Raw genomic sequence first — 72089 nt, 5'->3', positions numbered from 1 at the left:
CCTCTGGTCCCTCAGGACAGATACCTTGACTTTCCCCCCAGTCAGACCATGTTCCCCAATCACCTTCCTGTGTGGGCTCAAGTGAGGTTGGCTCACTCTCCAGCAGGAAGTCTTGCAAACACACAGGCTGGACTCGTGGCTCTGTCTCTCACCTCTGTCTCTTTGGTCTTAATGGCTGGAACTGCTGCTCTGGTTTCAGCTGTTGCCATAGCTCTAGTAAGATCCTACAGGACTTCCCATCTAATTTCCTTCCATCTGCTCCTGCCTGTATTAAATTAACCCACATCTGGGTCCTCATAACCTTCAAGGGGCCCTGTAAATTCTTCTTGTGAGTAACAGGTCTTATTTCTTTCCAGATTCTTGTTGCTTCTGCCTCTCCTAAATCTGCTACTGTATGTGTCACCTTGTTTATGGGATGCCCTAAGTGAGGGGAAAGAATGGCCACTAGAGACCCAAAGAGGGATGTAGGAGCCATTTGAAATACAGTATTTCTCATCTTCATCTGGACCATAATTCTCTGGACTACAGATGGCATTCCTATGCCTAGCTGTCGTAACACCTGTTGGAATTCAGCATACGTCTGCCATCCAACAGGAGAGGATGGCAGATCACCTGGATTGGGCCATACAGCACAAAGTGCAGCCATAAGCCAATCAAGGAGGGAGTGACTCCCTGGGGTCTGATGTGCACTTTGTCATCGCTGCCTCAAGGTGGGCTGCACTGTCGGGAAGACAGCTTCCCCATCTCTGATCCCAACAGAACAATTCCATCCACCTCTAAGTCCCACAGATGCAGGAGCCAAGCTGATATTGACTCCGAGGGCTTCTGCCTAAACTGGGAGCCCAAATCCACCAGCTCAGCCTGAGTATAAGAGCGAGCATAGAGTGCTCCACGACCTGGGGAGGGGGCTGCTCCTCTCCTTGGGGAACTTTCAGCTGCTGGGTCTTTATTTTCTTTACAACCACTGGGCATGCTTCCAAACAGGAGGAGCCAGTGCCTCTGGCACTACCCCTTTATCCTTCTCCAGCTCCTCCATTTCTGGAGCTGATGGCATGTTTCTCTCCCCTCCCCCGAATGCCTCCTCTGCTACAACCTGTACCTTTTCTACTGTGCCTCGCAGCAATGCTATCTCAGTCTTCAGAAGCTCTCTTACCTTCACCTCAGTGCTTCGCAGCTGATATTCTCGTGCCACCTCCACCTGTGCTTCCCTCAGGAGTTTGTCTTTTTCCTTGATGGCCTCTTCCTCCTTCAGAACACCTGGCAGTGCTACCATCTCGTCTCCAATGACACCTTGCTGCTGGCGTTCTTGTGCTGCCTCCTCTCCTATCAATGTCATCTCTTTCTTCAGGGATTCCTCAGAAGTTTGCAGCTCGTGTTCTCATGCTGCTTCTTGTATCAATGCCATTTCCCTCTCCAGGGAATCCACAGAAGCTTGCAGCTCACGTTCTCGTGCCGCCATTTCTTGGGTCTCTTCTGTAGACCTTTTTAATACTGTGAGAAGCAGCCAACCCACAGTCCCCGCTGCCTCATGGGCACTGTGTTTCTCAAAGGATCTGTTTACTATACCAAGGGCCACCCCTACTGCCTCAGATGTCACCTCCACTTGCCTCCAGTCCTGGGGTGGGGCCCAGTCCTCTAGGAGGCAAGCCACCTCAGACCACATACCCATTGGGGGACAATCCACTGTTTCCCTCTTCACAGGGGCAGCCCGCTGAAGCACCCCTCCCATAAGGGCAGCCTGTCTTTTTCCTTGGTCAACAATGAATCCTGCTGATTATGCCAATTGTCTTGCCAATGGGTTTCAGCCTTGGGCAAGTTCACTATGGATTCAATGTGACCAAAGAAATTGAGTCCAAAACATTATTTAGTGTGAATGTGTTTATTACCCAGCTTGTTCTCCCTGCAGTAGGTCAAGTACTAGTGTCTCTGCCTCTGCCCAGAACACTGGGCCAAGCTGTCTATATAGCACAATAATAGCTTATTGCCCAAAGGTGTGGAAGCAGTACCCTAGCAACAGGCCAGTTACATCAGCAGGTGGTTTGAGTTCAGTGAGGATCCTGGCCATAGGAACCCCAACTTCCCCACAACTGGGCTGTGTAGGAAGTGTGTTTAAAGCTGTATGTGCAACATAGATAGGAGATTAGCAGGATTATTGTTAGAAGATGAAAAATGGCAACAATTCAGGGTAAAGAAATTGCTGAAGTTTATGACAGGAGGAATCTAGACTGGACTTTCTTCAGTTAAGCATGGTGACAGAACCTTGTGGTCAAGAGGGCTCTGGGACCATCCCTTATGAATTTGAAGTCAGGTTCTCCTGCTTCGTAATCACAGAACTTGGCCAAGTGCCTCTTATTTACTCATTTGCAAAATGGGTATAATGATAGTTCCTCCCTTAGAATGTTGTTATGCATATACCTAACATGACCTCCAGTGATTCTCACCTAGTAGAGTGGGTTCAAGGAGAGTGAGCTGTGACTCACTTCTAACCAATAGAATATGACAAAGATAATGGGATGTTACTCATTTGTTTATGTTACACTGTATAAGACTCGGACCTGGCAGACGGGTTAGAGGTCTTCGTGATCTGACTGAAGTAAGCAGCCGTGGTGGAGAAGCACACAGGGCAAGGAACTGAGAGTAGCCTCCAGGTGTTCTCCAAGACCTAAGGATGGTCTCTAGCCAACATCAGCAAAAACCTGGGGCCCACAATAACAATAAGAAAGAGGTGAGGAAATTAATTCTGCCGGCAATCTGAATAACCTTAGAAACAGATTCTTCTCCAGGTGAGTCTCCAAATGAGAATGCAACCACCTGACAGCTAATTGCAGCCTGGTGAGACTCTGAACACGGGACTCAGCTATGCTGTGCTTAGGCTTTTGACCTGCAGAAACTGTGAAATAATAAACGTGTGTGATCTTAAGCTGCTAAGTTTGTGATACTTTGTTACATAGCAGTAGAAAGCTAATATGTTATCTTATAATGTTGTTATACATACTAGTTGAGTTAATATTAGTAAAATGCTTTCATTTCAATTATATAATCATATTCTGGATGACCTTTTGTAGGGAAAATGGAAGTTCCTATGGCCAGGATCCTCACCGGACCTTTTTCTACTTGATGATGTGATTGGCCTACTGCAGTAGGCTAATGTTTACACACATGGTGGCAATGAGCCATTATTGTTGGTGTTACTATATAAAGAGCTCCACCCAGTGCTCTCTCTGGAGGCAGAGACTCATTGCAGACTTTCCAGGGGCAGATGTGATTCTAGGACTCATCCTGCTACTGGGAGATAAAAACTTGGTATGAACTCTTTTATCCCCAACATTCCATTGTTGTTAGTCGGCCTCACTGAATCCAGAGTGAACTTGGAGCAGAGACCCCCCAGTGAGACACTAGTTTATTATCAAATACCAGTTGAGCTGCTGGACTTGTTGCTTCTGCTTATGACTGTAGTAGAGACATGTGTTATCCCTTTAATTGTCTCAAACTTATGAGAAAACACATTAAATAAAAGATCCTATTCTCACCCTCGTTTGGTAACACAGCCTTCACCACCCTATTCCTAACAAGAATTTTTAAGGGCCCCTTGGGTTATAACTATGCACAAACTGGTTAACCAACTATAGCCTCACTTGGCATCTGCCAAGTCCTTCCAGAGCTGCTCAATCCCCCAGTGGTGAGAGCAAAGCCAAAGTCACATGATGCAATTATCCCCAGTGCTGGGGAGTGTCAGGGTTTCATGTGGAAGTGAGGATAATTGCCTTGTTTCAAACCCTGTGCACTTTGTCTCCTGGTCCCCAAAGTGGCATGGCTTATTCTAAGAGTCCTACCAAATCTCTTATGAAACTGAATATATATCTCTAGTCCTAAACCATATTTTAGAGAAAGGTCCAAAACTTCTTCTCTTTCCTTGCAGTCTAATCACCTAAATCTCTTATTTGCCTAACTCAGTTTAACCCTTACACCTCAGTTAAACCTTCCTCAATTGTCCAGACTGGATTATATCCCCATTGTAGGTTCCCATCATATACTATCTTTCCTTTTTGCATTATTTGCTTAAAGGTTTTCTAAAAGATACATATAAGATTATGAGCATGAGATCATGTGTGTCTTTTGCTTACTGGTATATCAGAAGTCTAGCACAATGCCTGGGACTTAGTAGGTACTGAATAAATGCATGTTAATGAAAGAAGTCACATTTATAGAGGAAATTGAAGCCCAGAAAGGTTAAATAATTCCCATGGCACAAAGCTAGTAAGAGCCAGAAACAAGATTCAAGCCTAGATTTGCCCACTTCTAAAAACCCTAATCTCCCAACCACCAGAACCAGGAACATAGCCCATGTTCTACTTCCCAAGTTCTCAAAAGAGAGCACAAGTCAAACAAATCTGAAGGTAGTATTTTGTTCTTACATCAGAATAATCAACAAGCTTTTCTGTGCAGATCAAAAATTGAACAAATATATGCTTGGAAATGCAGTTACCCATTGTTGCCAAGAAAGTTGTCATTATCAGGTCTGAAGCAGAGAAGCTTCCCGGAGTGTCAGATCCTAGTAACAGACCAAAAAATTTATCAGCAGAATCAGAAAGAAAAGGTCCCATGTTACCTTCTAATCTCCCCAGAACACACTGGAGGAAGAGGATGTCACCCAAAGGACTTAGAACTGCTGCATGAGGACAGGCCAAGAGCTTGAGGTCACGGCAATTTCCATGTGTTGAAAAACAAAGCAGTTCTAGATCCTGGAGTGCAAGTGAGCCATCCCCCAGGGCCTGTAATCCAAAGGGAGGCCTCTGGAAAAACATAAAGCTATTGATAATAACCTACATATATTGGGCTCTCCATCCATCCATCTGTCCGTCTGTCAAATATTTACTAGGGCCCTACTATATACTGGGGACTTTTTCAGGTTCTGAGGAGATAGAGAGGAATGCAACAGATTGATCCCTTGCCCTCATAGAATATATGTTCTCGTGCAATGGACGAATAAATATTATATAATATAACATTAGGCATGATTAAGTGTTATGAAGAACAATAACATAGGGTGAGATAAAGAATGACAAAGGGAGCTTTTTAGATAACATGGCCAGGACACTGCTAAAGTGCCAAACAACATGGGACAAAAAAAGTGATTGCCCATGATTCTATCCTCTGATGTACATACTGGTGCTCCTACAGAGAGGGAAACTGAATGGTAATAAATGAACTTGAGTGTCCAAGAGTCAGACTCAAATTCAAGCCCATCTGATGCCAAAGCCTGCATTCTTGGCACTTAGGCTCTCCAATCCCAGTGATTTGGACTGGTCAGAGCTGAGCCAGATAAACCCTGGCTTGTTGCTATTATTTTTGCTCTAGCACAAACATTTATAAAGTTTGTATGATATATGGGACTCTGCCCCAGGCTGTGGGAAATCACTTCTGTCCCTGCTTTAACAGGAGCATACAGTCTTGTGGGAATGTGGACAATTTGGTGGATACTTAGATACAGCAGAGTAAATCTGGGTCAGCACTGAGGGGTTCCTTGGTTGGGAGCTCTAGCGAAGGGCAGAGCTTCTCAGTCCCAACCCATGGCCTCGGGGCCATCCCTGCTCAGCTATACCCTGCTCTGGATCTTGCTCTATGATACATGCCACTGCACATCCCTTCCCAGCTCCGTGGTCAGTGATGTCACACTGCTGGTTTGAAACTGGCCACCATAGAAAAATTTGCACCATGGAAATTGCCAACCACTACAAATCAGGGCTTAGATCCCCTGGAGAGCCAGTTGTTGAACATTTATCAGCACACTACTAGACAAGAAGCACTCATTGTGGGAAGAGAGTGGTTTCAAATCAACTGTGCCACTCACCAGCTGGGGGACCTGAATGGTTTCTAAACCTCTCTGAGCCTAACTTTCCTAAGCTTGACACTGCAACTTATAGTATCTTTCCCCCTCCCTGGCCCTTCTTGCCTATGCCTCAACCTAACACAAAGGAAAAGAAAATGTAGGAAAAGAATTACTACCATGCTTGGCATGTAAGAAGCCTTCTGTAAAAAAAAGTTAGCCCTGTAGATGATCTGGGGAGCTCAAGGGAGTCTTTCCCTGAAGAGTGGCTCTCATATTGAGTATTGAAATGAACAGAAGTATTAGGCAAGCAGAAGGGGAGCAGGGGAAATGTTATGTGATTAGGGAAGCTACCCCAGTCAAAAAGAATCATTGAAAAGGAGGGTGAAGGAAAAAGGTAGAGAATATGACACTTTGAGACACCCTGGGTGGTTCCACTTGGCTAGAGCAGTAGCTACCAAACTCTTTGGTGTTGGGACCCCTTGTCACTCTCTGGCTTTTATACCCTCTGGGGCTCTCCATGAACTCTGTAAGATGCCATCTGGCCCCTGCTTCTCTTTCAAACCTCATCTCTCCCAACCATCAGTTCCTACACTGCACACTTTGAACTTTATACAGTACATAAGAAGTTCTCAAGACATGTTGTGAAGACCAGTGGGGTCCCAAGGTCTTTTCGAGGTCAAAACTATTTTCATAATAATACCAAGAAATTATTTGCTTTACTCACTTTTCATTCTCTCATGAGTACAGTGACATTTTCTCAGTACCTGGCACATGGTAGTCCTGCAAATTGGTTATTTCTTTGCTTTCATTTGTTTATCTTTCTCTAATTTGTAAATGAATTGCATAGGTTGTCTCCCTGCTTGTCCACTCACAGTTCATGACATTCATTTGGAATGGTACAATGTGTGGCTTAAAGTGAAAGGCTTAATGCAATTTTATTCAGGCCTGTGGCCAGGAAAATTAGTAAGATTGGAAAATATAAGGTAGCTATTCTGCAGCTTGCCATGGTAAAATGTGAACAGTGTAGAAATCTGTGAGCAATATATCAAGTATCTACTCCCACAGTACTTCAGGAGTGGAAGAAATCTTTCACCAAGCTGTACAGTCACTGCACAGGGTCTGCCTGTGATCGCAATGATTAGTACCAATACTGACCACATGAATCACTTGGGTGTGTGTATAGTCACAGGGTGCCCTGATGGGCAGGGACTGTGGTTGGCAAAGGCTCATATAACTGTCATTCATTCATGCATTTACTCCACAAATATTCATTGAGTACCCAACTGAAGACAAATTAAGGAATTAGATCCAGTGGGAGGTATGAAGTGAAATGAGATTAGTGTCCTATCTTTAAAGAACTTGGACTCTAACACAAATAAGGAACAGCTCTTGAACTCTTATGTCATTGATTTTCACAATGAATATTAAATCACATGCTATTACTACACTTCTCGTTATACAATGGGAAAGCTGAAGCAAGGAGGCTTAAGGCCAAGTCCCTAGAACATGTGCTCCAGCTGGGGAATCAGTGAAAGTCTCCAAGAGGATCATATAGGTCCTGGGTCTTTTACGGTGGGCCCACAGGGAGCATGCTGAGGAAGAGAAATCAGGGTGGTGGGAGCTTACTAGACCACACGGAGCCAGAGACAATATGTGGAGAGTAATGGGAGATGAGGAGGGAAGCATGGAGCGAACCTTGCACACACTTGGCACTTCATAAGTATCTGTTGAGTGAGGATTTGAGAAGTACTAATAAAAATACACAGTATACTAGAACTGTGTATATCTACATATACATAAATATATACATATGTGTATATATATATATATATACACACATATACATGTAGATATATGCATACATATACTTCTATCTGTAGCTCTGGGCTGGAGGGGTTTCCCAGCTCCCAGCAAGTTCTCTCTGGATTCAGTGAGACCAAATAATGACAACAGAACATCATCAGGTTAAAAGGGTTTATACCAAGCTTCTTTCTCATGATGGCAGGTTGAATGCTAGAGTCACATTTGCATCCAGCAAGTCTGCATGCAGCAAGCCCGTCTCTGCCTCTGCCTCTGCCTCTGTTTCAGGTACTCTGCTGAGCATTGGGTGGAGCTCTTTATATAGCAACACTGACAATAATAGCTTATTGCCGATGGATGCATAAGCATTAGCTATGCAGTGAGTCAATTACATTGAGTAGATTAGGGTCAGGTGAGGATCCTGGCCATAGTAACTTTCATTTTCCCTACAACATACATAGGCAGTGAAGAGCCAGAGAATCTTTTAAAGCAACAGATTATGTAATAAAAAGAATGGCTTAGAAGAATGGATATGGCAGAGGGTGTAGCAGAAGAATTGAAGGAAAGGGAGAATATATAGTTAGGAGGATTTTGATATTCAAAGAAGAGATAAGGGCTGGCTTGTTTCAGCAGTGGATATTCTTTAAAACACCTTTTCACATTTAAAGTAGCTCATGCTCCCTATAGGAAATTTGGAAGATTCAAAGAAGTATAAAATGAAAGAAAATCCATAAGACCAATTGTCTTGCCAATAGGTTTCATCCCCAGACAAATTCACTATGGATTCAATGATTGAAAAAATGACAAGGGAACATTCTTGGGGTGAAAGGGTTTACAGCCAACTTTATTCCTACAGTGGCAGGTCAATCACTAGAATCCCATCCACTCAGAGCAAGTCTGCATGCAGCAAGCCGGTCTCTGCCTCTGGGCCTCTCTGCCTCTACAGCCTTCTCTTGTCTGTCCTTGGTGCTGCCACCACTCCAGTCTCATCTCTGCTTTCCTGCAGCCTTGCAGCAGTACCGCTGCGTCACACAGACTACTGGGCAGAGCTCTTTATATAGAGTCAATAACAACTTATTGCCCACACGTGTGCAGTGGGCAAGCTGACCAGGTCATAGGAACCTTCACTTTCTCCACATCAATACTCCAGAGTAATTATTCTTAACATATTTATTTATGTCCAGCTATCTTTCTAGGCATATATCCTCCAGGTAGATGGAGAGATAAAGGATAAATGGACAATTAGGTGGGTAGATGAGAGATTAGATAGAGAGTTTGATAGGTAAGATAGATGATAGAATTAACTGACAAAATTGGAATCATATTGATTGAAGTTTTGCATTTTGGGCCTCCCCTACTTCTACCCCCGTGTTCATATTGGGAATGTTTTTTCCATACTATTAAACATTTCTTTAAACAACCACATATTTAGTTTATTGAAATATGATGGAATTTAAGTAATTTGCTATTGTTGGATATTTTCTTTGGTTCCTATTTTGTTTTTGTAGTTACAAATAGTGCTGCTTGAAACAACCTTGTACATTAGCCTCAGTGCTTGTCTCTGAATACTTCAGGTTCAATTCTGAAGAGTGAAATTACAGGTTAAAGAGTATGAGCATTTTTAAGGTTCTTGAACTGTATTTCTAAATTGCTTTCTGTAAAGGCTACAACAATTTGCATATCCACCAGCCCTGGGCAAATGTCCTACTGGTGAATTGTATGTTTTGCATCAGCTTTAAAGTATCTAGCCCTGATTGTGTGATTATGCCAGACGAGTTTCAAATTGGATTTCAAATATTTTGACTTGGATTATGTGTCAGACCAGGACAGTTCTTTCTTGAAGCCAGGCCTGTGCAATGGCCTGGGGATTAGATAAGTAATCATTTATGTTGCAGGAGTGGAAATGCAGGCTGACATCATTGAGCTCATTGCCTGACAGAAAGGAATGTAACTTGGAGAAAGCCCTTTAAAAAAGTGGGAGGATTGATTATTCAGACACCTTATTGTTAAGTAAGCTTCAGTTTAGGCAGTCCTGATTATTTGGGTCCTGATTACTCTGATTTTTTTTTTATCCCTTTTCTGTCCTCTCCTAGGATTGATCAAAACCCAAATGAACTGGGATTTGATCAATTGACTTTTCATTAACACCTCCACCAGAGGACTGGAAGAAGGAATAAAATAACAAAAAGTCAACGCTGCCCAGGCTTCTTTTTTGATTGGTGGGAGGATAAAATGAGCAAGTATGTGAACACTCTAATAATCTCTGCTCTCTTTGACTCTCAAATCATAGGAAATTGAGAAATTGTCTTAAAAATGATTGGGAATGTTTTTCTTTCAATCACAAAAGATCTCTGATTTTTTTAGCTCTGGATGTTATACATCTAATCTTTTGAAACCTTTAACATACAAAACAGGTCTCATGTTTCTCCAAGAAACTCCCCAGGATTTTGTCATATGTCATCCCACTCATCATTGTAACATGCCTCAGTTTGCTAATCTGTATGATGGGCAGGAGGGTTACTAAATTAGGAACCTGAATTAAGTTCATGAATTAGGTTTGTGAATTAGGTTCTGGTCAACCTAACTGCAATTATTCTTTGATTCTAACATCTTCATCCAGGATGAATGCCCTCTGGGAAGACTGGGGGAACAAAAGATCCTCTCTCCTTGGCATTTTCTGTGGGCAAACTATATTCCTTCCCATTACTGTTACACTGTTATAAATGCTCTACAGATACTATCATATCCAAATGAGAAAGGTACTATTAACAGTGCCACAGTTTACAGACGAGGGAATGGAGTCACAGAGACTGAATAATTTGGCCAAGGTTTTACGCTTAGTAAATTGCAGAGATGAGTTTCAAAACGGAGCCAGCCTGGCTCCAAAGTAAGTGCTCTCAGACATCATGCTTTGCTGCCTCTACAGGAGAGCCTTTCTCAGTCCTTCGATGGTTCAGATCCCACTGACTTGGCTTCCCAATGTTGACCTCTGAAACAGGTCTATGTCTCCCTTGCTTACAATGAAAATGGGAACACACACATACCTCACTCTGGTGGTGTGAAGCATAAATAATAAACTGTTTGTAAAATAACTTGATTCATTTATTGGCACTTACTATGTGAACTTAGGCAAGTTTATTTACTCTCTCTGTACGTCAGTTTGCATATCTGTCAAATGGATGTAATAATATCCATTCAGAGGACTTTGGGTAGATACGTAACACCAGCAGCATAGCTCCCTCTTCCTTGCCTCAATCTTAACAAAAACCCTTTGGGGAAGACAAGGGAAGTATGATTATTCCCAAACTGTAGATTGAAAAAGCAAAGATTCTGAGAGCATAAACAAACTTACTGAAGGTCAGGGTGACTTTAGCCTTGCCTTTCCTGTCTTGAAGTATCCATGAACCAAGGAACCAGGGAGATGCTTACAGAAATCACCCAGCTGACCACCCGTGGTGTGTTTCCTCCTCCCTGTCCAAAGAGGGCGGAGCCTCAGGCCCAACATACTTTAGAATCTTTGCTTGTAATAAATCTTCTATGTGCTGGTGAGAGACAATCATGAATCTTCTCTTAAATTGCTTCTCTGCTCCATGAATTTTAACAACCTAATTCTTTAGTGTAGAAACTTGGCCTCGTGTTGTCCATGGTTAAAATTCAAGTCTCGGATGAGTGGATACATTATACCACTGGGCGGCAAGAGCAATCAGGCCATTCATCCATCTGCCTCTATTTAGGTCAGTCTTTTTCACCTGTAACTGATGAGCCCTCTGCCCTGGTTTACTCCCACATGACTCTTCTGCCTAACTCTCCCAGAATGATGAGAGCCCAAAACTGTGGCTGCTGCAGGGGGTGGAAGGGAGGCCACAGCTCCAGAGCTCCTGCTATGTGTCAGGCTTTGGGCGAGGTGCTATGCATGCCCGATCTCATTTACTCTATCCACAGCAATCCCTTCCCTGCTCTGCAGATTGAGAGATCTAGATCACATTTTCCAGGAAAAACATGCCAATACATTGGATTTAAAAGTCAATATTCTCTGTTTAGACACCGCCGTGCTGGATCCAGCCTCAGCATCCCTCACCTGACCTACTCCGTGCTCCATGCCACCAGTCACCTGATTGAAGTACAAATCTAAGTGGGTTTCTGCCCTGCTTAGAATCATTCCCTGGCTCCCCATGCCACAGTTTTCTGTCCAATAAGGCACAAAAGCAATCATGCTGGAATTACAATAATAGAGGAGGGCTGTTGGAGCACTGGGAGGGGAGCAATTCATGCTGCTTTGCTGGGGGAACAGTGGAGAGCGGAGGAGGCATCTCAGAAGGCAGCTGAGCTGGGTTTGGTGATGTGTGCAGGGGTCTCTCTAAAAAGAAGGCAGCAACATGAACAAAGGCACTAAAAGGTGGGGCCTGGCTCTGACTGCCCCTGGGACATGTAACTGGTTGTTATAGCACATGGACTCTTTCTCTCAGGGCTCTGAGGAGCAGCATAGCAGTAAGCAGTGATTTGTTACAGCGAGGCTGTCAGGCAACTTATCTGATGTGGGTGCCCATGTGAACTGCATGGTGATATATGAAACTCAATTTCTATACCAATACAGACAACAGATTTAGTAGCACAGTTAAAAAGAGCTTGGGAAAAAGCAACCTCCAGAGGAAGACCAAGGCTACCCCTCTGTTGCCCCCTGCCACCTCTATGGAACACAGCATCACTGATCTGGAGCAAGGCTGTGGAAAGTAGAGCCCCAGAGTTGGGGCAGAATTTCCAGTGTGATGGGGGAAATCATTAAAGAAAAAAATAACCTGGAATTCAAATACCATGTTGTTACTTTAGCTTTTCTCTTTTTGCCTTCTATATTTGGTTTGGGAAATATCTCCTGTCCTGTGAGGCTAAGAAAGGAGTATCTGTACCCTGGAAAGGCCAATTAGACACCACAAAGGCACCAATAAAGGGGCTCAGGGAAAAGGAGACTTTCTCGGCTGAGGCATCTCCTAGTCTAGACTTAGAGCTCAAGGGGCAAAGAGAATCCTTAATATTTTCCCAGCTCTAAACAGTGTAACCAAGGGCTCCATGGAAGGATTAGGTGTAAATCATAGCTAATAATAAAGAAGGCCCATTTGCCCAGGCTCCTTCTCTGTGAATGTTGCTTTCATGAAACTTGGCAGGCTAAGTTGGAGTTGGAGATTTGTTCCTGAAAATAGATTGGTCCCAAAGTTTAGAGTTGCTTTGCCCAGAGAAGAAAATACGAGGACTCAAATTCAAGTTTTATGATTAGTTTGTCTGACACTCTGGCAGGCTGGGACAGAAACCCTCAGAAAGCTCTCAAAGCAAGTGTGAGAACAGTCAGCATAGACTGATTTCAGCTGAAAGCGAAATTCCCATTGATAAATGCATTTAACTCACACTCAGTCATATGCCCCCTTGCACTGCTTCTATACACCCTTACATCTTCTCTCTAGGTTTGTGCATGTATTTGGATAGTCTGTAGGTATCAACTGATCTACAGATTTAATGAAATTCCTATAAAAATCCCAGCGTGTTTTAGGAGACAGTAATGAGCTTGTTCTAAAATGCATATGAAAAGGAAATGTGCTTAAATGGACAAAATAATTTTTTGAAGGGGGAAAAGTGAATAATAAAGAATATAGAGTTCTATTAAGATGTTAAGACTTAATATAGAATTACAGTACTCAAGAAGTGTGGCATTGACAGAGAGATAGGCAAACAGATCAAGAGGACAAACAAAACAGAGAGCCAAGAAATGGACCCCTCAACACATGCCCAACTGGTTTTTGGCAAAGGTACAAAAACGATTCAATGTAGGCAGGCCAGCCTTTCCAACAAATGGTGCTGGAGCAGTAGGGGCTAGGACTGAAGTGTGCCCCCCATTCATATGTTAAAACTTTTAGGGACACTGTGACTGTATTTAAAAATAGGGCTTTTAGGAGGTATTTAAGGTGAAATAAGATCCTAAGGGTGGAGCCCTAATCTGATAAAATTGGTGGGCTTATTAGAAGAGAAAGGGAGAGAAATCTGTCTCTTCCATGCAAGAAGGCAGCTGTCTGCAAGCGAGGAAGAGCACTTTCACCAAGATCCCAGCCTTGATCTCAGACTTCTAGCCTCCAGAGCTGTGAGAAAATAAATTTCTGTCGTTTAAGTCACCCAGCCTATGATATTTTGTTAAGGCAGCCTGAGCTAACTAATACAGACAAAAAAAGAACCTCAACCCTACACCCTGTACAAAAATGAATGCAAAATGAATCATGTACTTGAATGGAAAATGCAAAACTATTAAACTTTTGGACAGAAATAGGCGAAACCATTTGGAACTTAAAACTAAGACTTCTTAGATTTTACACTAAACATGATCTGTAAAAGGAACAATTAATTCATCAACATGAAATCCAAAATTAAAAATTTTTGCTTTGTGCACAACTCTATTAAAAGGATGAAGAAAAAAATCAACCTTTTTAATAAAGTGGTTATCAGTTAAAAAAAAGAAAAATCAACCTTTTTAATAAATTGGTTATCAGTTAAAAAATCAACCTTTTTAATAAATTGGTTATCAGTTAAAAAAAATCAACCTTTCTAATAAATTGGTTATCAGTTAAAAAAAAGGATAGAGAGACAAATATACAGATTAGAAGAAAATATTTGTATAGCATCTGTTGGACAAAGTATTTCTATCAAGAATATATAATGAACTCCTAAAACTTAATATTAAAGTTTTTATCAATGAACAGGTATTGATCAAAGATATTCAGATGGCAGATAATCATACGAAAGATGGTCAGCATCATTAGCTATTGGGGAAGTACAAATTAAAACCACAATGAAATATTTGCTGCAGTCTAACCAAAATTGCTAAAATTACAAAAAAAAGGTGATCATACCAAATGCTGGGGAGAATATGGAGAAACTGGCATACATTGCTGGTGGGAACTTAAAATTGTATAGCCACACCAGAAAACAGTTTGGCAGTTTTTTAAAGAGTTAAGCCTAAACTTACCATATGACCCACTCCCAGGTGTATAACCAAGAGAAATGAAACATATTCACACCAGGACTTGCACATGAATGTTCATAACAGCTTTACTCATAATAACCCAAATGAGGAGTGAGGATGCCCATGAAATGGTGAACAGATAAACAAGGTGTCAGTTAGTGAATGGATAATCATATACACAATGGAACACTACTCAGCAAAGAAACGGAATGAAATACTGATACATGCTATGTGGGAAACCTCAAAATATTATGCTGCCTCTTGCCTCTTCGAATACCCTTGATGTGGTTAACTGAGTGTCCCACATGCCCAGAGTGTGGTTATTGTTTATATATATATATAAACTATTCCAAGCCCCCTGGGACTACAGCCAGGAATAAAGAAATAGGACCACAGTTCTGTTTTGTTGGTTTTTAGAACTGAAGCCATTGTTTGAGGGAACATAGGCAACATCTAGGAGATATCTGTATTACACTACAAGAGGTAAAATTCTTGTTCAGAGGGAAGAACTAGAGAAAAGTATTTGTCAAAAATGTTTTCCTTAATCAAGGATGAAAGTCAGAGGATTAAAGACCATCATATACCACTATAGCTCCAATCATGGGCATGTGGATTAGGCCATGTGATGGTGTAATTCCCAGAATCCTTAGGCAGCTTCCAGGAAACCATAGTCTTTGGATTCTGGGGGCAGTATGGCTGCAAAGCTCAAACTTGAGGAAATTGATAGAAGGTACCTCTAGAAGTGGCACCTGTGGCTTAATTTGACACCACAGGGGGATCCTTGCCCAGCCAAGAGACAGGATTAGCAGCTCTTCATTGGATATCCGAAGTTGGCGTTGCAATTCATTTGATTAATTCTGGTTAGGAAGGAGATTCTGGAATGCCAACTAGTTATATGACCTGAGCAGCCAGTGTCCTTCAACTTTTTGGAGGACAAATGGTGTTCAGTCACCTCAGATTGAGTATGAACAAGTCTATGATGCCCTTAGCAGACCCACTATTCTGACCAGCCCAGGGTGTGCCTATCTTATGCCAGCAGGTGCTGGTAACCCATTGAACTCCATTCCAGATCTAGAACAGCAATTATTCCTCCTGAAGAAAGAGTTCCCACTAAGTATAGGCCATCAGCTTGCACCAAGCCCCTGCCCTTCCTACACTGAGCCACTTACTCCTAATGAAGCACTCGGGTTGGCTCCTCCTTAAAGGTCCTGAACCTGGTGGAATGCTGCCAAGATGGTGGAATTTGGCTTCATCAAAGAAGTAAAGGTCAAAAGAAGGTGTTGGGAAGGAAGGATTTTCCTCTACACTTTCCTCTATCTGGTTTAAGAATCAAATTGACATGAGATAGATTAACAAGAGAAAAAAAACCCAAAGTTTAATTACATACAAACAGGAAATCCATACATGTGGGATCCCAAAAACAGTCAGGGTCAGCAAGGTATATTTGTCATCTGGAGCTAAGGAGAGCAGGGAAGGAAGGAAGTCAATTCTTAGGAATATGAAAGAGAAACAAATGCTGGGCAACACAGAAACAATGGGACATGGGGAGGAATTTTAGCCAACTTTGCCACACTGCCCCCTGCCTCCCACCCCTAGTTCACATTATAATGCAGTTATCTATGGTGATACCTCTCCTCCTGGAGCAGTTCCTCCATCTGAATTCTTTTTATGCATTTGGGGAGGGGAGGAAAGTAAAGTTTCTGAGTCTTTTGGGTCTTGGTTATTTTCAGTTTGAAATAATCTGCATGCCAATTTAGGGCCTACTTGCTCTGAACTGTATGAATGTTTCCATAGGTGAACCTAGAGAAGGATCAAGACCAGTTGTTTCTTTCTCTGTGGTATGTGGAAAGATCTGGTACAGTGTGGCAAGCTTACTGAAGTCAAGAGCAGGTTTCTGAGGTTTCACCTGTGGCTTGCCCCACCAACAACCTCAGGAGTCTCAGGAGTGACCCAAGCCCACCTTCTGATTAGTTAGACTGATTGGCTTTGAAGGAAACATAAGAAACCAGATACAGAAGACTACATAATATGACATATCCCAGAAAGGCAAATCTGTAAGAGAGAGAAAGTAGATTATTATTTGTTTAGGGCTAAGAATAGGAGGCAGAGTGAAAATGGGCAGGAGAGATCCTTCTGGGACAATGGAAATATTCTACATTTCAGTCATGATTATAGCTGCACAATTCAATAAATTCAGTAAAAATCACTGGCTTTACATGAATGAATTTTGCGATATACAGGTTACACTGCCAGAAAGCTGATAATTTTTTTAAGTTAATTTTTAGTTTGAAAATTAATTTATAGAAAAACCTATTTTAAAAAGATAGCATATTTAGTATGCAAATCGAGCTTTAAGATAATTCCCAGATAATAGAAGTAGCGGAGACCCTTTGTTCTATGGTCTCAAGTTGTAGTCCAGCACTGAGCTTCCTTGCTGCTAAGATGCTGAGTTGAAATCAAAATTTATCACGGAAAATAATAAATACAGTGGATCTGCTGTTCTCTCGTGGCACATTATATATTCAAATTTTCAGATATCCATTTCTCAAAGCTGTCATTATTGAAGAAATTATAGTGTTTTGGAGAAATTGTTCCATATTACCCATAAATACTCAAATTAAGAAATCAGGTTGGTAGCAGAAATCAAAACGGTCCATCTTGTACTTGTGTTCTGATTTTAGTAGAAAAATTTCACCCAGTGAAAAATCATAATTGTAGTTTTACTATTTTATCCATTTCTCTGGCATTCTTAAAACACAAGCTTGAAAAGTGTGGGAAATAATGGTTTTACTGCAAAGAAGTTCAGCTATACTTAGAGATCAAATGAGCCAAACTAGAGAATTCTTGTGAAAGATCAACATATGGATTGCCATTATGTTTGCTAAAAATATGTTTACTATAGTAGAACTAACTTTCAGACTGCCAATACGTGGAATCCCCAGCTGCTTCTTTTAATCTTCCATCTGTTCGGTGCTCTGCCACTTTTATTTTTATAGCATCAATATAATTTAGTCTCAATAGAACAAGAGACCGAGAATGAACAAGGTATATATATTATATATGTATATATTCTATGATAGAATATGTGGGTGTGTATCTCATGATGTGCAATAACCTCAGAAGGTTGTTTTTTTTAATTCATTTTTTTAAGACTACTTTAAGGATTGTGAGTTATAGTATATAAAAGTGATTGAAAACTATTTTTGACTAAAACACAAGCTGTCATACAAGAGCATTTGGGTAATAATGAAAAGGAGGGTTGGGCTCTGTTCCCAGCTGTGTCTCATCATATGGCATGTTATCTGGCATCATTAAGCCTCCTTTTCTCATCTTTGAAGTACCATAAGAGATTTAGAGAAGATAATCTCTAAAGTGCCTTTTAGGCCTAAAGTCTATGATACAGAGACTTTGTTTTAAAAAAGTGAATTTGTTCAACAGACAATTGAATGTCAGTTTTATATAAGATTGTGGGTAAAATTGCAACATTTCTAGAATCTCTCACCTAGCCTTAGTGCATCTCCATATTAACAGGTGTTTCCAGTGGGTGGAGAGAAGTAGTCCCTCTCCCTATCAATAGGTGATTACAAGGGTCAGGGAGTGAGAGCGTATCTGGACCAGAGAGATTTGGTGGAGCCCTTCTGCAGCCGGGTTGGGAGTGACACAGGTGAGCAGAAGTAGATGACTATTTATAAGCAATAAATGGGTTTCTCCCACTATTTCTCCCTTTGACTGACTTCTGCTTCAAAGGTTATTTGCCCCCAGCAGGGAACATATATTCCCCCTGAGGAGTTACAAAGATACAATGTAGCATATGGAAATACAATGGTCATTGGAGTCAAAATTCTGCCACTTTCACATTTGTCACCTGGGTCAATTTGTTTCATCATTCTGAGCCCTAGTTTTATTACATTTAAAACTGAGGTTAATAATATAAACTCTAGAACTTCTTTTACTCTATCCTATATGTGGGTAAATTTGCAGTATTTCCAGAATCTCTTCCCTGGCTTTAGTGCATATCCATATCAATAGGTGTTTCCAAGGGGTGGTGAGAAGTAGTCTATCTCCTTATCAATAGGTAATTACATGGGCAATTTAATTTCTCCATTGATTTCTTTGGTGACTCATTGGTTGTTTAAGTAGCATGTTGTTTAATCTTGTGATTTTTCTCATTTTTCTCCTTGTAATTAATTTCCAGTTTCATCCCACTATGGTTGGAACAGATTGTTAATATGATTTCAATTTTATTCAGTTTACTGAGACTTGTTTTGTAGCCCAATACATGATCTATGCTGGAGAATGTTTCATGTGAACTTAAGCCAATTAAGTTAAATAGGTGTTGGGCTTGTTTGATAGTACAGCAGCAACGAGTAAGGATTGCTTGCAAATATACAATTTTGCCATATGATTGCCCTTCCACCGACCAACTTTTCCCCTAACTTGGGCCCTGGACCTTTTGAGGTACCTAGTTGTGGTTAGTCAAAGTCTGGACACAGTTCAAATGTCTGATGTAATAGTTTCACAAGTTTCTCCCCTCAGTAGAATTGTATCAATGTAATGTTATAGCATGTCTGCGAACAAAGAAAACCTATAAAAGTTCTTTCTGCAGAAATTATTGCAGTGGTGGTCTATTGAGCTATACATAGGTAAGCTAGAAAATGTACATTGGGACTCTACAAAAGGAAGTACAAATTGTGTCTATGGTGTTGGGTGTTGGAGAAATGAGGACAAGATAAAACATTATGTAGATCAAATGTAGTAACTATGAAGAACTCTCCCACTGCTGATTGAATTGAGTCAGTAATTTCAACAGTATTTGGTCCTTAATTAGGAGTACCACTGCATTGAGATTTCAATAGTTGGCTGCAAGTCATCATTCATTTTTATTTGGCTTATAGATAGGTCAAACAGGGCTATTAAGGGGAGAAATGTTGAGAATGAGGACTCTTTCTGCAACCAAATCATAGGCAATGAATCTAATTTTTTAGCATGTTAGTTAATGTGATACTATGAGATGCTTACAATTTTAACAGAGTGTAGTAGAGCCACTGCCAATTGTAAGAGCAGTGGATTTGGGCTTAAACTAATATGAATGTTTTTTAGTTAGAGCATCTATACCTATGATAGGGTTGGCAATTTCATGGGGGTTGCCACTCTGAGGAGTTTTTAAGTTTAAAGGTACCTGTGGTAAGAGTGAGAGATATTTGAGTTGCATGGACTTAATGTCCAGTGACACTACCAGTACTTAGAGGTTTCCCTCTTATAATTTTGAAAATCTGGGCACTAAGGTGACCTGGGATCCAGTACAAAGGAGGAGGGCTGTCAAAATCGAAAATTATGTGGAGACCAGTGTACCTCCAATGAAGTGTATAGACATGTGTCCACAGGGATGGTCAATTGTATCCAAGCACTGTTGGGTTCCTAATGGAGGCAAAGGCAAAGGGCTTCCATTAGTGGAGGTCAGAAAAGAGGTTTGATATGAATGTGGGGTTCACTAGGGTTTTGGGAGGCAGGTCTTGAGAGTGTTAGTGGCTTCATGGTAGCTGGAAGAGCAGTAGCAATAATGGCATTAGGAGCACGTAGCAATTGAATAATTTGTTGGAGTAAGGCTTGCCACTGGTGGACTTTCCGAAAATCAAATGATTAGAGAATCATAAATCCCTGAGCCTCTCATACCAAATTTTTGAAAAGGGGTTGTAATGGGGGCGTTGTTTGAGAGACCCCTATTTTTATTTTTATTATCAGTTATAATTGAAATGTTATTGAGGCTATTCTTTACTTGAATTGGATACATGTGTCATCTGGGACAGATTCATGTGTAGTTAATAGCTCTAAAATGTCTAAAGCCTGATGGCCTGGCCTGTTAAATGCATGAAGCTCAGTAAATGCAAGGAGATTCCTTGTAAGAAAAGCTGAAAGATGTCTTAAGTCTAAAGGGGGGTGGTTAGGGTTGATTAGGGCATTTCTTCCTTCAGGGTATTTGGCATGATAGATCCATAATACGACCAAATACAACAATACCTATTTTATGTAATATAGACAACTCTCCTTTGAAATAGTCCAACCACTGTGGATGTGCATATTATGAACAGTGGCAGTTGGAAGGGCCATCCTCCATGCTATTAATACCCATTGGAGGAGGGGAAGTACAAGGCTATGCTAGGCATGGGAAGGTTTCGGCTAGCTATTTGAGGGACGAGATCAGGGATCTCAATAGATAGTTAACTTAAGGATCCAGAGAGACACTGGGCATTTGTCTAAATTCAAGGTGGTTGAGTTCTGAGTCTGTATTCAAGAGATATAATCATCAATAGACTTCCAGTTATAAGGTAAATAAGCACCAGGGATGTAATGTAGAACAGGATGACTATAGCTAACCCTGCTGTATACTATGTATGAAAGTTGTTAAGAGAATAAATCCCAAGAGTTCTCCTCATGAGTCAAAAAACATTTTTCTTTTTTCTTTTCTGTATCTATATGAGAAGATAGATATTAACTAAATATATTGTAGTAATCATTTCACAATATAGGTTAGTCAAATCATTATGCTGTTTATCTTAAACATAGACAATCCTCTATGTTCATTTTATCTCAATAAAACTGGAAAAAAATGAAACTCACAAAAAATTTTAAAAACTGGAAAGTGATATACTAATGCAAGGAAGTATTATTTTGCAGCTTAGTTATTCAATATTCATTCATTGGGTACCAATTACCAAATTACAAGTACCAGTTTTTCCTGGCTGGCATAAATGGTTAATGAATGATGCAAAGGCGGAAGTTTCAAAACATAAATTAGGAAAGGTGGTCGCTGAAGGATACTAGGATAAATAAAACATACAAGATAAACATGTTCTTTGTTTGAATTGGATACATGTGTCAAGTAAGGAGAAGAGGAGGAGAAAGAGAGAGTTATGCAGAAAAAGAGAGAGAGAGAGAGACTGAGAGAGGGAAAAGATTTATCCCATAAAATGGCTATCAGCAAAAGAATAATGATTAAACAGAGAACAACTTATACTGCTTCTCTCTGGGGCAGAGAAGGAGCTAAAGATGGGAGGTGGGAACTCTTAACCTTCCTATTTTACTTAACAGCTTCCTCTAATGCTGCTTGTTGAATTTGTTATCTTTTTACATTAGCATTTAGTCCTTTTTAAAGTTCTTGAGATAATTACTGTAATTATTCTAAAGCTATAATCCACATAATTCATATACCAGGAGTGAATTGTATGAATTTTAGAGAACAGAATCAAGGTTAAAAATCGAAGTTATGCTTTCCTATTCTTCCATTTTGGAGGTAAGTCTTTCCTACCTCTGAACTTCAGGGGCATTCATCTATTAGGCTTTGTATTCTGGCATTTGTGTAAATTGTATCACCTGTAAGAGACTGAATTTCTTCAACAGAGGGACCCTGTCTCTCTTATCTTTGATCCCTACTGCTTAACACAATGTCCAACACATTGCAGGTGTCATTCAGTATTGTTGAGTGAATGATGGAAGAATGAATTACTATTAGATACACTAGCCTATTCCTTGGCTGTTTGTTTTGGACATGCTGTAGTAAATGGGAATGTCCACCCAGAAGAAACCATTCACTTGGAGATATCAAGAAAGAATATTTGACTAGATTTGGAAATAGGCAATTTTTGGCATTCTATTTAAAATAAAATTTTTGTCATAAGTGGTGGAAACTCACACTGCCAAGAACTCACAGAAGTTTGAAGATTGTGCAGACCTGGGTGGCTTTTCGAGACCATTCCACAGGATTTTTGGGAAGTACATCAGTGTGACTTAGATATGTATGAAAGGAGAAAAAGGTAAAAATTGTACAAGACAGCTTTCTGTCTTGCAAGAACTTATATGTTGTTGGAAAAAATAAGACATGTGTATTTTGAAGCATAAGAGTAAGCTTTAAGAACCAGTTGATAGGCCAACAGGGGGAGAGGTACCTTGCATTGGGATTTAAAATGGAAGGTGCAAGATTGGGCTGAGTGTGGAAAAAGGGAAAAAGAATGAAGATTGCTCTTCTAAGATCCTAGGGTCCCATGTATGTGAATGAATGTTCTGTGCAACTTGGATCCAAGCTTCAGTTTCTCATCTGTACTGAGGGTTTAATAGTAATGCATACCCTGCTTACTTGCAAGGCTGATTTGTAAATCTAACACAGTCATCTATATGACTGCATTTTATAGGTGGGAAAGTGTTAAGCAAGTGATAGGATGGATTTTGCCATTAAGACTGGCAAAAAGAAAGGGTAGGATGTCCCATAGAGATGAATAGCATGAGCCATGAACAATAGAGGCAAAAAGTTACATGGGACAGCGAAAGTTGGACTAATTGGAGCATGCTATATAATGAGGACATATTTATACTAAAGATTTTTTTGCTTTTTGTCTGAAATTCCCATTTAATTGTGCATCCTACCCAGGCTCCCCGAGACAGATTTTGTGGTAGGCAGAATTCTAAGATGGCCCCAGATTTCCCACCATATACACACAGTGCATAATCCCTGAGATTGTGGATATGATGAATTTTACTCTCATCATTAGACTAGCTATGGCACAGTTGATTTTAAGAAAAGGAGGTTATCTGGGTAGACCTAATCTAAACACATGAGTCCTTTGAAAGCATAGCCTATTCAAGATGGTCACAGAACAGAGTCAGAGATGCAACTGGCTGGCTTGAAGAAAACCAGCATCAGCACTGTAAACTACAGATGGAGAAGGGTGGGAACTAGCGCTCAGTGGTGATGGGTGCTGCCATCTGACAGCAAGCAAGAAATAGAATGTCCTACGAATGCAAGGAAATAAGTTCTGCCAACCACTTGAATGAGGATGAAGAGGAGCCTGAGCCCTGGATGAGAACTGCCATCTGGCTGACACTTTGATTTCAGCTTGTATGACCCTGTCCAGAGACAGACACCCATGCCAGACCCAGACTGCTCACCTGCAGACTGTGAGTTAATAAATGGGTGCCGTCTTAAGCTGCTACGGTTGTGCTGCTTGGTTAAACAGCAATAGAAAACAAATCGACCACCTCATAGACACGGCTGCTTTGACCTGGTTCCCACCTGGACTGAGCTCTCACCTGCTGCAGCGGTCTCCTAACCAGGCTCCATGCCTCCACTCTCAAATCTTCTTAAATCATGCATGTTTCACACAGATGATAGAATGATCTTTTTAAAATGGAAATCTGCCCACACCCCATTTACCTGTATGAAACCTTTCCACACTCCTCACTACAGGATGAATTCTAACATACTTTTAGCATGGCTTGAAGTGTCTTTAATATTTTTCCTGTGCCTGCCTTGGTGACCTATATCTTGCTCTCTCACACCAGCATTGCAGACCCACAGCCCCTCCAGGCAGTGCCAAACTCCTGCACCTCTCCTGTCGTTAGTCCCTCTATGGGCAAATCTCTCTGCCTTTCAAGATGGAACCACTTTGGTTCAGCTATTCCATGCCTTTTTTGGGTATACTTGCAGAATTAAATACTTTCTCCTGTTTCCCCACAATATTCAATTAGGATTTCTGTCACAATAGCTGAAACAATCCATTGTATGAGTGCTTACAGATATCTGTCACCTCCCTGGAAAGGAAAGAATATGTCTGGTCCATACCCAGGTCCTAACCTTGTTTCTAGAACACTTTTAGTGCTGAATAAATGTGTGCTTGATAAGTATTCACTCGGTGAATAAATAACAGTTACTGTGCTGCTGCTCTGTTCCTTCTTTCAGATTCTGTTTCTTACAAGGCAATCGTTAGAGGCATGTGCCTAATCAAGACAAAAATCCAACAGGGTGTGATCTGGAGCAAAGAGAGGCTGACACTGAATTAGCTTGTTCCTGTTCCCTGAGGGCAGCTGGCTGCTCTGATACGCTTATGTCTTCAAGGGTTAACTATTGAATTTAAAGATTATACGGGCATCTTGTTTCTCTGGCTCCTTTTCTTGGTCCCTGCCTTTTAATGTTTCCTTTTACTGACTAAAGATAAGGCAAGGCCAAAAAGGAGATGAACTCTATCAGTTAATTTTATTACTCATCAGTAGTCCCCCAGAATGTTGATGCAATAAGAACTCTTAGAATGATGTGGTCCAAAGTCATCATTTTTCAAATGAGGAAATACAGCCAAAAAGATGAATGTCTCCTGCAGGATTTCACCTGAGATCTAAGCCAGGCCCAGAGCGCAGATCTCTGGACCCCAGGCTAGCACTGAGACCGTCAGGTCCTCCGAGGGTTTTCTCCGGTCTAGTGCCTCCTGTGCCCTGCGTAATGGGTGCAGGCACAGTTCCAACAAAATGTTGATTGGCAAAGATGATCCAAATGAATGGCTAAGGTGAGGTAGTTATATATTATATTAATATATCATGTATATATTGTATTATATATTTATGTGTAATATATTATGTATTGTATGTATAATATGTATATATGATGTATATTATATTAATATCCCTTATTAATGCCTTTTTGGTCACCTAATCACTTTTCGGGAAAGGGAGTGATTATAAAAAGTTTATTACCTTTTCTCCCAATTTCTTTTCTGACAGCCAAATTCCTAGGATAAATTCAATTTGCCTAAATAAATAAAAAGCATGTGTTTCCATACAGTAGCAATAATCTTTTAGAAGGCATAATACAAAAAAGATCTCACTCATAGTAATGTGTCTAGATGAAAATATTTAATATTTTAAAGATGATTCTCAATACATTAATCTAGAAATTTAGTACAGTTCTCATTTAATTATAAAATATTTTGAAGTGATTCAAATACTAATCTGGAAATGTAAACAAAAACAACCAAAATATTGAAAAAGATAGATGAGAATAATAAATAAGCATTTTAATGTCATAATTTGTTGAATCTAAAGTGTCACTGACTATAAAACAAATCATTTTTCTGTACCATTAAAAATAAAAAATTTAAGCATTTTGAGTTAAATTGTGATGCAATTCCTTTTTTTCTATTGCAAGACAGATTCTGATTTCAAAGATCTTAAAATGTAAAAAACAAATCATAGAATCAATTTTACTGTATATCAATAAAGTATGGTATTAGAATGTATTATAAAACTATGCTAATTTAAACAAAATAGTGCTAGTGTCAATATACAGGAGATTATTGAATTAGAGATAGGCATTTGTATAGACATTGCACACATGCTAAAGGTGGTCTTTCAAATCAGTGGGGGGAAATGATGGCTGATACAATAAACTTCAGGTAGATTAAATGAAAAGTTAAAAAATAAAACAGTGAAATGCTTGAAGTAAATTTATGTAGATCTGTTAATAAACAAAGCATGGAAAATACCTTAGTAAACATTCTATCAAAAGCAAAGGATAAAGACTGATAGATTCTATTCATAAAAATATTAACTTCTTTATACTTTTAAGACAACATAATATTGTATTAGGGATGATAAACAGGGGAGGGGGGGAAATACCTTCAATAAACCACCAAGAAATTTAATAAGTAAAAAAGAATATATGATAGACAAAGGTGAAAATAATAGGTACCATATTTCACTGATTCTAGGATGCACATAAAATCTGTATTTTATCATCTCTAAAGTCAGAGGAGCTATTTCAAATGATAATAAATATTTGTGCAACAGTTTAGTAGCAGAGGGTGTTTTTTTAAAAATTTTCTTGTTCATTCATAAAATAATGGGTATGTTTTACAATCAGTGGTGTCTCAGAGATAATGAAATGCCATGCTTTACCAAAAATACACTTAGTCAATAAACATAAGAAATAACACAGTAACAATATGCAACTCAATTTGCAGAGAAATACAAATTGAAATTATATACTTAGTTTTGGTCTTTCAGATCATTAAATTTTCTCACGATAATACCGATGTTGGCTGTAGTGCCAGAAAATGCTTCATCTTTTATACAGTTAGTAAGATAGCAGATTAGTCCAAATTTTTGAAGAAATAAAATTGGTGAAATGTATCAAAAGCCTTAAAAATGTATATTCCCTTTCACAAGGAAATATCCTAAGAAATTAATTATCTTTTTATTTTTCGGCCATCCACCATCCTTTCCTCTTTCTTTTGTTCTTATTGTATTTAGTATTTTAAATTCCTCTGTGAAGCCATCTTTTTCCTATTATCACTTCAAATCATTTGGGTTGGGCTGGTACTTCTCCAGCCCCAGGGCTACGCCATTTGTTTAATGCTTTCCACCCATCCGGCCGTAGTCGTAGATTCAGGGATGAGCTCATGACTCAGTATGGCCTTTATGAGTCAGGTAGACTCAGGACCTTTATCCAGTTCCAAGAAAGAAACTTTCCTCCTTTTTGCTGGACTGGAATACAGGAGAAGTTGTCTTGGAGCCATTTTTTGACTATGTGAAATCTGCTAGTAAATCTAGTATGGAAAAGTGCAAGGGTGAGGAGTAGAAACAATTCAGTATCTGGATCAAGCAGCACCAGCTCTAGCCTTGGACTTTGCATTTCTATGAGCTGATTTATTGAAATATGTATTTATTTATTTATTTACTTATCTCCTTTAGTTCAGGTTGGACTTTTTGCCATTTGCCATCAAAACAGACTCCTAATTGATATATATGCTAAGTATCTAATTAAGGATGTGCACAAAGATTTTGATCTAAGTGGAGACATTTCAGGACTATTTATCGTAGTGAAAAGTTAGAAATAACTAAAATATCCAACAACAGAGGATGAGTTAAAAATTACATTTAACATTCACAGAGGTACTATGTGCCATGCACTATTCTAGGAGCTTTATGAGCATACTTAGTCATCTAATCCCTCCAAGAACTCTATCACATAAGTACTAGGATTGTGTCTGTTTGCTGCTGATGAAAGTGAGACATGAGAAGGTGAAAACTAGCTCACAGTCATCCAATTAATAAGTAGTAAATAAAAGTAGTAGAAATAAATATGAATCTAAGCAGCCTGATCCCAGAAGCTGTGTTTTATACTAGTTCTCAAATCAATTATGATCTCTTCATACAATGAAATATGTATCAAACTATTGAAAATATATTTACTGATATCAAATATATTCACAATATATTAAAAGGGGAACATCAGGTTCTAAAAGTGCATGTAGATTTCCAGTTTCTGGTCCAGCATGTAAGGAACTTAGAAGTTGCCACTCCATCCTAACAAGAAAAAGCTGAACAAACTGAAAAGTGAACAACTTTCCTTGCATCTGTCATAGATGTGAGCTCACAGGGCAAACCACTACCTCCAAAACTGGAGAAACAGGTGGAAACAGAGAATCGCAATTTACTGGACAGAAACCCCAGAGCAGAAATCTCCATGGGAACAAGTGCTGGGTAGGAAAGCTGAACTGTAACTGATGGATTGCTGGAGGCTCAGTGAGGACAAATCTAAGAGCTAAAAGCTCCAAGGGGACCTAATCAAGGCAAGGCCCCCACACTTTTGTGGGTTTTGCTTCCAGGATCTCCACCAGGTTTTCACATGGAATATTGGAAGAAAAATCCTCTAGTGTTTCCAGCAGGGGGAGGGAAAGGAACTCATTTTGAAATATGCCAGAACATTCTGTTCTAAACAAGGCCTGCCCTCAAAAGAAACTATTTAACCAAAGCCTAAAATATTTAGTTTTTTTTCAGAGCCGAACTGACCTAGGGGAAGGGAAATATCCAACTCCAGCCTGTGTTAGCCATCCTGTCCCACCTTAAGTGTGGGGTGTGGGGACTGAGAGCCACATGTGAAGTTTACAAACCAGAGGCACCGACTCACTAGAGTTTCTGGCCCAGTCATAGACTATAGCACGCTTCCCCTCCCTTCACTCCTTGCCATAACAGAACTAAGACTAGACAGCTGTTCCTTTTACCATACATCATGTCCAGCTATCGAGAGAAAAATTACAAGGTATAGCAAAAGTCAAAAATCACAGTTTGAAGAGACAAAGCAAGCATCAGAACCAGACTCAGATAGAGCAGGGATGTAGGAATTACCAGACCGGGAATTTAAATCCACCACAATTAACATGGTAAAGAAGTGCTGTAATGGATAAAGCAGAGAGCTTGCAAAATCGATAATGTATGCGATGAAAATTCCAAGAATCAAAAAGAGCATGTATAGATATGACATCATATGTGTATCTGTGACTATGTGTTCTTTTCACTTCTCTGTATTATTTTTTTCCAGAAAACATGTTTCTTAGGTAATAAATACATGATACTACATAAATAGTAGTAAGAAATTATTCCTCTTTACTCTTTTTTTTGGAATTAGGTTGTGGTTAAATAAGGTTATAATTATCCTAGATAAAATGTGTTCTAAACAGTCTAGTATCACCAATTTCATAGGTTCAGTGTAATAGCTAAGCTTCTTTGGCCATGGCAACAAAGCATAGACTTTCAACTTCTTTTATTAGGAGATAACTTTTTTATCTCTTAGCCTTCATTGCCTTTCTATGGACTCATTTTATCTCCTGCTGCCAAGGATAATTTAAAACAACTTCACATCTACAAAACTCCTGTTTAACAGTGTCATATTGATCACTTGTGTGCTTTATGTTCCCATCTCAACTTGCCCTGCTGTTGAGATTTAGGCTGCATATTTCCCATTGTATTGTGCCTCATAAATCTAACTAAATGCCTGCTGTTCCAGGACTTAACACACGCATACATATGCATACAGACACACAGGGACACACAGATACATGTATGTGCACCCATGTAGGCATATATAGCTAAAACTGTTACCACCCCAATATTTACGACACAATGATAATTTCAATGCAGCAAAAGTAATAAAACTTTAATGTAGCCTTAAGCATTTAATAGGTGTGTCCTCCAACTCTGAGATACTAGTAAAGAAGATGAATTCTATAAAAGAGTCCTATAAATTCATTAGCCAAGAGAGCTCCCAATGAAATGAGGCAGTGCCCATGAGTTCCAATGGCACAAAAAAGAGGAAGAAGAGGAAAGAAAAGGGTCGTATCTTGGGACAGTGACTTGCATATCCATAGGAATGCTGCTAATAATAGAATACCCGATGAACACTAGCTGAAACAAATATAGATGTTTATGTTTTTCATGTGACAATAAATTCAACATAGAAGATTGCTAGTATTGGCTCAGCAGCTTGATAACATCAAGAAAATCCTTCTTATCCTTTTACTCAGCTGTGTGTCCCTTAGTCTGTTGGTGTTTTGTCCTTATACTTGTCACGTGTTGGATACAACATACCTCTTATAGCACTCACAACTACAAGATGGCACATCGTAGGTTTTCTATCATGCCCTTCTCTGCCCAATTTCCAGTCTTAAGTGTAGGGCATGGAAGAATATGAAAAGATCCCCTTCCTCTTTCCTCACTCAGCAGGTATACTTCCCCGGAAGGAGGATTTGACTGACTCACCTCTCAGTATGGAATGCTCCTATGGGCAAATGTCCTACCAGGTCCCCAAGAGGCCGAGGCCATCTTGCTTGTAACGTGGGCACATGCTGATCTGGTTCCATCAGCCATGGCTGAGCTGGGTCCACTGCAAGGCACTGCCTGGTCTGTAGGAGTCCATACAGAGGAGAAGCAAGCTCTCAGGCTTCTTTCCTTAAGCTAGCTATTTACATGGTTGGCTCCTGACCTCTTGAGTCATCAGAGGGGCCTCCTTCCAATCCTGCTTAGAGAAGTGAGGCACATTAGTGGGAATAGCATTCAGGAGAAAGAGGAATGGTGATCTACAGGAAACTACTAATACTACTAAATCAGATGTGAAGTTGGCTGTTCTTCCATTCATTAACTAGGTATTTCTCTGAACACGCCATCATGTGCCAGAGGCTAATCTAGGTGCTTGGGAGATGGCAGTGGTTTTAACATACAAAGCCCTTGTCTTCTTTGTGCAACACACATACATCAATCCTTTCTCTGCTCCCCTCTGTCCTGCACTGTGCTCCAGGAGAATCCCCTAGTAGATTTGACTCAGGCTGTCTAGCTCTTGGTAAAATTCAACCAATGGAAGATATAACAAGAGATTGGAAGTTGAGAGGTGAGAGATATTGGGGCATTTCTTCCCCTCACTCCCAGGACTCTGGCACATGCATTCTGGCCATGGCTGTATCCCTCTAGAGGAGCTCCCCTAGGGATTCCTTCTCTGGCCCCAGCTCCCACTAGATGATCTGCAGCACTTTTCTCCTTGCTCCTGTGGCTCTAGGTGTGGTAACATCTTCCTTCTACTGCTAGTCCTTGGGTCCTTCAATGTTCTTTGTTGGTTAATCCTTCCCATTCTGTAAATATTCTCTGAATTCAAGTCTCTTGAACCATCACAACTATGCTATGTTTTCTGCTAGGATCCTAGCTCAAGGCTGGCTACATAATTTGTGAGGCCCAGTGCAAAATGAAAATAACAGGTGCCTTACTCAAAAAGCAGAAAAAAGGAGTTTCATGAATGTGAGGTCGTTTTGAATCATCCTTGGAAGCAGGAGATAAAGTGAGTGAAGAAAGGTACTAAAACAAAAAAATTTTTCCTTAAAAATATTTTATTTCTTATAAAATGAAATGGGGTAATAGTGATACATGAATAACAACATAAACTTATATATTGAAAAACAATCATATTTCTGGCATCATAATATTATATAATACAATAAATAATATATTAATGTGATCTTGATTGTTCATAAGATTTTTTTCTGGCTTTCTTTTCTGAAGGTTAATTTATTTGGTCACCAAAATTTCACTTTTAGCAATTTAATTTCAATAAATAAAATCGAAGACACATCAATTATATGTTGACATATATAAGATTAAATATAATGTTTGAAAATTTTTAATTTTGAGAAGGATCTTTCTGCTAATGCAGTAATTGCTAGAGTTGTTAAGAATATTTTATAGCTTGTGACAACATTGGGATACATTTCAGGCAAATTATTTTGAAATATAAATTTAATTACACTCCCCTTCCACAAGAAGCTATTAATTCGTGTGGAATAATTTTTATAAAAAGATTTAACTCTTTATACAAGTGAGTTCTATGTAAGTCTACCTTTAAATTTAATGTAAATTTATACAATGGTATTTTAATGTTTCCTGTGACTTATGGAAATTGTGTAAGAAACTGAAAGTGGCTTAATGATCTGTATATAGCTCAAAATGACTGATTATGTATGCTATCACTGTATCTCCAATTAGAAGGAAAAATTAATTTTAAAATTATCTTCCTTATTAATTAGTTCCTCTGAGGCATCACATGAAAATTGTCTTCTTCTCAGACTCAACAATCTTTACTTTTAATTTCTATTTCTACTTGTGAATATTTAATTTGTAATATTGTAGGGGTTTTCAAAACCAGAGATTCCAAACTCTGAAGAATTATAGTAACTCCCTGATATATTTTATTACAATTTCAATGTATATGGTTTTATTTTGTCAGCAATTAGTTGCTGACAAAATTAACTGTCTGAGCACCAGCAATTTCTCTCCTCACTCTTAGGATGGAGAGTTGATATTGTGCAGAAGCCTTAAGAACAAGTCCCAGGGATAGATGGGAAGCCAGCCTTCCACCAGGAGTTCAGGAGTTGCCTCTCCCTATGGAATCTTTCCTCTTTAGAGCCATGGCTGCTGCTTTTTCTGCTGCTGGTGTCACTGTCATTAACACCAATCTGAGCCTCATTCTAGCCCTAGACACTGCTTCAGGGCCCCACAGTACTCTGGATTTCCATGCAGTGTGCAGGTGCATGTCAAGTGGCCGGGCCACCTGTATGTGTGGGCATTGCTTCTGGACCACAACTGCATGTGTGTTCTCTTGTCCAGAGTATCCTCTGCTCATCTTCTCCTCTGTGCATACTCCATTGGTATACCTCGGACTTCACTTACAATAAACAAATTTCAAGGTAAAATTATAAAGAATTTCAAGATAGCATTGGTAGTGACCATCTGAGCATGGGACACTGTTCTGCACAGGTCACATGCCCATAAAGCCAGCCCTGGTCTAACGTGCACAGTTCATGAAATTTTTATTCCAGTAGAAGACACAGGAGATGAACAGGTAAATAAGGATATATTTAATAAAATACTGGTATTGTGCAATGAAATTTTATAAAAAAGAAAGCACAGCAAGGAGACAGTGTCAGGCGGTGGAGTATATCTACTCTAGCTAGGGTGATCAAGTAAGGCCTTGCTGATGAGAAGATATTTGACACAGATCTGCTAACATTCTGCCATACCAGATTATGAGCCACTTTCAAATTTGCAGACTCCTTCCAGGTGAAAAACTGATTTGTGACCAGAGAAACTTGTGATGAAAGCATGTTTCACATCCAAGGGAGCAAAGGCCAGTGTTCTGGAAATCCCATAGGAAGCTAGGCACTAACAAGCCCTGAAAAGTCAAGACAAAAACGCTTCTCATTGTTTCAAGACCTATGAAAGGAATTTGATGTACAGCCACTCAGGACAAAAATAAGCTTCTTGCTCAAATAAAATATGTTTTATGAGATCCCAGGAATACCTCGTTGGCTGGTGGCCTAGATACTGAGCTTCCAAAACTGTGCAGCCAGGCCCAACGCACTGGCCCTAAGGCCAGAGGCCCACTCCTAAACCTAAAGGGGACAGGCATGTGTATATTCATGAGCCCCAGCTCCTTCTCTCCTTTCCAGGGGAAAACTCACATAAAAACTGATGCCAGAACCAATTCTAGGAGTCTGTTTTCCATCAGGCAAAGAAGACTAAACATGCTGACCAGCTTACAAGCAAAATGACTGCTGACTCCTTAAGAATGAACTCAAATTCCACCTTCCTTTGTGGTGTATTCCCTAAACCCTGAAGCAATATGTGTATGTGTCTCCTTTGCATGCCTCCCTAGGACTCCTTTTAAACATGAGTCTATATGGCTTTATGGATCTTTTCTAATATGTCTTTTATGATACAATGTAAGTTAGTGACCAACCACACTGAGACACAAATTGTCACTCTCACTCACTTTTGAATGGTTTGATAATGTATCACCATGCATATATCAATGGATAAAAGCTTAGATCCTGGCTAAGCCCCTTCCTTATGCAAGTTAACTTAGTAGAGGCCCAGAATCCTGATCTATAAAATAGGGATTGAATGCCTACTTCCCTGAGCTGTCCTGAGATGTAAGATCATGTCTATAAAGTGAATTGCATGGTATTTGATACTCAGTGGGGTGCTCAATAAATGGTTTGCTCCTCATATCAGTCTTCTTATATGCAATCCATACATAGAAAGTCTTGCAGCCAGAAGCATTTCAGAATTCAGAGTTTTCATTTTCATAATGCCCTATTGGGTCAGGAGCAACATGTTATAAATTTAACCCATTAATATTCCTCAGTGATGTGGTATATTCTTCAGTGATCAATACATAGTTCATGCTTAAATTACTAGAATAAAGTCTATTAACAGCTTCAAATCAGCCTTGTTTGGTAGTGTCATACAGGTGTTGCCAACTTCTGAAAAGTATTTCTGGTTTCAAGGTTCTTAGGACTTTGGAACCATGCTTAAGGAATTATGGACCTATGTTATGATTATTGCTAAAGAAGTTGCAACCCCACCAAAAGTTAAGCGTGATCATTTCTACCTGGATCGTGGTTTTTGCCTCTGAGCTCATTCCCCATCTCCTTCTCTTGCAGATCTACAGTCCATTTTCCACATAACAGGCAGGGTTTTTCTATGTCAGCACTGTTGGCATATGGGGCCAGATAATTCTTTGTTGTGAGGGGCAACCCTGTGCATCACATTTTATTTAGCAGTATCCCTGGCTTCTACCCACTAGACAACAGTAACACCTTCTTCTCCCCAAGTCATGACAATCAAAAACGTCTCCAGATATTGGAGACAAATCACCCCAGTTGAGAACCACTGCCAGAGGAGATAGAACACAAAGTAAAAGATGCAGAGCAGACATGATATTATCTATCTTGATAAAGATGGCATAACCACAGATTGTTACAAAGAGCATAGCTATCCCATCTCTGATTTCAGTCCCCTTCCCATTAGGCCAAACTTCCTCCCAGGTGCTAATATAATTTTGTGTCAGTGTAAGATGATTACCTTACTTAGCAAAGGAGAATTAAGATAGCTAATCAGCTAACCTTAAGATAGGGAGTCATCTTGCATTAATCAATATGGGGAAAGCCCAATATGAGAGAGACCAACATGAGGGAGAGACATCAGGGCTTTGTACACATACCTTGATCTTGGACTTGTACCTCCAGAACTGTGATACAGTAAATATCTAACTGTTTAAGCCATCCAGTCTATTATACTTTGTTATGGAAGCCCTCATAGACTTAAAACATTGAGTCATACTAGGCAGTCAGTAATTCTTAGTAATTCCTATTACTTGTTTCTCATTAATAAATTTGGAAAATAGTACTACTTACTGAGATTGCATTTAGGGAAAAAGATGTTATAAGAAACCTGATCTCCACTGTTGGCTCTGAATCCCTGGCAGCAGCATCTTGTCAGCACACACATGCCAGATGTGCTCCCCAACTTTTTGTGCTAATATTTTCTCCCTTCTGGTTAATAATGGTACACTGAACACATGTGACTTTCCCCAATCCCTCACCTCCGTTACAAAGAAAATAAAGGGATTTTCTTTTAAAGGTATAAAGCACAGGAACAAAGAGAACAGGAGAGAAAAAGAAAGCAACAAAATATTGGAAACTATAAAAAAAAAGGATAAAGGACAACTGACTTAGCAGATCTCAGAACATTGAACCCTGTCCATCCATGGAAGAGTCCAGAAGGAAGCTAATATGCACCACAGAGTTGCAGAATGAGTCAGAATGACAACACCAGGCATCTATGAAAGTGGGGGCAGGGGTGGCTGAAAATCAGGAGATTGGTTGAAAATCAGTTTATAACACAGTTAGACCCTTAGACTCCCTGTCTTACATTCAAAGCCTATAGCTGCCTCTTCCCTAGTAGAAGACAGAAGTTGGCTCTGGAGGGAGTGAACCAACGGGACTCTGGATTAGGGGCCATCTGAATGGAGAGCAGGGAAATGTACTGAAAACAGGGGAATTTGATGAGGATTGTATTCTGAGACCTCTTGCCCCTTCCCCATTAGGGTCTCAGAAGACTGGTTGCCAGGCTTGTAGTCTCCAGGCTGGATCCTAGAAGAGCCTTCTTTGAGTAATCTGCCCACCCCAAGAGAAAAGACATGTAGTTACTGACGCTGCTGATTCTGACCTGCCTTCCTGGAAGCTGACCTGTTCCCCAGCCCTGCTCATGCCCAGCCAAGCCTCCATGTGGCTTGTTCAGTATCCTGCTCCACAGTATGTGCTGGCAGTCCTGGGGATGGCTGATGACCTTTCAAGAAGGCCACTAACCCCCAAAATGGGAATTGGTAGAAAAGAGAGACAATGTTGAGGAAGTAACTTAAAAGAGAAAAATACCAATTATTAATAGCTTTGTAGAGAAAGGAGCCTCTATTGCAGCCACAAATTACGAACAGGTGATTTTTATAAGGAGTATTCATAAAACAAAAAGAGCATTTGGAAATCTGAAATTAAAGTAGTAAAAGTGAAAAGCTTAGAAGGTTGGCAGATATCAAACCAAAAAAATGTGTTAAAAAAGTGCATATCTTGTGGCTCAACCGTGGAGACAATTTACTTGGTCATCTTGATCTCACCAAATACTATGAATATTTTAAGATGGGGGAAGCAAAGTTTGTGGAGTATGTGTGTGTGTGTGTGTGTTTTCCAGCAGGAGGTAGGGAATCCTCATCTTCCATAGCAAGAAGTCAAGACATAATATCTAAATTGGAGAAATAGTATTATTAGCATGTTATTGAGAAATATTGAGATAAATAAGCAAATTGTTAAAAGGGTTCAAAGCAGTTGTCTCTTGGCACTAGAATTTTTTTTTTTGAGTGAAGTGAGTATGGCAAGGCTGACTGATTTTCATTTAATAAGCTTTGTAGAAATAATTAATTTTAAAAACCATTTACAAATTTTTTTTTGAAATTAAAAATTTAAAAGACGAGATGTAGCAGCCAACTGGCACAGTGTCTGACATGGCAGGTATTGTATATATTATCATCAATTTTCTGTTCTTAATATTGTAGGATTCATTTTTATTTTTTAACTCTTCAAATGTTTATACTACCCCAGGGAGCACTTCCCCTCCCCACCCCAAACTCTTTTCTATATACCAGCAAAGACATTTATCAGGAAGTTTTGAAGGAATGTTTTCCTGTAGGAATGAAGTAGGGGTCCTGCGCTCTTTGCCACCAATCCACCTTCATTCCTTTGATGATGAAATCAAGGGTGGGACATTTTTAACCACCATTCATTTAGCCAGAGCCTGGAGTGAGATGTGTCTAGGCAGAAAAGGCAGGAAATGCTCTGGCCTTGTTCACATGGACTGAATGCATCAGCTGGAGCTTCTGAACTGACAGAGGAAAGAAACAGGAGGAGGATCTGAGCACCTCAGTTTTCAGTCAGGTGGCATGGGCTGCTCTGATGCTTCATGCATCTACACTGGATCTGCATCTCTGGTCCTTCTACATGGCAACTCATTAACACCACAAGGAGAATAGTGCAAATTTTAAACTCTAATTGAAAGCATATTAGCATAATGGAATGTGTGCTACGACTGCTTCTTGGCAAAAGCTGCCCTATTTATTAAGCCATCCTAGAGAAAAGGAGATTTTCTTGCAGATGGAAGAAATATCTACACACCACTATTAACAGCTTGGAGTTCTAACTTTTTAAGTGGTGTTCATTTATGCTATCTTGCAACATAGTGTATGAAGTAGGAGTTAGGTTACCCTGTATGATACATTGTTACATATTTAACATTATATCATGATGGAAAGACAGATATTATTGTTATTCAAACTTGGCAAATGAAACCTGAAGAACAGAGATGATTTGCCTATAGTCACACAGCTTAATAAGGAAGACTCACAGACTCGCATCTTGATTCCAAATTTTTGGTTCTCTCTACCCTCCAGATAATTTTATTATATTTGCATATTTCCATATGAAACTAACCCAGAGATCTAAAAAGCACAGAGAAATATAAAGATAATATTACATGCTAGGACCCCACAAAGAGGGCATTGAGGGTAAGGAGGAGATATGACCAATGGCCTGAGACAATTAAAAAATATCTTGGAGAGCTGGCTTACGGGAGGCTAACTGTAAGAGCCAAGAGAAGGGATTCTCCTCCAGTGAGACCCTGGTACCAGGAATGGAACTGCAAAGGGGGGAACTGTAATATAGTCACAAGCAGTGAGTTCCCTTCGTCACAGGGTACAAATCAGGGATGGCTGGGCAGAGGGAAAAAATAGGATTCATCTCTGATAATAGCATTCATCAAAAGGCAGCAGCTGATAAAGATTCTGAGGCAGAGGCCAGGCTTAGCAGCAAAAAGAGCTCTGATCAATTTTCAGTGTCTGCCTAGGGCACAGGAGGATTTTGAAAGCCGTGGCTAAGCATTTGTCATTCCTGGGCAAGAGTCTTTTGTCAGATGCTCCCTTCAGGATGACAGGGTTGTCCTTCAATCCATGTCACCAAGGAGGGCACAAAGGCCCCATCAGTCACAGTCAATGGGTGATTATCGAACCACCACCAGGGTGGCAGTCAGTCTTGGATATTCACCTGAATCAGTAAAGGCACTTTACAAAAATAAACACATTTGGGCTTCACCCATATTAGTCTCACCAATGGACGTTGAATGCGGTGCAGTTGATATTTTTTAAAATTCCAAAGCATATTTAATGTCTATTCAAAATTGAGAAAAATTTATTGCCTTTTTTGTGTAGGGCCTGGTCATACCTGCCTGGGGCATGTGTGTGTGTGTGTGTGTGTGTGTAGATGTGGCTGTTTCGTTACCTCTTCTTCACCGTATTGATGACGTGATGTGGCACAAAGGGCAACCCTGTCATCCTGGAGGGATCCTCTGACATAAGACTCGCCTAGGGCTCTGGCTGTGGCCAGACTCACACCTGACACTAGACAGATGAGATCTCTGGTAGTTGAAGAGATATAAACTCGCAGCCCAGGGAAGGAGGACACATGCAAGGAAATCCTTCCATTTGTGACAATGCGGATAGACTTAGATTAGGCTAAGTGAAGTACACCAGACAGAGAAAGAAAACACCACATAATTTCCCTTATATGTGAAATCTTAAAAAAATTAAAAGCAAAAAACCCCCGAAACAAACCAACTAATAGATACAGAGAACAGACTGGTGGCTGATAGTGGTGGGAGTGGAGGCTGGGAAAAATGATTGAAGGCAATTGAAAGGTACAAACTTCCAGTTATAAAATAAATTGGTTAATAAAATTAATCAGGGATATAGGGTAAGCATGGTGACTATAGTTAATAATATTCTTATTAATTAATGTTGTAAATTTCAGATTTGCTAAGAGAATCTGGACCAGGCTGGTGCCCCTGCCACACACACCTGTCAGGTCTCTGCCCTGACCTTCCAGGCTCAGCCTTTTGCCCTCCCCAGACATCTCTGCCTCTGGAAGCCTCAGATACCCTGTGATTATTGAAGGGAATCCACGAATGGCCTGGGAGAAGATGCAGCTCTGTGGTGTCTGCACCTGCCCCAGACATGACTTCAGTGAGAAAGAACATTTCCCAGAATATTAGAGATCAGGAAACAGTTGCCCACACTGACACACTTGGGGACAGAGATCTAACGAGAGCCTGTGACAGCAATATAACAACAGCCAGTGTATTAGCTGTTAGCCGAGTGCCAGATGCAGGGCTTTCCCTGTGCATCTCTGTTAAGCCTCACAAGAACCCCGTGAAGCAAGTATAATTAGGACCTCCATTTTGAGGACAATGAAAGAGGTGAGAGAAGTAATGTCTCTGACCCCTAGTCACACAAAGATTTGGCTGCAAACCCAGGATGTGAAACCCAGCTTCAACCAAGTCCAGAGCCCTTGCTCTCAATCCCTGTCTCTGCACTAAGCCCCTGGCACCGGCCCCTGTACTCTGCTCACGTGTTGCAGTCTGGCTGCAGCTAAGCACCAGGTATCAGAGCTGGCCACGTGAATGCACTACACACTCCCAGGGGAATTCATTGTCAGTGCTTTTTAAAATGGGAAACAAATTTGAAAACAGTTTCTTCAAAGGTTAATTGATTCAACGCAACCCAACAAATACTCTGAATATCAACTCAGTGATAGACACGGGTTTAAATGCTATTGGGAAGGTGGGGGGATGAGAGAGGGAAGGAGAGAGGCCAGAAAGAAGGAATCAAATGGGAAATAGACCTTGTGCTCAGAGAGCTTTTTATCTGTAGGCGAAAAGTCCCAGTGATTAGAACTGGACCTGTGTAAGTTTTTAAATGACTGAGCTAGAAAAGAAGGTGGATAAAAATGTACAAAATGAACAAAAGCCAGGCTATTTTACTTGGGCTTAAGTGTCAGGCAGCAACACACACACACACACCTGTCTCCGGCTCTGCTCTGCCTCACCATGGTAACCGCCAGGGCCCTCATCTGCCAAGTGGTTTTTATATCCTCTGAGTGTAGCTGGAGAAGAGAATATGCATGGGTGGATGGCTATGTACCCTCGCTCTCTGCAGCCCATCTACCTGAAATGTGTCTCTCAAAATGCATCCCCTCATAGAGAGCACATCTTGAGACATCTGATTGTTCCCACTGTCTGTCAGAAGATGGAGTCTGCGACAGGTGTAGACCGAATCCGGAGTACACTGGCCTGCAGGGCAGCCCTGGGGTGCTGTATTCGTCTGCAGGGGCTGCTCTAACAATTTACCACACATTGATGGCTTAAACCACAGAAACTTATTTTCCCAAAGTTCCACAGCCAGAAGTCCAAGCTCAAGGTATTCAGTAGGTTTGGACCCTCCTGACCTCCCCACTGGCCTGCAGGTGGCCACCTTCTTGCTGTGTCCTCGCATGGTCCTTCCTCTCGCCGCACGTCCCTGGTGTGTCTCTGTGTGTCCAAATTTCCTCTTCTTAGAAGGACACCTGTCAGATTGGATTAGAGCTCACCCTATCAGGCTTTTAAAAAACTTAGTCACCTCCTTAAAGGCTCTATCTCCAAACACAGCCACATTCTGAGGTAGGGTGTTAGGGCTTCAATATATGAATTGGTGGGAAGGGGGATACAATTAACTTCCTGACATCAGGCAGTGCTCTAATCACTTTGATTCTTTCTCTTATTCCTCACAATAAGCCAAGGGTTCAGTACTATTATTATTCTGTTTATATTACTATTTAAGAAACTGTTCTTTCCAGACAATTTAAGTAACTTTCTATAAGTCTCTATACCTAGAAGGGGGTTGTGTTTATTTTCTAGTGCTGCTATAACAAATAATAACAAACTTGGTGGCAAAACTACACAGGTTTATTATCTCATAACTGTGTAGTTCCGAAGTTCAAAAGGAGTCTCCCTGGGCTACACTCAAAGGATCAGGAAGCTGCCTTCTTTCCTGGAGGGTTTAGGAGAGAATGCTTCCCCACTTCCCCGACTCCTAGAGGCCACTGTCATTCCCTGGCTCCCAGGCTCTTCCTCCCTCTTCAGAGCCACGGCCAGCGGGTCCAGCTCCTCTCACACTGTGTCACTCTGAACCTTTCTGTCTTTTCCACTAGACTAGGAGCTCACTGGTGTCAGGTTATGTATTTTTTCCTCCCTTTAATCCCAGTGCCTAGCACAGTGCTTGCATATTGTAGGAATTCAATAATAAAGCAGGCAGAGAATAAATAACTTGGATTATTCCTTGTTCTCCTACTATCCTACTATGGGAGCCAGAGAAATTTGTTTCACTTCTCTGGAGTTTATATTTTGCATCTGCAGAAGATATGGGGTATTTGTCTAATGTTGAATATCTGTGCCAATTCTGACATTACATGATTCTCAGCCAAGGTACAAGCAGCTCCTGCTTTGCTTTTATTTTTGTTTTTCTATTTCACTAAGTCTCCAGCTTCTCACAGCTCCAGGGAGCCTAATCCTTGTCACTTGTCAGTCACATCAGTCCCTGCTTTGCCTCCAATTCATTCTTTACTTTCTCATCTTTCCCAGATTGCTTCCTGGACTGTGCTCAAGCCATTTGCTCTGCCTTCCTCCACAAGCCCTTTTCACTGTGAGAGCCTCAGAGCAATTTTCTTCCTCTGTGAAATGTTCTTAGCCAACGCCAGGCCCCAGAGCTCTCCTGTCTTGGCATCGATCACTATAGCATTCAGAGAAAAAAGCTGAAGTATCACTGCATCATGACTGAAGGGACAAAAGGCTTATTCATTCATTTAACAAATATTTGTTGAGCATCTCTTGTTTTCTAGTATTGTACAAGTTGCTGGGGATACAGTAATGAGCAAAAACATTATAGTCCCTGCCCAAGGGAACCCATGCATCTACACATGCTGGATAACAAACAAAAAATGACAAATGTGAGGACGTCTCAAACATGCAATAGTTGGTGGGTAAGGAGGGGTGGGAGAGACAATTACACAGGGGCAACAGGGAACTTTGGGGGGTAATTATGCAGCATGATTTTGATCATGGTGAAGATTTCATGGGTGTGTATCTATGTTAAAACTTATCCAACTGTACATTTTAAATAAGCACAACTTATTCTATATCAAGTACACCTCAATAAAGCTGTTAAAAACTTAAAGTTGTTCTGATCAAGAAGATAAGATTTGTGTGTGGGGGTGAAGGGAGAAGAAAGGAAAGTGGCTGGAGGCTTTTTAAAATAGGTGAGAAGAATAGACCTGTTAGATATTTTATCATCTTAAATATCAGAGTTTAGAGATTGTTTAGACCCACCCTTTGTTTCCATCTGGGAGTTCTGAGACCCAGAGCTGTTGTGATGGTTTTCCTAAGGGCCTCTAACTGTTTTCTGGTCATTAATATGGTAGAAAACAACTTCCATCATTTAGGCAAACGCTGAGAACCATGCCCTGTGAGAGGAATGTGATGTCCATTATCTTGCCCAGCCTCACAATTTCCCTCAATGTAGACATCATTATTTCCTTTTATGAGGAATGAGGGAAGAGGTTCAATAAAATATCTTTCTGAAACCCACATAGGTAGAAAACTGAAGAGCTTTGATTTAAAACCAGGTCAGTCTGAGTCCAAAGACAGAGCATTTTTCATTTTAATAAAACCTAGCATTAATAATTACTTACAAAGCATTTCAATTCCCAGTATATGGCATAATTATCATATAATATTATAAAACACAGAGTCTTTGAAGGTGACGAAATGTTTTGGAATGAGATAGAGGTAATGGTTGCACAACATTGTGAATATACTAAATGCCACTGGATTGTTGCACTTTAAAATTATTTATTTTATGTAATGTGGATTTTGCCTCAATAACAAACTTAGTAAACAAATAGTTAACTTTAGTTAAGGTAAGGACACATACATTTCTTCTCATTGAAATCAGTAAAATGGAGTGATCATTTCCAGCCCTGTATTTTATTAATGGAGCTATTATTTCAAAAGCCCTCTGGGAATTTTTTTTCTTGGTAAAGATGCAGAACAATAATATGAGACAACTCAGAGCACATAAGCAGTGCAGACGATACACCGGCAAAAGCGCTCACCTGTAGTCAGAGCGGCTGCATGGGGTTGGGTAGGCTGGGACTTTACCTACCATATGCCATGGGTGAGTCTCTTTGCTTTTTGAAAGCTTAATTTTCTGAAAATGAGCATAGACAGCCTTCTCTGTTTGCTTATTGTGAGGCTCAAATAAAAGATCCAGTTGGAAGCTCTTTGTAAATCTAAAAAATTGAGGCATTTGCATTATTATCTAAAACAGTATAATTTAAAGGAAATTGCTCCACTACTGCACAACTGCTGCTAAGGAGCAGAGATGATGTTTACAATGCATCTAATGAGGTAGTAGTGAATCTGGACAGGCTCCGTGACTCCTGTGGCTAATATAATATGGCACAAGTCGTAGGGTGCCAGTTACTGGGCTTAAGACTTTCAAAACTGGCAGCTTCTAATTCCTGTCTCTTCTGTCGGTCTAGGAGAAGCCAGTCATTATGTAAGGAGTCTGTTTATCCTGATATTGCTGTATGTGTGAAAGCCCCTGCTAGCCACATGGAGTGCTGCTTCTTCAGCCCTCCGAATCCAAGCACCAGGTGTGTGAGTGAAGAAGCCATACTGAACGTCAGTAGAAGGGATATGGAGAAAGATCAAGAAATGCAGTGGGAAGTCAGAGCTGCAACCCCAGGCATATAGCCCCATAGAGTGCTGAGCTATCTCCAGTGACTGGGGCCGCCCCAGCTGAGACTCCAGTCATTGTGGAGCAGAGATAAGACATTGCTACCGAGCCCTGCCTAAATCTCTACCCACAGAATCATGAACAGATTAAAATGGTTGTTTTACTCCACTGGCTTTTGGGGTGGCTTGTTATGCAGAAACAGACAACTGGAGCACTAAGAAAGACAAAAGATCATGGACTATAGAATTAGGCTGAATTTGATTCCAGGCTCTTCCACTTACTTACTCATTGAGGACCTTAAGTAGCATCTCTGAACCTCAGTTTCCTTAACTACCCAGTGGGAACAATCATACACCAACATTGCAGGGTTATTTTAAGGAATATACAAAAGATATGCAGACTTGTGGGCATGTAGTGGCACTTAATGGTACCTATAGTAATCTCAGGTTTTAGTCCTACTACATGAAAAAAATTGAAACATTTTTGGAAACAGTTTGGCAATTAATTTTTTTTTTTTTTTTTTTTTTTTAGTTTAGTTCAACTGACTGCAAATAGCCTGCTAGAGTTTTCCTAATCAGGGTTTCCCTAACCAGATAGTTTCCCTAACCACTTTCCTTAACCAGACAGAGTTGCTTTCGTAGGACTGTGCCCTTCTGGAAGCACCTTTTCCCTGAGGTGCCACCTCCCACACCACTGGCATCCTTGCCAGTTCTCTTTTTCCCATCTTCCTTTGAACCTGGAGCTCTGCATTGGATATCCAGGGGCTCAATGCCACAAAAGGATTCCAGAGTTAGGAACTATGGGTCTAAATCACAATGTAGGGGAGTCAGTCCTTTCGGCCCCGCTGCTAATTAAACCCCTGGCTGAGAGTCTGGCAGAAAGCATGAGGGTTTGATTTGTAGCCAGCTTTAGACTAGGCACTCTGGACCATCAATCCCTGTGATGCAGCTGTCAGTCTTGGATGGAGTCTGTCTGGATTCATGGCGGTATTGTGGATGCCAAATGCCCCCCCACCCCATGCTCCCTGCTCTGATCCTTCATTTGCTTTCTCCTTCCGTAGCCACTGTCGGGCATGAACGCAGACTGACAGTTCCCCCCCCACCCTTTCTAAGGCTCTTTAATTTCCTGTCCATCTAAACTCAAGCAGCCTCTTAGAACCTGTTTAGAAAGACTGATTTATCATCTCCAAATACCAACCCCAGGATTGTAGGGGATCATGAGCAGCCAGGCTAGAGATTGGAAACGTGGCTTCTTTATAAATGCTTCAATTAACTAGACAGAATTTTTCTCGCTTCTTTTGTCTCCTGTAACAAAGCACAAGTGGGGAAAGATGAGGGACAGTGAGAAGATAGAGCAAGAGAGACCGCGCCCCTTGGGCACCAGGCTCACTTGCCATCACCACGGGAGGAACCTGGGTGGCCCCGGGCAGTCAGACCCGCCACCCTCTCAGATTAAAGGCATCATAGTTGGCCTCAACCCTGTGAAACAGCAGCCGTAGCACTGCAGTCTTGACATTTATTTCCCTATCTTCCTGTAAACACAGTAACCCCTTAATTAGTGCCCAACCATCCCGAAGTCAGGCAGCAGCATTTCAATGGGTAGCCATCCATTTATCACCGGCTAAAACCTGTCTGGTTTCCAGGAGCAAATGGTGTCCCCAGAGTTTTTTGTGTCAGGAAAGAAAGAGACAGAAAGGAGCCAGAGCAGCACAAAGAGGAAAATGCTCACACCAACAGAGCAGAGCTAACTTCTCAGGAGCTGCCGGCTCTTCTCGGAGCCCCAACGGGAGTCGGGGAGCTGATGCACAGCTGCTGTGGGCACCTCTTCTCTTTGCATTTTCCAGAAGAAAATTCACTTTTATGATGCCAGGGGCTTTGGAGAAACCTAGTATCTGTACTGTTTTTATCCCCACTTCCTAGAGGAAGAACTAAGACTCAGAGAAGTTTAAATTGCATGACTTGCATTCATTTCAATGCAAAAGTTACCCTAAAACATTTCTCAGAAACCGGGTGGCTGAAAACAGCAGGAATTTATTCTTTCACAGTTTTGGAAGCTAAAAATCCAAAACTAAGGTGTCAATGTAACCATGCTCTCTGTGAAGGCTCTAGGGAAGATCCCTTCTTCACCCTTTCCAGCCTCTGGTAGTTGCTGGTAATCCTTAGCATTCCTTCATTTGTGGCAGCAGACCTCCAATCTCTGCCTCTATTCTTTCACAGGTCATTATACCTCTCTGCAACTCTGTGTCCAAATTTCTCTCTCCTTCTAAGGACACAGTCATTGGGCTAGGGTTCATCCTAATCCAGTATGACCTCATCTTAATCTGAATAAGGTAACATTCATAGGGTTGGGGTGGTCATGAACTTGGGGGGACACCACTCAACCTAGTACTCCTATAGGTGACCAAGGTCAGACTCAAACTCGAGTCATTCTAAGGCTGGTGCTCCTCATGCCCAACAAAGTACTGCTGGGAATGGACTCGAGTGTATCCAGGAAAACCTAGAATTTTGTCTCTGGGCAATGACCTCTTCTGCTGGGGCCTTGGTAGGAGAGTCAGGCATCCAGGCATGGTGCTCAACCCTGGGTGCCAACTGCTCTCTGAAGCTCAGCCCTTCTCCACCAGGATTGCCCCTCCACTCCTGTCTAGGTAACACCCAGGCTGTCTTCTCAGCCTTCTTGGGCTTCACAAACATGATCTCAAAAGAAGTTTCTCTGGCATCAGAGAGCCCTAAAACTGATGTACATACTTAAAAACAGCCCATGAACACTGTCATTTTCCTGCTACCACTCTTTGGTACTTTAGTGAAGAATAACATAGGCACCCCACTCCCAGCTTCCGCCCACACACAGCCTTCAGGCTGCTCTTCTGTGGCTGCTTAATCAGGAGTAGAATGAATTCATAGCCCAACCTATGCCCCTACAAAATTCATATTGGTGTGTCATGTACTCTCATTGTCAGTTGCGTAAGAAAGGCAGAAAAGTGATGTTATAGAATAATTTGCTTGCTACCCTTCTGGGTTCTTGGCCAAGACCCCTGCAGTAAAAGTTAGATTAACAAAAGAAAATGAAACAGAAGTTTATTAACATCAATACCTCCATATACTTGGGAGAAATACCCAGGGAAAGATGGATAACCCTGAAGCAACCTAAATACCATCTTTAGCTAAAGACAAAGAAAGAAAGGTGTAGGGGATGCCGGTTATGGGAAGGTTACTGGGAAAGCATGGTTAAAAAAAAAAGGGTAAAATTTTCTATGTGTGCCTTCTGTATTGATAAGGGCCTAAAGTTGTCTCTGAAAATTAATCTTTGGCCTTCCTGATAGAGAAGAGAGGAGGGACACCTTTGTAAATTTATGTCCTGTTCTTGGGCAAATAGGGTAGGATACAAAGCTTTTCTTGAATCAGTGTCTTTTCATTTGCCTTCAGCTCAAAATAATCCTATGTCAGTGTGCCGTATTTCAGGGTAGGATATCGTATTACCCTTTATCTGTGTTTTTCAGCAAGTAACTTGACTTCTGAGCCTTAATTTCCTTATTATAAAACATCTCTAAAGCCCTTGCTAGAGATCAAACTGTACAGGAGACACTTCAATTTACTTATCTTGTGTAATGCTCCTTGAAGTGGGACAGGCATGATTAGAGAAAGATAGAGAGGTAGACAGAAACTTTCCAGGAGATTCTGGAGAAGACTTTGAGGACTTTGAAGGACTTTGCAAGTGATGGCACTGTTATTATATGTCTTGATTTCCCTGAACACTTACGGCTCTCTTTTTTCCGAGCTGTGTGTCATTAGAGTATTCTTATGCCCCTCATATGTAATTTGTGCCATTTTTGTGCTTGTGACAAGTCTGGAGAGAGAGAAATTCATAATATAATTAGGTAAGAGAAAGAAAAAGATCTGGGTAAAGGAGATGTATGTTTGTAGGAGAAGGAGATGGCTGGCAATGAAGCAAACTGGTGGATAAGCAGTCACAACAGGAAAAACACATAAATAATGTTCCTCATGAGGAAGAAAGAAAGGAAATGATGGGGAAGAAGTGCTGGGTGAGCCAGTTCTTCATGCTGTGCACCCAAAGGCAGTATCAGCCCAGAGGGGTTTGGGGCAAGCGGAGAAGAGTTTACCTATGTGTGAGAGAAATCACTCTTTCACTGTTCTTTTTTTTCTTAACTGTTTATTAAAAGGAGACATTCTCTTTTTATTCAATACCTCAATTCTGGTGCAACTGGAGTTCAGTTTTGATGTATCTATCATACGTAACTCTGTATCCCAACATTGAAGCACACAGTCAGCACTGTGCTAGTTGCCTCCGAGGAGGAATCTGGCAGGACCGAGGGCAAACCCACCTTGAAAATCTCCCCCAGGATAATCATCCTGTCATGGACAATTAGGAAGGGAGAAGGCTATTCTCTAGACCAGAAAGAGACATCTCAGGCTGAACGGAATAAGAGGATAAAGACAGAATAATCTATAGACCCAGACAATGTGTCAGAGTCACAGAAGAGTCCATGCTTCCTGCAATGCTACAGAAGTGAGGAGGTGGGACCTGCAAAATGACTGGTTCCTTCTGGACCCTAGACAGTCCCTGCAAAATCCCTGTATCCCAAGCATGGCATGGAAGAGTGTCACTAAATCTGAAGGCAGTGATGAAGCTTCAGTGGCTTTTGGGAGAACAAGACACCCCCCACAATCCCCAGCCCTATTAAACATATGCATCATGGCATCTGTTATGGCTTGAATTGTGTCCCCTGAAAAGATACCTTGAAGTGCTAATCCCTAGTACCTTTGAATGTGATCTTATTTGGAAATAAGGTCTTTGCAGATGTAATCAAGTCAAAATGGGATCATACTGTATTACAACGGGCCCCAATCCAATATGAATATGATTGGTGTCCTTATTCCTAAAATCTTGTAATTGTGATACAATCCAAGAGAAGAAATTCTCTAAGAGTAAATAAATTTTTTAATTAAAATTTAAAATTTTCCCTCTAGCCAACAGAAAAAAGAGAACCTTCCCCTTTCCTCTCAATTTAACATTTTCTTTAGACAACTTGATATTATAAATGCTTTCTCTCTCTCTTTGAGATGTATGTAAATCCTTTTAAAAGCTAAATAATCCATTTGCCAGTTTTGCATCCCAGGAAAGCCTTCCTTAGGAGCCATCTCTTAATAAATGTGAACATCAAGGCATGTGGTGTCTGTCTCTTTGGGAGTTTAAGCCTCCCGCCTGACTTCATGATTTAACTTCTTGCTCCTCATAATGATAAGAGAAGTTTTATATTTTCCTTTCGATAAAGACAATTAACATGTATGTAATGGATTGTATCTGCCTGGCTATATAAAAGCATGAGATTTCTTTCTCTTTTGGCAATTTCCTTAACAGTGGCCTGTCATATGCATCAGAGCCCAGTTTAATCACTAAGTTGGCAGGAGATTTTATATTTAATTACTTCCCTGAACAGCTCCAAAAAGGACTGAGGTTAAATTTTTTTACCAGTCAAATTGAATTGGGTCATGCAGACAGACGTTGAGTTGAATTATTAAGAAGTGAGGTATTACATATGTCTTTGATTCTAACAAGCATAATTTTTTTACACTGTAATACCTTTGAAGTTAGAGTGCATATAATTCATGGCATATCAGGGTTTAATTGACAACTTTTTTCTGATATATAAATAACTGTGTGTCATTGGAGTCAATGAAAGATACTCAAGGTATAAAAACTGAGTTTCATTCTCACTGTACTTGGAATGTTGTGCCATGTGCCCTGAGTTTGAATTCTGTCTCCTCTATTTACTAATTGTCTTATGTTATTATAGCTACTCAGCTTTCTTGGGTTTAGTGTTTGAATGAATCATGTTATTTCCATGATTAGAAATTTCAGTAGTTCCCTCTGTCTAAATCCCTCAGCATTGTAGAGAAGATTTTTTATTAGACTGCAATCTACCTAGTGTCATCTACTGTCTGTGCTTTGTAGTAGGAATTCTTGACATCCTTATATAATGAGGTGATGTTGTACTGAGTGGAAAGGTAAGCAAAGAAGTGGACCTATTAAAATATTTCTACTCCTAATGAGGCCGTGGACTGTTAGATTTGGGTCAAAACCCACTTCATTTCTTTGGTCTCAACTTCATCATAAAGAGAAGGTTTAAAATGGTCTCTAGAGGCGAGGATGGCGGCGTGAGTAGAGCAGTGGAAATCTCCTCCCAAAAACACATAGAGCTATGAAAATATACCAAAGAAAAATCTTCCTAAAATAGAGACCACAGGACACTGGACAACATCCTGACCACATCCACACCTGCAAGAACCCAGCGCCTTGCGAAGGGGGTAAGATACAAGCCCCGGCCCGGCAGGACCCGAGCGCCCCTCCCCCTGGCTCCCGGCAGGTGGAAAGAAACCGGTGCGGTTCTTTTTTGGCGAGTGCTTTTTGGAAGCCTTAAAGGGACGGGCCCCCATTGCTAGGGAGGCAGGGTGGCGGGACCCGTGAGCAGGTGCCTGGGACCGGCGCCTGAGGACAAAGAATATCCCGCGTTTCTCCCTGCGGGACCGGCGGGCGGTTGCCTGAGACCGGCACCTGAGGACGGAGGAAATCGCGCGTTTTCCCCCTTTTTTTTTCTCTTTTTGGCGAGCGCTTTTTGGAAGCCTTAAAGGGACAGGGACCCCGGTGCTAGGGAGGCAGGGTGGCGGGACTGGTGAGCGGGTGCCTGGGACCAGCGCCTGAGGACAAAGAATATCCCACGTTTTTCCCTGTGGGACCGGGGGGCGGGGGCCTGAGACCGGCACTTGAGGACAGAGGAAATCGCGCGTTTTTCCCCCTTTTTTTTCTCTTTTTTGCGAGTGCTTTTTGGAAGCCTAAAAGGGACAGGGACCCCGGTGCTAGGGAGGCAGGGCGGTGGGACTGGTGAGCGGGTGCCTGGGACCGGCGCCTGAGGACAAAGAATATCGCGCGTTTTTCCCTGTGGGACCGGTGGGCGGGTGCCTGAGACCGGCACCTGAGGACGGAGGAAATCGCATGTTTTTCCCCTTTTTTTTCTCTCTTTTTGGCGAGTGCTTTTTGGAAGCCTTAAAGGGACAGGGACCCCGGTGCTAGGGAGGCAGGGCGGCGGAACTGGTGAGCGGGTGCCTGGGACCAGCGCCTGAGGACAAAGAATATCGAGCGTTCCTTCCCTGCGGGACTGGTGGGGGGGTGCTTTTTGGAAGCCTTGAAAGGACAGGGACCCTGGTGCTAGGGAGACAGGGCAGCAGGACCAGTGAGCGGGTGCCTGGGACCAGCACCTGAGGACAAAAAAAAAAAAAAAAAAAAAATCGTGTGTTTTTTCCTTTTTTTTTTTCCTTTCTGTTCCCTCTCTCATTGTTGCTGTTGTTGTTTTGGTTTGGAGAGTGCTTTTTGGAAGTCTTAAAGGGGCAGGACAGGTCACTTAGACCAGAGGCAGGGAATCTGGGGATCTCTGGGCACTCTAACCCCCTGGGCAGCAGGGAGCACAGAGGCCCCTTACGGAGATAAATAGCCTCCCGGCCGCTCCCCCTCCAACGGGGCTCCACCATTTTGGAGGAACAGCCCCAGCCAGGCCAAGCCCACAGCAACAGCGGAGATAAACCCCAAAGCAACTGGGCAGGAAGCAGAAGCCCTGTCTGCGCACAGCTGCCCAGCACAAGCCACTAGAGGTTGCTATTCTCCCAGGAAAAGGCCACAAACCAACAAGAAGGGAAGCTCTTCCAGCGGTCACTTGTACCAGCTCTGCAAACTATCTCTACCACCATGAAAAGGCAAAACTACAGGCAGACAAAGATCACAGAGACAACACCTGAGAGGGAGACAGACCTAACTAGTCCTCCTGAAAAACAATTCAAAATAAAAATCATGAACATGCTGACAGAGATGCAGAGAAAAATGCAAGAGCAATGGGATGAGATGCAGAGAAAAATGCAAGAGCAGTGGGATGAGATGCAGAGAAAAATGCAAGAGCAGTGGGATGAAGTCCGGAAGGAGATCACAGATGTCAGGAAGGAGATCACAGAAGTGAAACAATCCCTGGAAGGATTTATAAGCAGAATGGATAAGATGCAAGAGGCCATTGAAGGAATAGAAGCCAGAGAACAGGAACATATAGAAGCTGACATAGAGAGAGATAAAAGGATCTCCAGGAATGAAACAACACTAAGAGAAATATGTGACCAATACAAAAGGAATAATATTCGTATTATAGGGATACGAGAAGAGGAAGAAAGAGGAAAAGGGATAGAAAGTCTCTTTGAAGAAATAATTGCTGAAAACTTCCCCAAACTGGAGGAGGAAATAATCGAACAGACCATGGAATTACACAGAACTCCCAACAGAAAGGATCCAAGGAGGACAACACCAAGACACATAGTAATTAAAATGGCAAGGATCAAGGACAAGGAAAGAGTTTTAAAGGCAGCTAGAGAGAAAAAGGTCACCTATAAAGGAAAACCCATCAGGCTAACATCAGACTTCTCGACAGAAACCCTACAGGCCAGAAGAGAATGGCATGATATACTTAATGCAATGAAACAGAAGGGCCTTGAACCAAGGATACTGTATCCAGCACGACTATCATTTAAATATGATGGTGGGATTAAACAATTCCCAGACAAGCAAAAGCTGAGGGAATTTGCTTCCCACAAACCACCTCTATAGGGCATCCTACAGGGACTGCTCTAGATGGGAGCACCCCTAAAAAGAGCACAGAACAAAACACACAACATATGAAGAATGGAGGAGGAGGAATAAGAAGGGAGAGAAGAAAAGACTCTCCAGACAGTGTATATAACAGCTCAGTAAGCGAGCTAAGTTAGGCAGTAAGATACTAAAGAAGCTAACCTTGAACCTTTGGTAACCACGAATCTAAAGCCTGCAATGGCAATAAGTACATATCTCTCAATAGTCACCCTAAATGTAAATGGAATTAATGCACCAATCAAAAGACACAGAGTAATAGAATGGATAAAAAAGCAAGACCCATCTATATGCTGCTTACAAGAAACTCACCTTAAACCCAAAGATAAGCATAGACTAAAAGTCAAGGGATGGAAAAACATATTTCAGGCAAACAACAGTGAGAAGAAAGCAGGGGTTGCAGTACTAATATCAGACAAAATAGACTTCAAAACAAAGAAAGTAACAAGAGATAAAGAAGGATACTACATAATGATAAAGGGCTCAGTCCAACAAGAGGATATAACCATTCTAAATATATATGCACCCAATACAGGAGCACCAGCATATGTGAAGCAAATACTAACAGAACTAAAGAGGGAAATAGACTGCAATGCATTCATTGTAGGAGACTTCAACACACCACTCACCCCAAAGGATAGATCCACCGGGCAGAAAATAAGTAAAGACACACAGGCACTGAACAACACACTAGAACAGATGGACCTAATAGACATCTATAGAACTCTACATCCAAAAGCAACAGGATATACATTCTTCTCAAGTGCACATGGAACATTCTCCAGAATAGACCACATACTAGCTCACAAAAAGAACCTCAGTAAATTCCAAAATATTGAAATTCTACCAACCAATTTTTCAGACCACAAAGGTATGAAAGTAGAAACAAATTCTACAAAGAAAACAAAAAGGCTCACAAACACATGGAGGCTTAACAACATGCTACTAAATAATCAATGGATCAATGAACAAATCAAAATAGAGATCAAGGAATATATAGAAACAAATGACAACAACAACACTAAGCCCCAACTTCTGTGGGATGCAGCGAAAGCAGTCTTAAGAGGAAAGTATATAGCAATCCAGGCACACTTGAAGAAGGAAGAACAATCCCAATAGAATAGTCTAACATCACAATTATTAAAACTGGAAAAAGAAGAACAAATGAGGCCTAAAGTCAGCAGAAGGAGGGACATAATAAAGATCAGAGAAGAAATAAACAAAATTGAGAAGAATAAAACAATAGCAAAAATCAATGAAACCAAGAGCTGTTTCTTTGAGAAAATAAACAAAATAGATAAGCCTCTAGCCCAACTTATTAAGAGAAAAAGAGAGTCAACACAAATCAACATAATCAGAAATGAGAATGGAAAAATCACGACAGACTCCACAGAAATACAAAGAATTATTAAAGACTACTATGAAAACCTATATGCCAACAAGCTGGAAAACCTAGAAGAAATGGACAACTTCCTAGAAAAATACAACCTCCCAAGACTGACCAAGGAAGAAACACAAAAGTTAAACAAACCAATTACAAGCAAAGAAATTGAAACAGTAATCAAAAAACTACCCAAGAACAAAACCCCGGGGCCGGACGGATTTACCTCGGAATTTTATCAGACACACAGAGAAGACATAATACCCATTCTCCTTAAAGTGTTCCACAAAATAGAAGAAGAGGGAATACTCCCAAACTCATTCTATGAGGCCAACATCACCCTAATACCAAAACCAGGCAAAGACCCCACCAAAAAAGAAAATTACAGACCAATATCCCTGATGAATGTAGATGCAAAAATACTCAATAAAATATTAGCAAACAGAATTCAACAGTATATCAAAAGGATCATACAACATGACCAAGTGGGGTTCATCCCAGGGATGCAAGGATGGTACAACATTCGAAAATCCATCAACATCATCCACCACATCAACAAAAAGAAAGACAAAAACCACATGATCATCTCCATAGATGCTGAAAAAGCATTTGACAAAATTCAACATCCATTCATGATAAAAACTCTCAGCAAAATGGGAATAGAGGGCAAGTACCTCAACATAATAAAGGCCATATATGATAAACCCACAGCCAGCATTATACTGAACAGCGAGAAGCTGAAAGCATTTCCTCTGAGATCGGGAACCAGACAGGGATGCCGACTCTCCCCACTGTTATTTAACATAGTACTGGAGGTCCTAGCCACGGCAATCAGACAAAACAAAGAAATACAAGGAATCCAGATTGGTAAAGAAGAAGTTAAACTGTCACTATTTGCAGATGATATGATACTGTACATAAAAAACCCTAAAGACTCCACTCCAAAACTACTAGAACTGATATCGGAATACAGCAAAGTTGCAGGATACAAAATTAACACACAGAAATCTGTAGCTTTCCTATACACTAACAACGAATCAATAGAAAGAGAAATCAGGAAAACAGTTCCATTCACCATTGCATCAAAAAGAATAAAATACCTAGGAATAAACCTAACCAAAGAAGTGAAAGACTTATACTCTGAAAACTACAAGTCACTCTTAAGAGAAATTAAAGGGGACACTAATAAATGGAACTCATCCCATGCTCATGGCTAGGAAGAATTAATATTGTCAAAATGGCCATCCTGCCCAAAGCAATATACAGATTTGATGCAATCCCTCTCGAATTACCAGCAACATTCTTCAATGAATTGGAACAAATAATTCAAAAATTCATATGGAAACACCAAAGACCCCGAATAGCCAAAGCAATCCTGAAAAAGAAGAATAAAGTAGGGGGGATCTCACTCCCCAACTTCAAGCTCTACTACAAAGCCATAGTAATCAAGACAATTTGGTACTGGCACAAGAACAGAGCCACAGACCAGTGGAACAGATTAGAGACCCCAGAAATTAACCCAAACATATATGGTCAATTAATATTTGATAAAGGAGCCATGGACATACAATGGCAAAATGACAGTCTCTTCAACAGATGGTGCTGGCAAAACTGGACAGCTACATGTAGGAGAATGAAACTGGACCATTGTCTAACCCCATATACAAAGGTAAACTCAAAATGGATCAAAGACCTGAATGTAAGTCATGAAACCATTAAACTCTTGGAAAAAAACATAGGCAAAAACCTCTTAGACATAAACATGAGTGACCTCTTCTTGAACATATCTCCCCGGGCAAGGAAAACAACAGCAAAAATGAGCAAGTGGGACTACATTAAGCTGAAAAGCTTCTGTACAGCGAAAGACACCATCAATAGAACAAAAAGGAACCCTACAGTATGGGAGAATATATTTGAAAATGACAGATCCGATAAAGGCTTGACATCCAGAATATATAAAGAGCTCACACGCCTCAACAAACAAAAAACAAATAACCCAATTAAAAAATGGGCAGAGAGGCGGAGCCAAGATGGCGGCGTGAGTAGAGCAGTGGAAATCTCCTCCCAAAAACACATAGAGCTATGAAAATATAACAAAGAAAAATCTTCCTAAAATAGAGACCACAGGACACAGGACAACATCCAGACCACATCCACACCTGCAAGAACCCAGCGCCTTGTGAAGGGGAGTGCTTTTTGGAAATCTTAAAGGGGCAGGACAGGTCACTTAGACCAGAAGCAGGGAAGCTGGGGATCTCTGGGCACTCTAACCCCCTGGGCAGCAGGGAGCACAGAGGCCCCTTACGGAGATAAATAGTCTCCTGGCTGCTCCCCCTCCAACGGGGCTCCACCATTTTGGAGGAACAGCCCCAGCCAGGCCAAGCCCACAGCAACAGCGGAGATAAACCCCAAAGCAACTGGGCAGGAAGCAGAAGCCCTGTCTGCACACAGCTGCCCATCACAAGCCACTAGAGGTCGCTATTCTCCCAGGAAAAGGCTACAAACCAACAAGAAGGGAAGCTCTTCCAGCGGTCACTTGTACCAGCTCTGCAAACTATCTCTATCACCATGAAAAGGCAAAACTACAGGCAGACAAAGATCACAGAGACAACACCTGAGAAGGAGACAGACCTAACTAGTCCTCCTGAAAAAGAATTCAAAATAAAAATCATGAACATGCTGACAGAGATGCAGAAAAAAATGCAAGAGCAATGGGATGAGATGCAGAGAAAAATGCAAGAGCAGTGGGATGAGATGCAGAGAAAAATGCAAGAGCAGTGGGATGAAGTCCGGAAGGAGATCACAGATGTCAGGAAAGAGATCACAGAAGTGAAACAATCCCTGGAAGGATTTATAAGCAGAATGGATAAGATGCAAGAGGCCATTGAAGGAATAGAAGCCAGAGAACAGGAACGTATAGAAGCTGACAGAGAGAGAGATAAAAGGATCTCCAGGAATGAAACAACACTAAGAGAAATATGTGACCAATACAAAAGGAAAAACATTCGTATTATAGGGATACCAGAAGAGGAAGAAAGAGGAAAAGGGATAGAAAGTGTCTTTGAAGAAATAATTGCTGAAAACTTCCCCAAACTGGGGGAGGAAATAATCGAACAGACCATGGAATTATACAGAACCCCCAACAGAAAGGATCCAAGGAGGACAACACCAAGACACATAATAATTAAAATGGCAAGGATCAAGGACAAGGAAAGAGTTTTAAAGGCAGCTAGAGAGAAAAAGGTCACCTATAAAGGAAAACCAATCAGGCTAACATCAGACTTCTCAACAGAAACCCTACAGGCCAGAAGAGAATGGCATGATATACTTAATGCAATGAAACAGAAGGGCCTTGAACCAAGGATACTGTATCCAGCACGACTATCATTTAAATATGATGGTGGGATCAAACAATTCCCAGACAAGCAAAAGCTGAGGGAATTTGCTTCCCACAAACCACCTCTACAGGGCATCCTACAGGGACTGCTCTAGATGGGAGCACCCCTAAAAAGAGCACAGAACAAAACACACAACATATGAAGAATGGAGGAGGAGGAATAAGAAGGGAGAGAAGAAAAGACTCTCCAGACAGTGTATATAACAGCTCAATAAGCGAGCTAAGTTAGGCAGTAAGATACTAAAGAAGCTAACCTTGAACCTTTGGTAACCACGAATCTAAAGCCTGCAATGGCAATAAATACATATCTTTCAATAGTCACCCTAAATGTAAATGGACTTAATGCACCAATCAAAAGACATAGAGTAATAGAATGGATAAAAAAGCAAGACCCATCTATATGCTGCTTACAAGAAACTCACCTTAAACCCAAAGATAAGCATAGACTAAAAGTCAAGGGATGGAAAAACATATTTCAGGCAAACAACAGTGAGAAGAAAGCAGGGGTTGCAGTACTAATATCAGACAAAATAGACTTCAAAACAAAGAAAGTAACAAGAGATAAAGAAGGCCACTACATAATGATAAAGGGCTTAGTCCAACAAGAGGATATAACCATTCTAAATATATATGCACCCAATACAGGAGCACCAGCATATGTGAAGCAAATACTAACAGAACTAAAGAGGGAAATAGACTGCAATGCATTCATTGTAGGAGACTTCAACACACCACTCACCCCAAAGGATAGATCCACCGGGCAGAAAATAAGTAAAGACACACAGGCACTGAACAACACACTAGAACAGATGGACCTAATAGACATCTATAGAACTTTACATCCAAAAGCAACAGGATATACATTCTTCTCAAGTGCACATGGAACATTCTCCAGAATAGACCACATACTAGCTCACAAAAAGAGCCTCAGTAAATTCCACAATATTGAAATTCTACCAACCAATTTTTCAGACCACAAAGGTATGAAAGTAGAAATAAATTCTACAAAGAAAACAAAAAGGCTCACAAACACATGGAGGCTTAACAACATGCTACTAAATAATCAATGGATCAATGAACAAATCAAAATAGAGATCAAGGAATATATAGAAACAAATGACAACAACAACACTAAGCCCCAACTTCTGTGGGATGCAGCGAAAGCAGTCTTAAGAGGAAAGTATATAGCAATCCAGGCACACTTGAAGAAGGAAGAACAATCCCAAATGAATAGTCTAACATCACAATTATTAAAACTGGAAAAAGAAGAACAAATGAGGCCTAAAGTCAGCAGAAGGAGGGACATAATAAAGATCAGAGAAGAAATAAACAAAATTGAGAAGAATAAAACAATAGCAAAAATCAACGAAACCAAGAGCTGTTTCTTTGAGAAAATAAACAAAATAGATAAGCCTCTAGCCCAACTTATTAAGAGAAAAAGAGAGTCAACACAAATCAACATAATCAGAAATGAGAATGGAAAAATCACGACAGACTCCACAGAAATACAAAGAATTATTAAAGACTACTATGAAAACCTATATGCCAACAAGCTGGAAAACCTAGAAGAAATGGACAACTTCCTAGAAAAATACAACCTCCCAAGACTGACCAAGGAAGAAACACAAAAGTTAAACAAACCAATTACAAGCAAAGAAATTGAAACAGTAATCAAAAAACTACCCAAGAACAAAACCCCGGGGCCGGACGGATTTACCTCGGAATTTTATCAGACACACAGAGAAGACATAATACCCATTCTCCTTAAAGTGTTCCACAAAATAGAAGAAGAGGGAATACTCCCAAACTCATTCTATGAAGCCAACATCACCCTAATACCAAAACCAGGCAAAGACCCCACCAAAAAAGAAAATTACAGACCAATATCCCTGATGAACGTAGATGCAAAAATACTCAATAAAATATTAGCAAACAGAATTCAACAGTATATCAAAAGGATCATACACCATGACCAAGTGGGGTTCATCCCAGGGATGCAAGGATGGTACAACATTCGAAAATCCATCAACATCATCCACCACATCAACAAAAAGAAAGACAAAAACCACATGATCATCTCCATAGATGCTGAAAAAGCATTTGACAAAATTCAACATCCATTCATGATAAAAACTCTCAGCAAAATGGGAATAGAGGGCAAGTACCTCAACATAATAAAGGCCATCTATGATAAACCCACAGCCAGCATTATACTGAACAGCGAGAAGCTGAAAGCATTTCCACTGAGATCGGGAACCAGACAGGGATGCCCACTCTCCCCACTGTTATTTAACATAGTACTGGAGGTCCTAGCCACGGCAATCAGACAAAACAAAGAAATACAAGGAATCCAGATTGGTAAAGAAGAAGTTAAACTGTCACTATTTGCAGATGATATGATACTGTACATAAAAAACCCTAAAGACTCCACTCCAAAACTACTAGAACTGATATCGGAATACAGCAAAGTTGCAGGATACAAAATCAACACACAGAAATCTGTAGCTTTCCTATACACTAACAACGAATCAATAGAAAGAGAAATCAGGAAAACAATTCCATTCACCATTGCATCAAAAAGAATAAAATACCTAGGAATAAACCTAACCAAGGAAGTGAAAGACTTATACTCTGAAAACTACAAGTCACTCTTAAGAGAAATTAAAGGGGACACTAATAAATGGAAACTCATCCCATGCTCATGGCTAGGAAGAATTAATGTCGTCAAAATGGCCATCCTGCCGAAAGCAATATACAAATTTGATGCAATCCCTCTCAAATTACCAGCAACATTCTTCAATGAATTGGAACAAATAATTCAAAAATTCATATGGAAACACCAAAGACCCCGAATAGCCAAAGCAATCCTGAAAAAGAAGAATAAAGTAGGGGGGATCTCACTCCCCAACTTCAAGCTCTACTACAAAGCCATAGTAATCAAGACAATTTGGTACTGGCACAAGAACAGAGCCACAGACCAGTGGAACAGATTAGAGACCCCAGAAATTAACCCAAACATATATGGTCAATTAATATTTGATAAAGGAGCCATGGACATACAATGGCAAAATGACAGTCTCTTCAACAGATGGTGCTGGCAAAACTGGACAGCTACATGTAGGAGAATGAAACTGGACCATTGTCTAACCCCATATACAAAGGTAAACTCAAAATGGATCAAAGACCTGAATGTAAGTCACGAAACCATTAAACTCTTGGAAAAAAACATAGGCAAAAACCTCTTAGACATAAACATGAGTGATCTCTTCTTGAACATATCTCCCCGGGCAAGGAAAACAACAGCAAAAATGAGCAAGTGGGACTACATTAAGCTGAAAAGCTTCTGTACAGCGAAAGACACCATCAATAGAACAAAAAGGAACCCTACAGTATGGGAGAATATATTTGAAAATGACAGATCTGATAAAGGCTTGACGTCCAGAATATATAAAGAGCTCACACGCCTCAACAAACAAAAAACAAATAACCCAATTAAAAAATGGGCAGAGGAACTGAACAGACAGTTCTCCAAAAAAGAAATACAGATGGCCAAGAGACACATGAAAAGATGCTCCACATCGCTAATTATCAGAGAAATGCAAATTAAAACTACAATGAGGTATCACCTCACACCAGTAAGGATAGCTGCCATCCAAAAGACAAACAACAACAAATGTTGGCGAGGCTGTGGAGAAAGGGGAACCCTCCTACACTGCTGGTGGGAATGTAAATTAGTTCAACCATTGTGGAAAGCAGTATGGAGGTGCATCAAAATGCTCAAAACAGACCTACCATTTGACCCAGGAATTCCACTCCTAGGAATTTACCCTAAGAACGCAGCAATCAAGTTTGAGAAAGACAGATGCACTCCTATGTTTATCGCAGCACTATTTACAATAGCCAAGAATTGGAAGCAACCTAAATGTCCATCTGTAGATGAATGGATAAAGAAGATGTGGTACATATACACAATGGAATACTACTCAGCCATAAGAAGTGGAAAAATCCAACCATTTGCAGCAACATGGATGGAGCTGGAGAGTATTATGCTCAGTGAAATAAGCCAAGCGGAGAAAGAGAAATACCAAATGATTTCACTCATCTGAGGAGTATAGGAACAAAGGAAAAACTGAAGGAACAAAGCAGCAGCAGAATTACAGAACCCAAAAATGGACTAACAGGTACCAAAGGGAAAGGAACTGGGGAGGATGGGTGGGCAGGGAGGGATAAGGGGGGGGAAGAAGAAGGGGGGTATTAAGATTAGCATGCATGGGGGGGAGGGAGAAAGAGGAGGGTGGGCTGCACAACACAGAGAGGACAAGTAGTGACTCTACCACATTTTGCTAAGCTGATGGACAGTAACCGTAATGGGGTTGTTAGGGGGGACCTGATATAGGGGAGAGCATAGTAAACATAGTATTCTTCATGTAAGGGTAGATTAAAAATTAAAAAAAAAAAAAAAAAGAAAGAAAGAAAGAAAAGGGGGATTACTCGTTAACAGGATAAAACTATTGGTAAATCAAAGATCAACGCATGCTTTAAATATCCTTAATGTTGATCACTTAAAGGGTGTCAGATGATCAGCTATGGAGGTACTCTTTTCTGATAATATTCCTTTCTCTTAATTAAAAAAAAAAAAAAAAAAAAAAAAAAGCAGTTACTGTGTGCTGACCTCCAATGAGTTCTGCACAGTGGTATAGAGGGCATGTCAAAGTGTGGGCAAAGGGTCTGTTTGTTTCTACGCAGAAGATCAAGGCCTAGCTTGGATACCCAGAAAATGAACTAAGATACGATATGAGGAGGAGCTTCCGGCATCAGCACTCTCTGGAGGACTCGTGCCGGGGGATGATCATCAAAAAGCCTCCCCAGGGATCCGGACGATGCTGCGGTTGTGGCTGCATCCAGCCCACCGTCTCCTGGACTTGCCATAAGAAGGAGGAGGGAGATGTCTAGGCTGGCATGTGCATACAGTAAGACAACGAATTTGACTGGATCTGTACTGTTGGAACTCAACCAGGAGTTGGGAGGGGTGCAAGTTGTAGCACCCCAAAATCTCATGACTATAGACTACTATCTATGGTTAAAAGAACATATGGGATGTGAACAGATCCCAGAAATGGGCTGCTTTAATTTGTCTGATGGTTCAAGTACAGTTGGAAAATATCCATCATATTATAGATAAATTTTCACAAATGCCTAGGGTGCCTAAATGGTTTTCTTGGCTTCACTGGAGATGGCTGGTAATTATAGATTTGCTTTGTTTATGTCACCGTATTCCTATTATGTTAATATGTGTGTGCAAATTAGTTAGTAGTTTAAAACCTATACATACTTAAGGTACTATACAAGAAGATATGTCAAAGAAATAATCAATCCTCCCAAGTTTCCTTCATATGCTACATCTATAGCTTTTCTTCTTCCTTCCTAATTACAAACCTTAAATAGAATTCGTGCCTCATATCGAATTTACCGAGTATCATAATTCCTCCAGGTGGTAAAGATACCTCGAGACAAGTGCTGGGCATAGAAGCCACAGGGCATAAATCTGCAAAGAAATAAAAAGCTAACCTTTGCAAACAATATGGCTTCTCTCTCACTTACCAACTTTACATTTCCCTGTATGGCCCCGGAAGATGACTGGTTAGCCAGAGACGGGTAAGATTCCTCAAGGGAGGAACAACCTAAGACAGGCACAGTCGCAGGGGGGCCATCAGGTGAGAATTTGGGGATCAACAGAGGTGAGGCTCAGAACCTCACCCCCCCTGCTTTGAGAGAAATCTTCTGCATCCGTGGATGTCTTGCTGCCCTTGTCTAGCCTGGATTAATACTTAGTCCATAGGCACACACCTGATCATCTGATCATCTACATTTGCCTTCTTACAGCACTAAACTATGTTTTCTACCTTTATCTTGCATCTACCTACCACTTCAGCATTTTATTAAAAATAAAAATAATAATAATAATAGGAGAAATGTGGGATCAACATATAAATCAAGTACAAAAATCAAATGAATATTCATATTTGACCTGATGGTTTATAGGTCATATTGCATGATCAAAACCGAAAGTTTCTGTGATGAATGCCCTTGTACTGTTCACCATGTAAGAATTTATTCACTCTATAAGAATTCGTTCACCATGTAAGAACTTGTTCGTTATGCTTCAGAAGATTGGAGACTGACGAGAATTAGGCTTGAGATGGATTAATGATTGTACATTGAGCATTGACCCCCCTATACTGAATTTTATTGTTGTTAACAACCATTTGATCAATAAATATGAGAGATGCCCTCTCAAAAAAAAAAAAAAAAAAAAAAAAAAAAAAAAAAAAGATTAAGAACAACAAATGCTGGCAAGGATGTGGAGAAAGGGGAACCCTCCTACACTGCTGGTGGGAATGTATGCTAGTTCAACCATTGTGGAAAGTAATATGGAGGTTCCTCAAAACACTAAAAATAGAAATACCATCTGACCTGGATTCCCACTCCTTGGAATTTACCCAAAGAATACAACTTCTCAGATTCAAAAGGATATATGCACCCCTATGTTTATCAGAGCACTTTTTACAATAGCCAAGATATGGAAGCAACCTAAGTGTCCATCAACAGATGAATGGATAAAGAAGAGTCAGTACATATACACAATGGAATACTATTCAGTCATAAGAAAGAAACAAATCCTACCATTTGCAACAACACGGATGGAGCTGGAGGACATTACGCTCAGTGAAATAAGCCAGGCGGAGAAAGACAAATGCCAAATGATTTCCCTCATTTGTGGAGTATAACAATGAAGCAAAACTGAAGGAACGAAATGGCAGCAGACTCAGAGACTCCAAGAATGAACTAGTGGTTACCAAAGGGGAGGGGAGTGGGAAGGCGGGTGGGGAGGGAGGGAGAAGGGGATTGAGGGGTACTTTGTTTAGTACACATGGTGTGGGGGATCACGGGGAGAACAGTGTAGCACAGAGAAGGGACATAGTGGATCTGTGGCATCTTGCTGCACTGATGGACAGTGACTGCATTGGGGTATGGGTGGGGACTTGATAATATGGATAAATGTAGTAACCACATTGTTTTTTCATGTGAAAACTTCATAAGAGTGTATATCAATCATACCTTAAATTTTAAATAATTTTAAATAATTTAAAATTTTTTTAACAATTTAAAAATAAATCCCTGAGGACCTCAAAAAAAAAAAAAAAAAAAAAAAAAAAAAATGGGCAGAGGAACTGAACAGACAGTTCTTCAAAAAAGAAATACAGATGGCCAAGAGACACATGAAAAGATGCTCCACATCGCTAATTATCAGAGAAATGCAAATTAAAACTACAATGAGGTATCACCTCACACCAGTAAGGATAGCTGCCATCCAAAAGACAAACAACAACAAATGTTGGCGAGGCTGTGGAGAAAGGGGAACCCTCCTACACTGCTGGTGGGAATGTAAATTAGTTCAACCATTGTGGAAAGCAGTATGGAGGTGCATCAAAATGCTCAAAACAGACCTACCATTTGACCCAGGAATTCCACTCCTAGGAATTTACCCTAAGAACGCAGCAATCAAGTTTGAGAAAGACAGATGCACTCCTATGTTTATCGCAGCACTATTTACAATAGCCAAGAATTGGAAGCAACCTAAATGTCCATCGGTAGATGAATGGATAAAGAAGTGTGGTACATATACACAATGGAATACTACTCAGCCATAAAAAGTGGAAAAATCCAACCATTTGCAGCAACATGGATGGAGCTGGAGAGTATTATGCTCAGTGAAATAAGCCAAGTGGAGAAAGAGAAATACCAAATGATGTCACTCATCTGAGGAGTATAGGAACAAAGGAAAAACTGAAGGAACAAAACAGCAGTGGAATTACAGAACCCAAAAATGGACTAACAGGTACCAAAGGGAAAGGAACTGGGGAGGATGGGTGGGCAGGGAGGGATAAGGGGGGGGAAGAAGAAGGGGAGTATTAAGATTAGCATGCATGGGGGGGGGGAGAAAGGGGAGGGTGGGCTGCACAACACAGAGGGGACAAGTAGTGACTCTACAACATTTTGCTAAGCTGATGGACAGTAACCGTAATGTGGTTGTTAGGGGGGACCTGATATAGGGGAGAGCATAGTAAACATAGTATTCTTCATGTAAGTGTAGATTAAAAATTAAAAAAAAAAAAAAAAAAGAAAGAAAGAAAGAAAGAAAAGGGGGATTACTCCTTAACAGGATAAAACTATTGGTAAATCAAAGATCAACGCATGCTTTAAATATCCTTAATGTTGATCACTTAAAGGGTGTCAGATGATCAGCTATGGAGGTACTCTTTTCTGATAATATTCCTTTCTCTTAAAAAAAAAAAAAAAAAAAAAAAAGCAGTTACTGTGTGCTGACCTCCAATGAGTTCTGCACAGTGGTATAGAGGGCATGTCAAAGTGTGGGCAAAGGGTCTGTTTGTTTCTATGCAGAAGATCAAGGCCTAGCTTGGATACCCAGAAAATGAACTAAGATACGATATGAGGAGGAGCTTCCGGCATCAGCACTCTCTGGAGGACTTGTGCCGGGGGATGATCATCAAAAAGCCTCCACAGGGATCCGGACGATGCTGCGGTTGTGGCTGCATCCAGCCCACCGTCTCCTGGACTTGCCATAGGAATGAGGAGGGAGATGTCTAGGCTGGCATGTGCATACAGTGAGACAACGAATTTGACCGGATCTGTACTGTTGGAACTCAACCAGGAGTTGGGAGGGGTGCAAGTTGTAGCACTCCAAAATCTCATGACTATAGACTATCTATGGTTAAAAGAACATATGGGATGTGAACAGATCCCAGAAATGGGCTGCTTTAATTTGTCTGATGGTTCAAGTACAGTTGGACAATATCCATCATATCATAGATAAATTTTCACAAATGCCTAGGGTGCCTAAATGGTTTTCTTGGCTTCACTGGAGATGGATGGTAATTATAGATTTGCTTTGTTTATGTCACTGTATTCCTATTATGTTAATATGTGTGTGCAAATTAGTTAGTAGTTTAAAACCTATACATACTTAAGGTACTCTACAAGAAGATATGTCAAAGAAATAATCCTCCCATGTTTCCTTCATATGCTACATCTATAGCTTTTCTTCTTCCTTCCTAATTACAACCCTTAAATAGAATTCGTGCCTCATATCGAATTTACCGAGTATCATAATTCCTCCAGGTGGTAAAGATACCTCGAGACAAGTGCTGGGCATAGAAGCCACAGGGCATAAATCTGCAAAGAAGTAAAAAGCTAACCTTTGCAAACAATATGGCTTCTCTCTCACTTACCAACTTTACATCTCCCTGTATGGCCCCAGAAGATGACTGGTTAGCCAGAGACGGGTAAGATTCCTCAAGGGAGGAACAACCTAAGACAGGCACAGTCGCAGGGGGGCCATCAGGTGAGAATTTGGGGATCAACAGAGGTGAGGCTCAGAACCTCACCCCCCCTGCTTTGAGAGAAATCTTCTGCATCCGTGGATGTTTTGCTGCCCTTGTCTAGCCTGGATTAATACTTAGTCCATAGGCACACACCTGATCATCTGATCATCTACATTTGCCTTCTTACAGCACTAAACTATGTTTTCTACCTCTATCTTGCATCTACCTACCACTTCAGCATTTTATTAAAAATAAAAATAATAATAATAATAGGAGAAATGTGGGATCAACATATAAATCAAGTACAAAAATCAAACGAATATTCATATTTGACCTGATTGTTTATAGGTCATAATGCATGATCAAAACCGAAAGTTTCTGTGATGAATGCCCTTGTACTGTTCACCATGTAAGAATTTATTCACTATGTAAGAATTCGTTCACCATGTAAGAACTTGTTTGTTATGCTTCAGAAGATTGGAGACTGACGAGAATTAGGCTTGAGATGGATTAATGATTGTACATTGAGCGTTGTCCCCCCTATACTGAATTTTATTGTTGTTAACAACCATTTGATCAATAAATATGAGAGATGCCCTCTCAAAAAAAAAAAAAAAAAAAGAAACAGGCAAGACACCTTTAGTGGCTTATTTACAGCATAGTAAATTATATCAGACCATTCCTCCTGATAAATTAAAATTATAAACTCTGGACTTTTATAAAAGAAAGCTGTCTGAAGATGCTGTAAAGTGACCAAAAGCAGACAGAAACAGAAGAGAAGTTGACATCTGATCAAGAGGGACTCATATCGGCTGAGGTCTGTATGCACATGGCTCTTGCCCCTGGGACACTTCCCAGTCGGTCTGGCATGGACAGTGGAGTCAAGCAGAGTCTGGAGCCCCAGTGGCCTGTAGAGTCAGAAGACGGAATTCAAGTATGCTAATTGAGTGGGGAAATTCACAGAACTCCACAAAAGGAAGGAAGCCACAGAGGAGGTGACCTCAAAATATCTAGAGGAATTCCTCTCAAATCATTGGCTGACCCCTAAACTGCACATGGGTAGGGCAAGACTACAAAGAGACCAAGGGAAAAACAGCTGGAAGGACGAAAGAGCTAAACTGAGATTTAAGCAATGCTTTTGTTCACAACTGGAAGTAGTTTAAGCAACAACCCCTTATTCTGAAAATTTATCATGCAAGGGAAGGGAGAGGAGAGATGACTCTAAGCTGCGGAGATTTAAGACACAGAACATCTAAGTACACCATGTGGACCTTGGGTCAGTCCCAGTTTGAACAAACAAAATGTAGAAAGACACTTTTCAGGCATATGACGAGAAAACTTTAATATGGGAATGCTAGAAGATGATATTAAGAAAGTAATATCGTTGTAGGTATCATAGTAGGCAGAATAATGGTCCCCAGAGATGTCTGCATCCTAATCCCAGGAATCTGCGAATGTGTTACATGATATGGCAAAAGGGAAGGAAATTCAGGCTGCAAACAGAATTAAGGTTGCCAGTCAACTGACTTAAAAAAAGGAAGATGATACTGGATTATTTCAGTGGGCGCAATGCAATTACAAAGAGGGAGACAGAAGGAAAGGACTCCAACAGCTGTAGCTGGCTTGGAAGATGGTAGAAAGGGCCACAGACCAAGGGATGGCCACAGTCTCTAGGAGCTGAAAGGCAAGGAAACAGATTCGATCCTAGATCCTCCAGAAAGAAACAGCCCTGCCAACACCCTGATTTTAGTCCAATGAGACTTGAATTTGTAATCTATAGTATGTAAGATAACAAATATGTGTTGTCTTAAGTCTCTAAGTTTATGGTCATTTGTTACAGCAGTCAAAAACTAATACAGGTATGAAAATAAAAATACTATGTTATATAAAAAATAAATAAATAAATAAATAAAAATGGTCTCTAATGTACACATTACACACCACTGGCACATAACAGTTGTGAAATTCTGTGATTCTAGAAGAATCAAGTTTAGTTTTTCAAGTCACTGAGCAGCAGGATGCTCCAGTACCTTGGTAGGGTGTTCAAAGATAAACATTAACTTGTGCTTCTCTTTCTGCCCTTCTAAACTTTGAAAGGACTTATTACTCTGAAAAGAGACTCAGATGGTCCCTCTCAGGGTCTCTCCAGCCTTTATTCCCCCCACCTTTCCCCTACCCCATGCCTATTCCCTTAATCCCTTAGCTACAGTTAGCTGGAATGTCACCACTGCACTAATCATGAGCCTTGCTCCATGGAACCAGCCCTGAGAACTTTTCTTGACTGAACCCCTTCATCTGAAAATGGAAGAGTAACTTCAGGATTAGCCTGGAGAAGTGCCTTTGGCCAGTATGTTTCTGCCAGGAGCCTGATTCCTGCCTCACTTCTGCATCACAAGTGATGACTATGGGGTGATAAATCTTACAATCACTCGTTTTCAGCCTGCCTTTCCCTAGTTTTGCCCCCTTGTTTCCCAGAAGAATAAACATTGAGTGAGCGTGGTACGTGAAGCTAGACTATTCATTCATCTACTCATTCATTTATCAATTACCTACCATGAACCAGACAATCTAACACCCTAGGGATGCAAAGGCAGATAAATCAGATTCCCTGCACTCACTGTCACAGTTTTCCCAAGAGCAGGAAATCTTCAGGGTTTGTGTCACGCAAATCCAGGGAGTGCATTCACACTGTGACTACATGAATAGTAACTGCCACTGCGCCCCTCCCACCCAAAGAACCGCGTATCACGGTGGGCCCACTTGACACATTTCTCAGCTCTCACTAACATTCCATTGATTTTGAAAGAGAGTTTCAGGTAAGCCAAGCCTAAGATGAGCTTTAACTTGAGAAAAGCTAAGTAACAAGAAGTCCATTGAAAAGGTCTTAGATTTTCAGTCTCTCTAAGTTTTGGCTTTATATGGGCCAAAGGTCAAAGAAGGTTGCCAAAGTAGTTCCTACTTGCACACATCCTTGTTCTGTTTTATTCAGACCAGTGTCAACAATTCTAATGATATAAGATACCTCTGGGTTGGTAATTCCCAAAGTATGTTCTATGAAACACAAATAAAAGAGTTATTTGATTAAAGAGTCCTGAGGTTAAATAAGTCTGGGAGACACTAGGCTGAATACGTTTTTCTTTGCAAAGTCTGACAGACAGGCATGTGCAACGAGGAATGTGGATCTCCAAGAGAGGAACAGTGTGTATAAGAGCAACAGAGCATTGTTTTCAGGAAGCAGATCACATGCCTGGTGTTCTGTTAAAGACATTTTGGGAAATCTTTTCCTCCAGATGATTTTTTGACCATGGCCAGGATCACCTGTCAATACACATATCAGTTGGGGTATGGCAATAAGCAGAACTTGGTAAGGGGCCAGGGCACAGTGTATCCCTCAGGGAAGAAATAAACTTGATTTTACATTATTCTATGGCACTCAGACCATCAAAGAATAAGAGTAAGACTCAGAGGTCCAGCTCCCTGAAGACAAGGGTCATGTCTACCTCTTTAGTGTTTGGGGCAATATGTGGCTCAAGTTGGTATTCAAGAAGTGCTTATGGAAGTAAATTAATATGTGGGACTGTATACATATCACTGGCTTCAAAATAGTGTCTATAGGTTTACGTGCATGAGCAACTGCATTCACTTAATTCATCATAAACATCTTACCATAGTATGTATCTAGCACTGCATGTGTGAAAACCTTTTCATCAGCAACACAGAAGAGAGTTCTCAGCTCTAATTTCCTCTGAAAGTCAGTAACACTATGATCAGCAGAAAAATCAGCTAAGCAGCTGGAGCTGAGGGCCACTTACAGGTGACCTTCTTAGCATGTAAATTGTTACCCCTGGGCTGTGCCTGCCCTGAAACTTCCAGCAAGGTCACTGCTACACAAAACAGAGTGGAACAAATGTTACCTTTGTACCTTGGCTGATCCTGGAGTAACACAGAGCAGCCCCAGGAACAAATGAATGTTACTTTTACCTATCCCTTTTGGAGGAAAAACTCAGCAGCCTTGACCTGCTTTGGGGCATATTTTCCCCCAGAAGTATTATTTTTCTTCTGGATTTTAGAAAATGTCCATATTCCTAAGAGAAAAGGAGGGAGCACCTCCCAGGCTATCCCAGTTTTTCTGGCTCTCCTTTTGTGTGTGCCGGCAACAAGCCCAGCTTCCTAAGTAGTTTGTGGGGCTGTTTTTCTTTTCAAAAATGTTAATGCTAATCTCAGAGAAAAACCTGAGCCCACAAGGGAGCATTTGGAGAGAAGCTTAGTCACAAGGACACACGTATTGAATGTACCTGCCATTCCCTGAGCTCTGCAAGGACCTGGAACTTTCAAAGAAACAGCGCCCTTATTCCCTCCATCTTCCGACTGAAATCTCTCCGTTGACTGAAATCTCTCCATTCATGGGGTTGAGCTAGTTGGCGGTGGGCGATAGGAGGGTGGGGCGGTTGTTTATTTGTTTTTGTTTTAATTTTCTTACTGTGAAAAAATTTTAATATACCCCAAAGTAAGATAGTTCAATTATTATCAAGGCTGATCATCTAAAGTATTATATCGTAACTGACAGTGGTTATATTTCAAGTATCAGGATGTTTTCAAATTCTACGATTGTCTTCTTTATGGTTATTTTACTCAAATCAGGATCTAAAAAAGGGACACACATTTCATTTAATTGTATGTCTCTTAAGTTTCCTTTATAAAATAGTACCCTACCCTACTTTTTTCATGACATTAAAATATTGAAAAGGCTTACGCCACTCTAAGGGAATGTATCTCTAATATCATTCTTTTTTCATCATCTCGTCTTCACTCAGGAAAGGGGAGTATCCCCTGGAAAGAGACTACTAGTTATACCAATGTTATTTCTCTCCTGCTTCAGAGGAACGGGAGTTTAAGTTGGGCCCATGAATGCCCAATATAAGGGCCACATGGCCCAGTCACCCTCCCCGCAGTTAGACTTGGCTATGTGTGCAAAAGTGATGGTGAACTTTGTATGTTCCAGATGGTATCCTTCAAAGAGAGAGGCATGCTCTACTCTCACTCACTCTTCTTTCCCACTGCCTGAACTGCAGGAATGTTGTGAGCTCTCTTGGGCCAAACAAAACAGCACCACAGGAAAGGCAGAGCCAGAAAACCAAAGTATCAGGTGCTTGCTGATTTTGTGGAGCACAGATGCCATTCCAGCTCAGACTTTTGCATGAAAGATAAACATCTACCTTGTTTAAGCCACTGTTATTTTGGGACTTTGTCACATGCAGCTACATATATATGCTTACACATTTAATACCCATTTTTCATGTCTTCAACCTAATTTTCTATTCCTGTGTCTTTGGGAAGGTATTCCATCTCCCAAAATGAAGCTGGGTTTCCTTAAATATTAAAAGAAATAATGCCAATATGGATCTCAAAGTGCTGTTCTAAGAATTAATTCACGTATGCATTTAGTCAACTGACG

The sequence above is a fragment of the Manis javanica genome, chromosome 4, assembly GCF_040802235.1.
Source record: "Manis javanica isolate MJ-LG chromosome 4, MJ_LKY, whole genome shotgun sequence".
NCBI lineage: Eukaryota > Metazoa > Chordata > Mammalia > Pholidota > Manidae > Manis > Manis javanica.
This window is presented reverse-complemented; position numbering follows the sequence as displayed.